The sequence below is a fragment of the Copadichromis virginalis genome, linkage group LG15, assembly GCF_057382275.1.
Source record: "Copadichromis virginalis isolate Kocher_CV1m ecotype Utaka linkage group LG15, C_Virginalis_male_GT1.1, whole genome shotgun sequence".
Classification (NCBI taxonomy): domain Eukaryota; kingdom Metazoa; phylum Chordata; class Actinopteri; order Cichliformes; family Cichlidae; genus Copadichromis; species Copadichromis virginalis.
The window spans coordinates 40053659-40120607 of NC_140632.1; the positions used below are offsets into that span (position 1 = coordinate 40053659).

The 66949-nt window shown below is 41.5% G+C and overlaps 5 protein-coding genes across 10 annotated transcripts in view; 1 reads left to right on the forward strand and 4 right to left on the reverse strand.

The window, feature by feature from the left end:
* LOC146693026 (vitellogenin-1-like) overlaps positions 1–5955 on the forward strand; it is an 11941-nt gene extending 5986 nt beyond the window's left edge. The window contains exons 19-34 of one of the 2 annotated variants that reach the window (XM_085433348.1): positions 1382–1567; positions 1674–1794; positions 1872–2076; positions 2158–2828; positions 3019–3111; positions 3224–3304; positions 3378–3581; positions 3686–3828; positions 3908–4043; positions 4116–4239; positions 4316–4496; positions 4572–4666; positions 4793–4887; positions 5006–5171; positions 5266–5427; positions 5511–5955. In XM_085433348.1, the coding sequence (XP_085289474.1) occupies positions 1382–1567; positions 1674–1794; positions 1872–2076; positions 2158–2828; positions 3019–3111; positions 3224–3304; positions 3378–3581; positions 3686–3828; positions 3908–4043; positions 4116–4239; positions 4316–4496; positions 4572–4666; positions 4793–4887; positions 5006–5171; positions 5266–5427; positions 5511–5602 (2755 nt within the window). In that variant the 3' untranslated portion in view covers positions 5603–5955. The remainder of the gene's footprint in view (positions 1–1381; positions 1568–1673; positions 1795–1871; positions 2077–2157; positions 2829–3018; positions 3112–3223; positions 3305–3377; positions 3582–3685; positions 3829–3907; positions 4044–4115; positions 4240–4315; positions 4497–4571; positions 4667–4792; positions 4888–5005; positions 5172–5265; positions 5428–5510) is intronic. The other variant, XM_085433349.1, reaches the window with a different exon arrangement.
* A 584-nt stretch (positions 5956–6539) lies between these two features.
* Positions 6540–13582, reverse strand: LOC146693027 (afadin- and alpha-actinin-binding protein-like). Of its 5 annotated transcripts, none has more exons than XM_085433354.1 (14): positions 13462–13582; positions 11974–12088; positions 11603–11754; positions 11184–11387; positions 10881–10991; positions 10615–10750; positions 10409–10484; positions 9385–9565; positions 9032–9188; positions 8596–8732; positions 8155–8328; positions 7931–8048; positions 7582–7729; positions 6540–7477 (listed from the first exon to the last, which is right to left on the reverse strand). In XM_085433354.1, the coding sequence occupies exons 2-14, from the start codon at positions 11990–11992 to the stop codon at positions 7342–7344; spliced, it is 1749 nt and encodes a 582-aa protein (XP_085289480.1). In that variant the 5' UTR covers positions 11993–12088; positions 13462–13582; the 3' UTR covers positions 6540–7341. The 5 variants fall into 5 exon arrangements, with proteins under 5 accessions (XP_085289480.1, XP_085289481.1, XP_085289477.1 ...); XM_085433355.1 differs by having other exon boundaries at positions 7651–7732; XM_085433351.1 differs by having other exon boundaries at positions 7582–7732.
* Positions 13583–26327: 12745 nt separating this feature from the next.
* On the reverse strand, positions 26328–34988 carry lpar3 (lysophosphatidic acid receptor 3). The gene is made up of 3 exons (XM_085433356.1): positions 34762–34988; positions 33039–33791; positions 26328–28234 (listed from the first exon to the last, which is right to left on the reverse strand). The coding sequence occupies exons 2-3, from the start codon at positions 33775–33777 to the stop codon at positions 27909–27911; spliced, it is 1065 nt and encodes a 354-aa protein (XP_085289482.1). The 5' UTR covers positions 33778–33791; positions 34762–34988; the 3' UTR covers positions 26328–27908.
* Positions 34989–38643: 3655 nt separating this feature from the next.
* Positions 38644–54051, reverse strand: mcoln2 (mucolipin TRP cation channel 2). Its single transcript, XM_085433359.1, has 14 exons — positions 53878–54051; positions 53234–53387; positions 52576–52749; positions 52128–52284; positions 51672–51750; positions 51502–51598; positions 51307–51406; positions 50761–50873; positions 50476–50625; positions 48776–48877; positions 48341–48463; positions 45893–46099; positions 44592–44725; positions 38644–39057 (listed from the first exon to the last, which is right to left on the reverse strand). Coding segments are annotated over exons 1-14 (1635 nt in total). The 5' UTR covers positions 53922–54051; the 3' UTR covers positions 38644–39056.
* Positions 54052–55434: 1383 nt separating this feature from the next.
* LOC146693030 (chloride channel CLIC-like protein 1) lies at positions 55435–60677 on the reverse strand. Its single transcript, XM_085433360.1, has 8 exons — positions 60413–60677; positions 60220–60327; positions 58833–58943; positions 58465–58686; positions 58015–58155; positions 57811–57910; positions 56587–57487; positions 55435–56440 (listed from the first exon to the last, which is right to left on the reverse strand). The coding sequence occupies exons 1-7, from the start codon at positions 60542–60544 to the stop codon at positions 57339–57341; spliced, it is 963 nt and encodes a 320-aa protein (XP_085289486.1). The 5' UTR covers positions 60545–60677; the 3' UTR covers positions 55435–56440; positions 56587–57338.
* Between the last annotated feature and the right edge of the window lie 6272 nt (positions 60678–66949).

Below are 66949 nucleotides of genomic sequence, written 5' to 3' on the forward strand. Positions count from 1 at the left end.
AATGACTGTGAAGGTTCTCAGTCATCCAGGTCATCGTAGTCAAAGGAGCTTGCAAAGAAAAGCGTCTGGACTTCTTTAAGTTACTTGAAGACGTTTCACCTCTCATCCGAGAAGCTTCTTCAGTTCTAAGGTCAAATGGTGGAGAGTTCCCTTTTGAGATCCCTCCCCAGACGCCTTAACGCCCACTCACATCCTGGGCCATCTGACCTCAGGAATTCACATGATAAGGTGGGGCCAGGTTTCACAATGAGCTCACCCGAAACTCTGGCTGATTGGGACCCACACCCAGTTTCACACCTTGGCTCAGGCGATTAGAGGATCATCAGGGGTCCTTTTGTCCCTCTGTGGGGGGAAACTCCCACTAGGTTTAAATCTGGGACTCTCCACCATTTGACCTTAGAACTGAAGAAGCTTCTCGGATGAGAGGTGAAACGTCTTCAAGCAACTTAAAGAAGTCCAGACGCTTTTCTTTCCAAGCTCCTTTGACTATTTAAAAATACTTTCAGTGTAATTTGTGTCTCTTTTCTTGCAAAATAACCAAAGTTACACACTGCTTACTCACTTTTATTGCTACTTCTGTACTGTTTAAATTGCTTACAGTACAATTTGTCTTTTCCTGGAAACACAATACTTATAACTACTTGCATACTACTTAAAGTTACTTATCCATGAATTTCCTTGTTTTCTTAAAATTAAAAAAAATTAAGGTACAATTTGTGTCTCTTTTCCTGTAAAATACTCAAAGATACGCACTACTTGAATTTTCTTAAGCAATATTTAAAGATATTAGAATAGAATAGAATAGAATAGCCATTTATTGTCATTGTACATGTACAACAAAATTGCAGATGCTCCACACTATTTGTGCCAAAATAAAATATAAATAGTGTACAGCATGAATATATACAATCAAGAGGGATATATACAAAAATAAGGGAAAGGCGCACGTTAGACAACAAAATAGTTGCAAACAGGTTGGAAGTAGTGCAAAGAAAAGGTCTGAATAGAGTCTGTGTGCAAGCGACCTGAGTGATGCAGGTATTTCTGTACTATTTAAAATTACTCACATTATAATTTGCATGATTTATGTCTCCATTCCTCTAAAATACCTGAAGTTACATGCAGATTAAAGGTACGTGTGCATAATGTAAAATTACTAACAGTGTAATTATTATTTTCTTGTAAAAAACTTAAATTATTACCCTTATGCAACTGAGTCTACCTCTGGGTATTTGTTGGTAAATATAATTATATTGTAATTTCAGGTGTAATATAAGGAAATTCCACTTATTTCTAGGGGAATTAACCTCTTGGGCGCCGGCTGTATTATGACGTGTTACCAACAAATGTAATATAATGTTCAACTGTCCTCCTCTTCTAGTGCGGCTGTGAACACATTTGCTGTGTTCGGGATAAACACTGCCATACTCCAGGCTGTCATGGTATCAAGAGCCAAACTCTACTCCATCGCACCTGCCAAAACTGAAGTCACATTTAACATCAATGAGGGCTACTTAAACTTCACAGCTCTTCCTGTTTCAGTGCCTGAAAACATTACCGCTGTGGAGTAAGCCATGACATCTTTAATTTATTGCATATTCTTAAACATCGCTTCTGAGATGCTTTTACCTTTGCACTGATGATTACGGTTCATCCTTGCTTCTCTTTAACAGGGTTGAGACTTTTGCTGTGGTAAGAAATCCTGTTTCGGGAGAAAGTATCACTCCTGTGATCCCTGCCAACCCAAGACAGATTCTTATATCGAATAACACTTCTTCTGATGCTGCTAATGAGGTGAATTTAAAACCGTTTTAGAGATATAAAAAAATATTGTGTCTTTTTTATGTAATTTACATACTTTCTCCTCATAGTCGAGATCCGCAGAGTTCATTTCTCAACGTCAGAAAGCTGGCAGGCACATCAAATCTAAAATGGTGAAGAGTAAGAAGAAGTACTGCGCTCAGACTGTTAACGCTGGACTCAAGGCCTGTCTCAAGATTGCCACTGCTCACACGGGGGATGCTGCAGTGTATAAACTGGCTGGAAAGCACTCTGCTGTTTTTTCTGTCATACCAAGTAAGAACTTAGAAAAGTGCTTTTTCTAGTGACACAGTGCAGAAATTAGCTGCTAACCGCATTAACTGATGATGCTTTCAGTCGAAGGTGAAGCTGCTGAGAGACTGGAATTAGAGGTTCAACTTGGAAGTAAGGCTGCACAGAAGATCATCAAACACATCACCCTTAGAGAAGAAGAAATCCCCGAGGAAACACCAGTCTTAATGAAGCTCCACAAAATCCTGGCCTCTACCCAGAAGAATAGCACCATGTCCTCCTCCTCGTCGTCCTCCAGTTCCAGGAGCTCTCGCCTTCCTGGCAGCTCCTCTTCCTCTAACTCCAGCTCTTCATCCCATTCTAGCAGGAAGACCATTGATGCAACTGCTCAACAAGTCCAGTTGGTGAAAAGACGTTACAGCAGCAGCAGCAGTAGTAGTAGCAGTAGTAGTAGAAGTAGTAGTAGCAGGAGTAGCAGCAGCAGTAGCAGCAGCAGTAGCAGTAGTAGTAGAAGCAGCAGAAGCATAAGTAGTAGCAGCAGAAGCAGCAGTAGTAGCAGTAGTAGTAGTAGTAGTAGTAGCAGTAGTAGAAGCAGCAGTATCAGTAGTAGTAGAAGCAGCAGCATAAGTAGAAGCAGCAGCAGCACAAGCAAAAGAAGCAGCAGCTTCAGCTTCTCCACCTCTGTCAGTACTTCCAAGTCCAGCTTTGCATCAAGCTTTGCGTCGCTCTTCAGTCTTAGTTCAAGCTCTTCTCACTACAGTGTGCACCACAGAAAGGTAAACATGCTGTATTATATTCAGACAAAGAGCCGCTTGAGCTGTCACTACTACTGTTTGAATATTTATATTGTATAAGTCAGCATTTTATTAATATTCTGTTTTCTATCTATAGTTTTAATTGATTTGAAATCTCATAGTTATCTGAGTATATGGCCACTGTGGTTGCTGACAAAATGTTTCTTCATAGCAACCTGCGAGTCATCGCCACAAATCGAAGGAGAATCACAAAGAGAAACACAAAGAGAAGCACAAGAAAAACCACAAGGGTCACAAGACTCCAGTGAGAACCCATTTACACCATGTTTGAAGTATGACAATACTGCACATTGTACAGTTTGCACAGGTGGTAACTTGTGTTGTCTTTTGCGTGGCACTATATGGCATTCTTGTAGCATCACACCTCTAAAGCCACATCATCAGAGGTTTTCAGAAGCAGAAGCAGTGGCTCAAGCTTGGACGCTATCCAACATAAGGTCAAATCCCGTCAAATCTTCTTTCCGGCGAGGGATTTTATGGATGTACTCACATGAATAGTTGTCCCCACAGAAGCGGTTCCTTGACAGTCAAGCTGCCGTGTTTGGCATGATCTTCCGTGCTGTTAAAGCTGACAAGAAGAAGCAGGGATACCAGTTCATTGCTTACATGGACAAAACCACCAGCAGACTTCAGATCATTCTAGATGACATTGTTCCTGATAACAACTGGAGGCTCTGTGCTGATGGAGCCGTGTTGAGCATGCACAAAGTCAAAGTGAGACACTGTCCGCCTTATTTTTGGATGTTGAACTAAGCATAGCACGAAAAAAACGAACCTAAACCTTTCTGCCATTTGTCATTTCGATTTGTTCTTTCTAGGCTAAAATGAACTGGGGAGCAGAATGCAACCAACATGACACCGCGATTACAGCGGAAACTGGTCTTGTCGGTCGAAACCCTGCAGCTCGGTTGAAGGTGGACTGGAATCGGTTACCGTCTGATCTCAAGCATTGTGCAAAGACGTATGAAACTTCACAGACACTGTCACGCATGTCATACAGACAATATGAAACCATCTGATATCTGTAAATTCCTTTGCAGGATGTATAAGTACATTTCTGCTCACATGCCAGCCGGCTTGATTCAGGAAAAGGACAGAAACAGCGACAAGCAGCTCTCGCTTACTGTGGCTGTAGTATCTGACAAGATCATCGACCTGATTTGGAAAACACCGAGAGTACGAACAGCAAAGTTGTTGTTTCAAAATCATATGTTTTGATTTTTCTCACAATAATTATTCTGTTTACAGAGCACTGTTCATAAGCGGGCTTTGCATCTTCCCATCACTCTGCCAAGTAACGAGATCAAAGATCTTACTCCCTTCGGTGACGTCTCTGGAAAGGTCAAGCACTTGTTAGCTGCGGCTGGCGCAGGTAATGGCTCGTGCCTGTCATTTAAACGTGGACAGGCTGTGTCCTTTTCTGACACATCATTTTTTCCCCTCCTCAGTTGAATGTAGCTTCACCGGCAATACACTGACCACATTCAACAACAAGAAATTAAAGAACGAGATGCCCTCAAACTGCTATCAGGTTCTGGCACAGGACGGCACAGACGAGCTGAAATTCATCGTTCTACTGAGGAAGGATCGCACTGAACACAAGCAGATCAGTGTGAAAATTGCTCACATGTAAGATTTCATTAAAAACACGAAAGAAACTCTGGTTTTTGACAAAACTGAGTCTTTTTATTTCTTCTCGTGCAGAGACATTGACCTCTATCAGAGGAGAACCAGTGTGACTGTGGATGTGAACGGGCTGGAAATACTCACGAGCAACCTGCCCTATCATTATCCCCGAGGTTTCTATGCAGTCTAAAACCTTTGAATCGGATTTTGCAAACTACCATCAAACCTACGATCAAATTTTATCCCAGATCTTTGTGTTGAAAAAACGAGAGTAATCATGGAACCTTTTTGTCTTACAGCTGACATCCAGATCAAACAAAGTGGCGAAGGCATCTCTGTGTATGCAGCTAGCTTTGGTCTTCATGAAGTCTACTTTGACAAGAAGTCATGGAAGGTAAAAGCAAAACTGATAACTTTGGTTATGAGCTTAAAAGGAAAAACGAAAAAGACCAAGCGAGATGGAAATTCAGTTAAAATTGACGTCTGATTAATCACGTGATCCTACGATGCAGATTAAAGTTGTGGACTGGATGAAGGGGAAGACTTGTGGGCTCTGCGGAAAGGCTGACGGGGAGACCATGCAGGAGTATCGCACACCCACTGGATGGATAGCCACGACAGCAGTGAGCTTTGCTCATTCTTGGATTCTGCCAGCTGAGAACTGCAGAGACGCCACTGGTAAGACAAAGATATCTGATGTAATCATGGCAAGTCTTCTAAAGAATAATATACTGAATCTATCAGGAACCCTAAAATCCCTGCTGTGTTACAGAGTGCCGTATGAGGCATGAATCGGTGCAGCTGGAGAAGCAGGGAAACATGCAAGCTCAGAACTCCAAGTGCTACTCTGTCGACCCTGTACTGCGCTGCATGCCTGGGTGCTTCCCTGTGCGCACCACCAGCGTCACTGTTGGCTTCCACTGCCTTCCAGCTGGTGAGTCTACAAAGATTAAAAATGCAACATCGTGGAGAAAAACACGGAGTTTCTAATTATTTTTGCTCCCTTCACGTCCGCAGGTTCCAGCCCCTCCAGCGTGTATAAGAGCGTGGACCTGATGGAAACTACGGAGAGTCACCTCGCCTGCACCTGCACAGCTCAGTGTGCTTAACAACAGCACTGTCAGTCTCAGACATTACATGTATGTTTTGAATGTTATTTTAAATAAAGTGAATCTCCAGATAAACTTACTGAGCTAAAAATGAACTCTGGCGAATTTCAAAAGGAAAATCTGTACCGAATAAGACTGTTTATTACATTTATTGTAACACAGAGACAATAGAAATGAGATCATCTGTGAAATAAAGTGTGAAGCTGAACGCACCCATATAAATTCAGTAATTGCCAGTTTTCCTTCTGGCTTAAATAAGTGATCCATATTCTCCATCCACTTCCCTGCTTTCTGTGATATCATCCACATAAATGCTTCCCTTATACAGTGTGGTGACTGCAATTAATTTGCACATGCCAGATGACAAGTGTTGTGTAATTCTCCAAATTTTGGTATCGATCCAAACACTGATAGTGGGACTACTAACATATAAAGGCAGCTTATGTAGAGAAGAGCAGTGCGTTATCATTTATTAGATACATCACAATCATTTTGCAAATTCTGAACGCCTTTTAAAGACTTCTACTGTGATTTTTACTTTGCACAATAATTACTTAAGCCACTAAAACACACCTTTCAGCTTTTTGTGTAATTTGAAAGATTTTTTTGGACATGGAATGTAAATATGCCTGTTTCCAAAGAGCTTTGGGTCAACTTCTGTTGTTTAAATGTGCTTTAGGCTATGAATGAAATTGAACTTAAGAGGATAGAAACAAAGTATTGATCTGATACCAATACCAGCATTGGTGTCGAAACTATTTGGATCAATCCGTCCACCTCTACTGTTGACTTCGAATGAACTAGTGATTCAGAAACACACACATAGTGATGTCCTAAAGTCAACAGAAGTTTTGTATGCACTCAGTTTGTGCAAAGGAAGAACATTGAAACACACATTAATGAATGATGCCGTGTTTAGTATACAAAACCAAGTGTATTCTATTCATATAGATAAAGTATTTTATTTTACCTCTTAATAAACACACCCATTGAATGGCTATAATTATTGGTGCCATGGTATTCTTCTTATAGTGCATTTTGTTTTCCAGTCTCAGTCCACCACAGAGGAATGGGAACCAGGAGAGGCAGTGATGATTAAAAAAAAATCAGTGATTACTTCCCCGATAGAAGTCAAAACTATAATGAGCGTGAACATGAACATGTCATTTAACATTTGAGAGGAAAATAACGGCCACCTGTCAACACAAAGCTCCTAAAAGAAAAGTGACATTAAAGAAACAAATTGTTTCATGACAAATCATATTAACGTCACAGTGGACTAAAGTCACTATCTCCTACATAATATGTAAATTGTGCAAGATGTTACATTCTTCCTATTCAAAGCAGCAGATAAACTACCTGTTACAAACCTAACAGCAACATTTACTGGAAAAATGAGCTGTCACTCAGTCACATTCTCAGTGTTGTAAACAGAGCCGGCATACTTGATTTGATTTACCCAGTCACATATTGTCACATATTGCATCAGCAGCATCTAAATGTAAGATATGCCAATTTATGATTTACAGTACCATAAATAAGTAAACTAACTACATACTATATGCAGTACATTAATACAGATCCAGCAAACCAGAACGTCACTCTTAACGCTCTTTCCTTCTTAAGCTGTTTAATCATTTTACAGTCCATCTGTGGGCCTTTGGCATCCACCCATCAGACGCATCAGACATAAACACTGGACATGATACGTCTGATTCAAGTGAACGGAGTTTTTGGCTTCAGATGGAGCTGTTCTTCTCCTGTGAGAGTGTGTGGTCCTCGCTGTACTCCCACTGTTGGTGCTGGACGAAAACATCTCCACAAAACGTGCCCGATTCCTCCACATGTTCCCCGTTTGTCTTTGGTTGCACTGAGCTGCAATCACATTGAGGGGAAAACTTCAAATTAAGTTCATGCAGGTACATTATGCCATGCTTATTACTAATTCAGAAACTGTGGTACACATAAAGCAACCACACCTGTTTTCTGGGATAAAGCAAAGCGTGCGACACAGGTCAGTGGTGGAAGCCGACGCGAGCGCGACACACCTGGGTGTGGGGGAGGCTGTGTCTGAAGGACATTTGATGAGCTTTTCTGGAGCCACCGTCGCAGCCGCCTCTGTTTCAGCTGCTGGGGAAAAAAGAGGCTGATTTAATGACTGCTGGAATTGATGGAAATTACTCATCACTTAAAAAGAAACTTAGTCATAAGTCTATTTGGATATATTTTCCTTTTTTCAACTCCTGTCAATACGTAACATTTTCAAACCATCTAAAGCAACTGCTGCTCTTCATTTTAGGGAAACTGATAGAAAACTGAGAGACTCACATATCAAAAAGGCACTTTTAGATTTTAACAATGGGGTTTTCTTTGAGTCTGCAAATGGACTCAAGTTTAAAAACTGGTGTTTGAGCCATGTTGCCCGATCCTCCTCAAAGGCCTTCCTCTGCAAAATGAACCCAAAAAAAGGTTTTAAAAACAGTTCAAGCATCTTACCTGTCATATGCACACAACTTTGCACAAGATGTAAACTAATATTTGTTTTTAATCACCTCGTGGCTCAGTCTGATGGCTGCCTCTGTAAAGTTCTTCCTCTCCCTCTCAAAGATCTTCCTCTGCTCCTCCAGAGTCTTCCACTCGTCCCCGAGGCGCTCCTTCTCTTGAAGCATGTAGCAATTGCTTAGCAGGGATGCGGTTTCCTCATCACATGCAGAGCTTACCTGATGCTATAGGAAAGAAAGGAACGTGGATGAATTAATCAACAATTTATTGATTATTTATAAAACAAAATGAGTTTCAACCAAAACACAAACAACAGTAAGTCAGGTGTTCATTCCAGAGTAACGTGAGAAGTAGCAGACATCTCTGATCCTGTTTTTGGTAAATGTGTTTTCCTTTCACTCAACACCGATAAATATTAAAGACACTTTCTCTCTGTGTGTGCAAATTTCAGCTTTTAAATCCACACAACCTCAGGGCTAATTCACCCGTACCTGCAGGAGCTGCTGCTGTGTTTGAATAAAGTCTTTGCACTGCTGGATCTCCAGCTTTAGTCTGTCCATCTCTTCCTCCTGAGTCTCTTGTGGAACAGCATCAGTGTTTTTGCTTTCCACCATCTGAACCAAGGATGCTAAGCAAAAAGCCCAAATAAACATGTCTTATAAATACTGAATTCAACAAGAAGGAACAGTAAGTAAACATCAAACACAAAGTGACAGAGCCGCTGTATATAAAATATTCAAACCATTCATTATCTTTTGCTTCCAATCAGCTCATAACATTTCTTGATTTTAACAGACAAAAAAACATAACAGGTCCATGTGTGAATACTGACTTTTAATTCTTTGAGCAATCACAGCAGAGGCTTCAGTTAATAATTTAAACAATTATTTGAATTAGTGAGGAATCGTTGATGTCACAGTATTTTACCCTGGCTGTCCAGTCTTTCCACGTGGCTCTTAAGTCTCCTCCACTGGAGACGAATACTGTTGGTCAGTTTCTCCCGGGCATGAAAGCAATAAAGCTCTACACTTTCCTTACTGGAATCGAACACCTCTTCCTCTTCCTCTTCCTCCTCCGATGTGGCCTGGAGTGAATAAATCAATCAAACATTTTCCAGTCTCCTGGTAGCACATCTAACAAACATTTTTGAACGACTAAGTGAAACAAAGAAGGAGGCTGATTGTTTGAAATTGCGAGGAAATGTCATCAGCGGCTTTAAAATGTGACGGAAGAGTCGCAAAAGAAAAATACAAAGTATACAAAAGGTGATCAAACACTACCTGTACGCCACTGTGTTCAGGTTTGTTGCTTTTCGCAGCTGGTTTTCTTGAACTTAGAATGGACACCATGTCTTTTTTTATCTGCTGCAACACTTTCCTCAGCTCTGCATTTTCCAGCACGAGCTCTCTGTGGCGAGCGTCATAGTCGCTCAGCAGAGTCTTATACATTTCCCCTTCATGCCTTATGAAGAGAAACACAGGTCTCTTATCAGTTAGACAGTTGCGCTCAATTTAAGAGGAAACATCCAAGATTAGTGCCAGCCATGTTTGAGGTTCATGCTGCCAAAAATGTTCATTAGAGTGACCTAGAAAACTGACAAAGGCACTAATCTGCTTCTTGTTTGAGGCTCCAAAGTATAGCGACTAACATAGAGGAGTGTCTCTGATCCAAAAAAGGTTCACCTATGTATCTAGGGTTCTCAGAGTGCCACTGGCCACCCTTACTAAGAGTTTATGCAAGCAACAAAGAAGATTGAGCAGAGGGGTCATTTCTCTAATGCCAACTTTCCACTCTCCAGTCATCTTAGTCACACAGGTCTAGACACCAGTGTCTCTAGGCGAGTGGTTATTGGAGGTTGCTGGTCAATAGGTGAACATAATCACAAAGAGGTATGCAGTGATGCACCAAAGACCACCTTATGATTAATTTGGTCACTAGCAGATAGCCGCGGTTACTGTAGCTGTCAGGCTGTCTGCAAACACTTGCCAACTACTCACCGAGTGCTAGTTAAACTGTGGAAGGTGCAACACAAACTGGAAACTGAGAATTTTGGCACTCGGAGTAAAGGTTGTGCCTCAACACTGCAACCAGTAAATTTTAAAAAATTGCAACTATTCAAGAATTAGTTGGAGAATATGCATTTTGCCCAGTCTCTAGGATCATGTGACTAAGGCAGTATCAGACTGAACCTCTATAACTTTGACACATACAATCAATCTTCACACTAACAGTTAAATGTTAGTCATTTAACTTGATTCTTTGCAGTCAAAACCCAGATTTGACATATAAAAGAAGTGAACTTACTTTGCTTCTGTCTTTTCAGTTTTCCAAAGGCTTCTCTTCCCATCAGCTCTCCCAATGTTGTTTAATACATCAATGGCTGAAGAGCCCGGAGAACAAATGTGGGAAAATAAGAAATTCTGAGACTTGAAAGGAAAGAAGTTTCACCTCTCACACACAAGACATTGAATTAACTATTGATGCAACGAATGATGTAAAGAGGATTTTACCCTGTTTCTTCTCCTTTTTGTCAACCAGCAGCTGATTCAGTCGTTCCTTCAGTTTGTTAAATTCTCTTTCCTTCCTTTTCATCTCGTGATTGTACTGGCTGGCCCGGCTTGCAATAATGTTCTGAAGCTTTTGAACCTAGGGGATTGTGAATAAAAGAAACTGTGACTTCTAATAAAATTGGCGCCCTTTCTCCTGAAACCCAAATACCAGACCATGAAAGCCAGATTGGTCTCACACTGTCTGTGGCAGCACTTAATAAAAATACCTCTTCTTTTTCATTCTTCAGACAGCTCTGCAAACTTTTTGCTTTCAGCTGCAGCTGCCGTTCTCTCTCAAGAAGTCCCGTGTTTTCTCTTTTAGAGAGTTCGAGCTGCTCCTAAAAAATAATACAATGGGCAGGAACTCAGTAAAAGACCAGAAGTGTTTTGGAGAGCTTAACAAAAGGATGCACATCACAATGTTTTTTCAGAAATAAAAGGAAGAAACAAAACTCTAATGCCAATTCACCAACAGCACGTTGCTTTACTACAGATAATGCTACCTGTGTTTTTCAGGTGAGCTAGTGTACCTTCAGATGAGTGATGGTGAGCTGCAGGTGATCGATACTGCTGCTAGATTTAAGCTGCTCCACTTCCATGCTTTCAAGGGTTCTGAGGCCCCGGCGCTGCAGCTGAATCAGGTCATACATGCAATTTAGCACAGCCACAATATTCAGCTCTGAGCTGTCGCCCGACTCTGTCCAAACTGGTGGGAGGCCAAGAGAAGATATTTCCTTTAAAGGCAGAGCAAAGGGAAAAGTGTGAAGGAGGACTAACACAAATTCTCTCTGTCTTGTGTCCCTGAAAACATTCATTCAAATAAAGATTTTCTTTAAAGGCTAATTTGTTTTAGCAGTACAAGACAAACCCAGGAGACTGCAGTCATGTACACGTTTCAATAGGGCACCTAACATCAGTAACAGCTGTGGTAATGTGCAAGGCTACCAACCTGATTGATGTGTGACAGACATTGTTGCACATTGTGCTCTGTGCAGAAGGTACTGAGCATGTAGGAGTTTCTGTGCAGCAGCAGTGATGATTGGCTAAACTGTCTCAAGGGGGATGCTCCATATTCAACAGAGCTGCTGCGACCGTCCTTGACTTGTGGAGAAAGAAAGAAGCCTGTTAAGTATTGTACATTACTCTACGCTGATTCAGTGTCTAACAATACATTTACTAGGTGTCACTAAAAATGGCTTTTATCAATCATATTTATCAATTAAGTGTTCTTTACTGCAAAGCCGAGGTCGACATTCAGAACTGAAGGTACAACACTGCACTGATATATATTCAGTGGCCTTTAAAGACGTCAAAACTCACCCAGGGAGGACTCTGGCATGTTTGCAGTGCAGACCTCAGGCTTTGTCTCTGGATCATCTACTGCATTTGCAGGACAGGCAACGTTTGCCACGGGATCCACCTACGCAGCCTGCTCCTGAAATAGACGATCAGATTAACAGCAGCGATTCAACTCGTCTGGATTACAAGGATTTGGGAGGCAGTGGTGAGAGATGGAGGCATGAAGCTAGAGAGCACGGTCTGAGGATAAGTGATTTATTCACTTATCAGTGGCAACAAGCTACACAGAAAACATCCAGCGCACTCGCAGGTACCCCACAGTGTGTTTATTTAAAACGTTTAGCTTCAAATCTAACAATGTAGCTTTTGTTATCAAACCATTGTCAGTGCAGGCTGAGTATCTAACAGGTTACGATTTGGGACACAAGAGATCCTCTCATCACAATGTGCTTATCAGCTGATTAGACTAATCCCAGACAGACAACATGCTTGTTTGTCTGCAGGCATTCACGTTCAAAAACATGAATGAAAAAAATTATGTGAGGAAAGTATTTCCTTCTAACAAAATAAACAGTGTGCACTGACACTACTTCAAACATACAACATCCTTTTACAGCGCTTCACAAGACATCAGCTACTGTACCAGAGTGAGACCTAAAAATATTTCTCTTACTCAGACATTTTTCCCTCTTATCACCATCTGTTATGAGAAGTGTGACTTTTAGGGGACCTACCTTTGGTTTCAGTGATACTTAATCAGTCTGCAGAAACAGATGGCAAGCCTTCAGCCACAAAGCCTGAGGAGCATGGGCCCGGCTTATATAGACTACTCAACAAGTACTAACCTTTAGCTCATTAGGTCACCATTCACAAACTGAGTCCTGACAGAATGTGTTTACAGTGTAATGGTGAAATAACATAAAATAGTCACTGAAATTTTAGACCGGAGAACTTGATGGGATCACAGCAGAAACTAAACTAAGCCGCACTGTTTATGTTTACCGGGTGGAAGCTAAAGCTCTCTGTAGTAAATCTTTCCTTCATATAATAGTATAATATAATATGATATAATTAAAAGTTCAGCTACATCCCTTTACAAAATTGGCAGGTATATTAAATTAAAAACATCTCTAAAATTATTTAAATTGGAAATGAAGATTATTGGCCGTTTGAATGAAGGATTTATTACACCATAACTGCGCAGTCGGTGTTCCTAATTATTGGAAACTCAAAAATCCCAGGTAAGTAAAGTGTCCAGTCACGCATTATTTTAGCTAACGTTAAGGTTTGCCGATGAAATTAAATAAATAAATAAAGCATAATAAAGCAAATGTTATTCGGGTTTCTCACCAGCCGTCAGCGCTAAACTAACGTTGTCCACGGAGCGCTACCACCGCAGAACAGCGAAAACAGAAGCCGGAGGGCTACCACAGCCGGACGAACAAGTTAGGTAGCCTCGACAGTTGGTGTTTTAAATGTTTACATCATGAGGAAACAAAACTCACTTGCCTTACGATACAATTTGACACGTATCTCTCCAATGCAGCTCGCACCGGACCGTCTCCTTAAGCCCCGTCGTTCCTAATGACAGTGTACGCCACCGCAAGCACTCCAAGCATAGCGCTAATTGGCCCACTCGTTGTCTAGCAACCAAACATGGCTTATTGTGATTGGCTCTTGGCGTTTTATCTGCTTCAACAGCAAGTGTTTATTTTATTTATTACACTTATTATAATACACAATGTTAGTGATATATATATATATATATATATATATATATATATATATATATATATATATATATATATATATATATATATAATTATCATATCACATTAACTTTAATGTCTATAGGAAAAGTAGAATTAATACTCCAAATTGTAGTTACAATGATCAAAACGACAAAACAGACATTCTTATATTACAAAAGCAATGTTTGGGTCAGACACTATTTTTGTAATATACCCAATCCTGATTAAGTGTTAATCCTGATTAATAACTAAATAATGATATATATGTTCATCCTATTGCCCTATCTGCATATTTGTTCTCTAAACAGCCTGCAAGGACACAGCCTTTTCACGCACTGGTTTTCTGTAGTTTTAGGAAGCAATCAGTCACTCATTGAAGTTGGGACCTAACTAAAATGCTTTTTAGTTAACTATAGTAACCTGGTGAAAAAGGCAGTTTTGTTAACTAAACTAAAACGTAAAAAAGGCTTTTAAAAATAAAATAAAATATAAAGAAAATATCTTTAGTTTTAGTACTTGTTGGTTTGGTCACCGTGTTATTACAACTAATAATGCCCAATGAGGCATTGATGCACATGTTTATTGAGACTTTGGATGTCTACAAGTCTGTGAGTCAACTGCTTTCAAAGTGTTGTGTGTTTTTATTATAACACCTGTACTGATTTTCATAAATCTGACATAAGCCCTCTAGACAAAAATAAAAGCTAATCATTTAAAAAATAATAATCAGATTTTTTTTAACACAGAAACTAATTTAAAAAAAAGTCAAAATGTCAAAAAAAAATAATAAATAAAAATTATTGGAGAATACAAAACTATCACAACTCTTACTTCACATTAACTTTCAAATAGAAGATTCATGCACAACCTTTTCCCTGTTGTATTGAAAGAAAGAAAATGAGAGTGGCTGAATGAGAGAAGAGAGTCATATTGCAGAGTGTCTCCCCTTTGAATTTTAAATAAAGCCATTAGGATCTGATGGCAGAGAGTAGCAGCTGAGGCTCCATCTGAGTAAGACATCAATGTCAGCTCTTCAGCCCTGTCCCCCGGGACCGAGATGTTAACCACTCCCCGGTAATCATACTGCCACCACCCACATAAAAAGAGGTTTTAGGTTACCATGTGAAAAGAAGCCAGAAATGTACAAGATAATGGGAAATGAGTACAAATATCTGTTACACGCATTTATATTTGGAGTGAAGTTTCCCTGGCTTTATAAATGTGTTTTCTGGTCAGTTTCAAATATGAGAGAGGCTTATCTGTTCTTAGCATCCATTTCCCTTCAAAATACACAAAAAAAAAACAAATGTCATGGTATGCAAGAAATACCACCATAATTAGGTTTAACTTGGGTGGGTTTAGGGATCCTCTTTGTTCATTGAGATGCCACAAAAGATCCAATCACTGCAGCAACGACGCTGCCAGTGGCCAGGAATGTGCTGAAGATCGCCCCCTTCTGGAGTGTTTGTAAATGTATTTCCCCACAGAAATGCACACGCAAGTAAAAGTTGAGAAAGAAGTACTATGAGTCCTGATCAGACTTCACGTATGTGCAGGGTGACTGGATCCCAATAAACTAAGCAAACGCTGTGTTTAGGTAAAAAGAAAGCTGGCGTTTGTTCTCGTGGTTTAATTATAGTCTTTATATTATTTTTTATCTGCATGTCAGATTATTTTTATGTACAGTCTGATTTGTGACATGGTGCACAGTAGTTTGTGTGGTGAGACTAACTGTTAAAAGGATGATGGATGTGCTTAAGAGGACCACAGGAGCAGATTGGGGGATCTTCATCTGTGTGTCAGGATTGATCTGAACTGTGGGCCAGATGCGCTCAAGATCCAGTGCCATACTGGGAATCTCTCCTCTCCCACATGATTGATGCCACTTTCTTCAAGGACCCCAGAGACTGCCATGGAGGAACTACAGGAACAGCTCCACTAACAATCAGGCAATCTCTGACAGCAAATTGATAAATTACCCTTTAGATAATAAATCTTTCAGACGTATTATTTTCAAATGAAATAATATCCACTAGGAAACAAGCTCAGTGGACACAACGCTGAAGTAAACAGCATTGTGTCCAATGTTGTGCAGCCATTAGCTTTGGTAGCATACACAGCATTTCACAGCTGACGGTGCTTTCACTCTGTATTTGGAGCAATAACTGTCTCTAATGTTCCACCAGATGGCAGTGAGTACATTTCACTACGTCCTTAAATCTCAATTCAAGTGTTGTTTTTTGTTCATATGCTTCACTGTGAAATGTGCACAGCGGAAATACAAAGTAGTAGTAATACAATATTTTACTGTTCCTAACCACCTATTACATAAATATAAGTTCTGCTGGCCTATATATATTAGTGTGTTCTCTTCTCATAATCCTCATTAAAGCAGTGTGGACCCTTTCCATCTCTCCTCATTGTTTTTCTTACAGTATATCAATCAGTCTTCACTTTCTCTTGAAGAAGATCTAGTGGACTTCCTCCAAGGACACCAGATGTTTCTGTGAGTCTAAAACTCACAGAAACCTGGATTTCTTAAAGATAACAGTCTGTAATTATTTCTAATGTAACTTTCTTTTTACCAGGTTCATCATTGTGTTCACAGGGCTGACTGTGTGGGGGTTCATCTTTTCAGGCATCTTCTTTACATGCTTCGTAGCGTTACCTGGGCTTCGTTGTGACCAACACCCCTTAATGAGCTGCTAAAGTTTTACAGGGAAGAAAACTGAGTGACTTATAACAAATCAAAAGTTATAATTTGCAAAAACATACAGTCATGTGAAAAAGAACGTTTTCATAGGACACTGTGCAATCATCTGAACAACTAAACTCCACAGTTAAATAACTTTTAGAAGAATTCTTAGGAGCCATAACTTGAAGCAGTTGTTTTCTACATGACTTTACGAGTCTCTCACATCACTGCAGAGGAATTTTCTGCACAGTGCTGCTTTAGTTCAGTCAGCTTTGTGGGCATTTGTTTAGCAGAGCTCTCTTAATTTTCAACAACAACATTTCAGTTTTCAGTCATTCTGTTTTAGATTTGCTGCTGTGTATTGTTCTCTTGCATGACCCACTTTCAGCCACTTTTAGTCTTTAGCTATTGGACAGATAGCCTCATATTTGACTCTAGAATACTTTGGCATACAGAGGAGTTCACGATAGGGTCAAAGACAACAAGGTGTCCAGATCCAGCAGCTGCAAAATCAGCCCAAATCATCACCCCTCCACCACCATGCTTGACAGTTGGAATGAAGTGTTTCTGCTGATGTGCTTTGTTATATTTAGGCCAAATGTGGCGCTGTGCATTAAGGCCAAACATCTCCCTTTGGTTTTGTCCATCCAAAGGACATTGTTCCAGAAGTATTGCGGTTTGTTTGGATGAAACTTGCAAACACAGACCATGCTGCAATGTTCTTTTGAGAGAAAAGAGGCTTTCTCGTGTGAACACTTTCAAGCAAGTCATACCGGTGCAGTCTTTTTCTAACTGTCCTGTCATGAACTTTTCCATTTAACATGTTAACGGAGCCCGAAGAGTCTCAGATGTAGCTCTTGGGTTGAGCACTGCATGGTCTGACCTTGGGGTGAATTTTCTGGGGAGACTGTGACACTGTGTCAACACACCGCAATGCTCCGAACCAGAAAACTGTCAGAATCTCTGCTTTTATAAAGGCGCTCATACTTGCTGATAACCAATTAGTCGAGTGTATTTGATTATCAGCAGAAAGCGGCTACCCACCCTCGTAATTCCTGTGCAAACACTCGGGGTAGCGTTAGTTTTTCACAGGACAGCATAGAGCACCGTGAAAACTTTTCACACGACTTTAAAATTACCAGCTGCTTTCTTTGTACAAAAATCATATATTCCCAGCTATATTTGCACATGTTACAGACCTCAAAATAGTGTTTGGGGACTACGACAGTTATTATCTGTCTTCTGCTTTGAGTTCAGGCGGCGGGAGGGGGGGGACGCCACATCCTCAGTCCCTCAGCCTGTTCCTGCTGGTCACAAAACAAAGATCAAAAGGATGCTGAAGGTTGTAATCTAGAGGGCTGTCATACTTGCTGAAATGAGGTCAGAACAAGCTGCAATCACAACTACAGTCAAGGCTGCAGAAAAGACACAAAAAAAGAGACAGATTCAGTAACTAAGTCTAAGTCTTCAGCTTAGCTATACGGAGTAACTGCATGATCCAAATACTACAATAATCCAATTTTGCTGCTTTAACTACCACTAACTGCTTATAGTGTGTCTCTCCAAAACACCGATACACATCTGCTGCTGATGTTGTGGAGCTGCTTGCCGGCAGGACCTCTGGAGTTTCGTATATGAGGTTTACATGCCCTAAATTAAAGTTGTCAAATTTCTCCTTTCTGCAGGCACAGAGTCGACAATCTGAGGCCGAACACAGAAAAGCACAAGGGTTCAGTGAAGTAGGACGATGCTGCTGTTGTAGGGTGTGTAGTGCTATGACTCCTATGAGGGCTAAGGTGAGTAAGTGTGACTACTGTAACACAAATTGTGTGTTTTGCCAGTATAATCACGACTCACTGTGTAATTTATGATGACATATTGTTACCTGTTACAGTTTCAAGTGTCTTGTGAAACTTTTTGTGCTGGACATCCTACGGGTGATACCGGTGACAAACAAAAGCCTGCAGGGGAAAAGACATACCAGTACTAGCATTACTGAGAAACCAGTATGAGATGATCTGAGATTTTGACTTTTGCAAGTTTTCTTCCAACCAAAGTTAGCAACACACCCAAACAAACACAAAAATGCCTTCTGCTAGCATTTCATAATGGTAAGATGAGGACATTTTGAAAGGATTTTCAATTTTTTCTCCGGTCATTCAAAACAGTATTAGTATTATTTAGCAGTATTTACTGATTTTAATGACTGAGATTAATTTCTAATATTTCTTATAGCAAAGATCAGTTCACGGATCATTTCCACTATATAGTCTGTATCTGTAGCTAGTACATGATTATTGTTAAACGTAGATTGAAAACATAATAATAGTAAATTATCAGAATATTGTAAATGCGAGTTTTTCCCACTTAAAGCCAGAGTTAATAAGGACGTCATCCTTCAGCAGGACATAAGCCAGGCTTCCACTGGGACAGTGGATTAGCACACAGTCCATGAACATGCACGGACTGGGACTGGTCCAGTTACTTGGCCAAAATAAAATGACATCAGTTATGTCAGCAATTTTTGACAGCATCTCACTATATATCAGGCTGTATGAAGCCTTGTTTGAAGGAAGTGTTGACCCCTGCTGCTTTTACATTGATGTGATCTCCAAATCCTGAGAGGAGTCTAGTGTGCGTGGATGAAAAACGCTCTTATTAAAAGACAAAAGTCACTCATCATCAATATGATTAAAATCTCAGTATGCAAAAGATCAATCAAGGTCTATTATTTCACACTTTGTTCTCTTTCTTTTCTTTTCTCAAAAGAAAGTTAAACTGTTGAGCTTCCAGTGAGTTGTGTTTTCTGTGGAAATGCATGTGTAAGTGTAAACTGCATCTTTGAGACATTTTTACCAAATATTATGATCTTGTAGTTGATGATCCAGCTTTCAGCCCAAAACATCTTCTGTTTCTGGTACTGCAGCCGCTGCAGGAAGGAGAAGAAAAGATAAACATCAACACATGAGTCACATGCATTTATTTGTGTGTCTGTGTGTTTGCATGCATACTTTCAACCGGATTATTCATCCAGAATTGCTACAGGAGCCTCCGGACTAAGACCACCAGGAACCGGAACAGCTTCTTCCCCACAGCTGTCAGACTCCTGAACTCTGCCTCCTGACATCTGACCCACGTTAAACTCATGGACTGAACACACACAACCACCTACACACACACACAATGGACAACTGTACCCTCAAACACACAATAATAACATGGACTGAACCACCACTCACAACCACCAGCACTTTATAGCCTCTGTAGGAATTATATCTCACTTATCTTAACTGCACTACTGTATAGCTCTGTGTAAATAATCATTCTGTACATACGATAATTTTTAATCCTACAACTGTTTATAACTTGCATAGTTCCCATTTCTGTATAGCTGTATATCTCAGATTCTGTAAAGTTATTTATTTCATATTTATATCCTGTTCATATCCTGTACATAGCTTGTACTCACTACAGCCTGTACATACTTATAGTTATAGCATATTCATAACATACTTCATACCGTGTACATTATAACATACCATAATAGACCCATTTCTGTAATATACTTACATATCTATATATATTGTAATATATCTATATCACAGCTAAAGCACTTCTGGATGGATGCAAACTGCATTTCGTTGCCCTGTACCTGTGCATGTGCAATGACAATAAAGTTGAATTCTATTCTATTCTATTCTAGTGCACAGCTTGACCATCATGGTTAGGATGAAGCCATTGCTGAATGGGGGGACTGGAAGCCCAAGGCCCACCTTGACACTGATGAAGATTGGGAAGAAAGAGAAGAGGATGATGGATGTGTATCATATTACTACATATAACTACTTTGCACCCAGATAGTTTTTCCACTGGGATCTTTATCTAACCTGGCCCTGCTGCATATAAATGCATCCTAACTTATTTCTGTACCATATTTTGTGTTAACAGGCTACCAAACAACAAGCAACTAATTGCAGTAAAAACACAAGTGGCGTAAACACAAATGCTTCAAAACTGTACTTAAATACAGTCAATGAGTAAATGACTGAGTTTTCTAGCAGTGAATGAAACACGCTGCACGTCGACTACATCCCCATGTTCAGACAAAATCATTTGTTTTTCATGCAACAGACAGAATCTTTACATAAATCTGCATTTAATGTGTTTTTGCTGTAAAAACTGCTGAATAAACATTTAATAAAACTGTGATAGACATTAAAATTACTCCCCCACTTTGTTAAGCATTCCTCTTTAACTGCTCACAAATGCAAATATCTAATCAGCAAATAACATGATAGCAAATCGAGGTATTTAAGCATGCCATCAGTGTCAAAGGTTTCTGCTGAAATCCACCAGAATGAGGAAGAAAGGTGATTTAAGTGACGCTGAATGCTGCGTGGTTGTTGGGATTTTCCCACACGGTCTCTAAGGTATACAGAGATCATCCTGAAACTGATAAAATGTCCAGTGAGAGGGTGAAAATGCTTTCTTGCCAGAGGCCAGAGGAGTAAACCAGACTGGTATGAGATGATAGGAAGGCAGCAGCAATGCAAATAATGCGAATAAAGCAGATGTGCAAAGATCACACCGGGTGCCACTCCTGTCAGATAAGAACAGGAATGTTAGACTCCGTGTCACACAGGCTCACCAAAGAAGGTCGGAAAAATCCCGTCTTGTCTGACGAGTCTTGATTTCAGCTGCAACATTCAGATAGTGGGGTCAGAACTGAGCATAGACAACATGAAAACCTTGATCTTTCATTTTGGTTTCAATGGTTCAGACTGATGGTGGCAGCATGATGGTGTAGGGGATACTTCTCAGTACACTTCAGAGCCCTTTGGACCAGACGACCTTCATTTAAACACCACACCTGGGAATAGTTGCTGACGTGTCTGTCCCTGTACGACCACAGTGTGCCCATGTTTTTATGGCTGCCTCCTTCAGGATAATAAGCCGTGTGGCAAAGCTGAGATAATCTCAGACTGCTTTCTTGAACATGACACTTAAACGGCCTCCACAGCCACCAGTTCTCAATCCAGCAGAGCGCCTTTACGATGTGGTAGAACAGGAGATTCACGTCATGGATGCGGAGCTGCAAAACCTGGTATGGATGTATAATCATATTAAAAAATATTTTCCCAGAATATTAAAAACGAATCCCGTGACTCAGTAGGTATGACACAATCCAAAGTACACCAGCTTCTAATTTGGTACAAATATGCAGTGAGTCGGCTGTTAGGCGACATGCCTGAGCAAATGAAAACATGTTCTCACACTGTTGCATATCTCTGTGAGCACGTGTGTGTTTTTAAGAGCTGCATTTTGTCAGTAGAAGTAAAAGTAAAATGTCGTCAGTTCTGAAATTCATGTTACACAACGTTACGCCGGTCCACAACACCGGCGTAACATATGCAGCGCTTTTTGTTTGTGCTGCTTTACCTTTGAAGTCCAGTATTTCTGAGTCATCCTTCCTGCTTTGGTTACACTGTGAGTCACTATTTTTACCGCTGTCACACACTCGGTGGTCACACAGTCCTCCTTGGGGGTTTTTTTGTTTTCAACAGACAGTTTGCAGAAGTGCTCCAACAAAATGTGCTTTCACTCCTCTACACTAGTTGTTCAAGTCTGCAGACATGTGGATTCATTCATAAGTATCTTCCACCAGAGCTGCGACATTAGATGAAGTTATGATGCTTTGAAAAGGAATTTAAAAGGTTTTTACACGAAGCATATTCTGGGTGTGCCAGCTGAGACAGAGTCAAAGAGAATTATGTGCTTTATCACTACAATGCTTCCAATCTTGCAGTTTAAGCCGTTCACAGCCGTACACTCGCAGTAAGTCAGTCATTAGAAAGTAAAGAGAAGCACCACACGAGCATTAAGTACCAAATATTTTCAGATGAATCCTGAGGAAGTCAGAGTGAAGAAGATGATGTTTCTGTATTATTTCTCTTGGTTATAAAGGACGTTAACAATGCAAATATCTGTGTGTGTGTGTGTGTGTGTGTGTGTGTGTGTGTGTGTGTGTTTCTGTCAGTAATATAAATATATGAAATACATTAACAGTTAATTAAACAGGTAATGAAACAGCTCAGCATTGTCATTATGATGTGCGTCACATATTGTTGTGTCAGTTGTGGCCCCTGATACTCGAGCAGTTTGTGCCATTAGCGTTACTCCTGTGTGACAGGCTCACGTTCATGACAGATGCTCGGACGCATTACTAGAAGTGAAAGTTAGCGCGCGGTCAACACGACAGTCTGTGTCGGTTTTTCAAATGCAGAAGCTCCACAAAACCAAACAGAGCTGAAACTCCTCACATGTGATGTTGTTATTGCTTGTTGTAGAGCTTTCGCTGAATAGTCCCCTTTTATATAGACGCTGTGAGATTTTTCTAGTATTTGTGTCCAGCTACACAAATGTGTAATTAACACAGGCGCTTTCATTTTTGTCTTTCCCAGCAGCAGCTCTTAAAGTAACAATCACTGATTCAGTGTAATGCCAAGCATGTGTTTGCATACGTATGTGTGTGTTTTGGGCACGGCAGATCTTCACCTGAGCTCGAAAATCCTGTTTGTGACGTTGTATTCGTAGGAGTCTGAAGCTGTAACTGTGTGCATGACACTGAACTCTTCCCCAATAGTTGCTGCTACTCGTGGGTAATGTGAGGCCTGACTTGTGACAACACATGGGTTTGCATTTGCATTCAAACAGTGTAAATATGCTTGAAGGCGGGGATACTATATCCAATATTTGCACATTTCACAAACAGATATGATTTATAGAGGCCCTAGTTTCTCCAAAGACACTGAAATTCCTCCTTCCTTTCCAAACCTGTCATAAACTTTGGAAAACAGCAAGAGACAGAGTGCAAGACAGAGAGCTGGAGGTGGTCAAACGTTCATAGGTCATTTGGTTTGTTCAGCACTGTGTTGTCCAGATCCCAGCAGACACGACAGCCACATGTGTGTAAAGTGGAAATGTTCATTCATTTAAGACACATCTTTAACTTAAGCCAAAAATAAAAGGAAAAGATCAGCAGTGGGCATCAACAAAAGCACTCTGCTAACACATTATAATAAAAATCTCTACACCTTTTGAGGGGACAGCAAAATAATTGGGTTCCTCAGCATTACACAAAAACCTGAACATTGCAAACTAAGTTGTCATACTTGGTTAGTTTGTCCTTTGTGTTTGAAATAGAGTCTTAAATAACCTCAGGCAGGCTGTGGCCTTTAAATGATGCTCAGTTGGTACCAAAGGGACCAAGTGTGCTAAAAAAAATCATTACATCACCAGCAGTAGCCTGAACCGTTGATACAAGGCGAGATGGATCCATGCTTTCATGTTTTGTTTTGTTTCATTCATCAACCAAATGTTGCAGCAGAAATTGAGCCTCGTGGGAGCATTTTTCCAGTTTTCTGAACCATAGCCTCAGTTTCCTGTTCGTAGATGACAAAAGTGACACGGGCATTGTCTTTTGCTGCTGCAGCTCATCTGCTTCAAAGTTCAACATGCTGCGCATTCAGACTTCACTCTTCTGCATACCTTTGTGGTTATTTGAGTTACTGTTGCGTTCCTATCAGCTAAAGCAGCCTGGCTATGCTCCTGTGACCGCTGGCATCAACGAGGGATTTTCTCTCAGGTAACGGGCCAGTTTCAAAGATGGTTGTGTCGGGAGAATCCCAGAAGATCAACAGTTTCTAAAATATCAGATGTTTGGCACCAACAACTCGGCCACTTCCAAAGTCACCTTTCTTCCTACAAGTGTAGATGCACTGAGTTGCTGCCATACGATGTAATTTGCACTTACTTGCAGTCAGACAGATGTATTTAATAAAGTATGTTGAGGTTCTCTGGATGTGAGAACCATATAAAGTGAATACATGACAAACTTTTTATTTTTATCTTTTGCTGATTTATGCTGAATAAGTCTGTAATCTGATTTAATTTTGAAGCTGGCCTTCATATGCGATATGAGTCCTTATTTTTAGAGCAAAAGGGATGATTTACGCAACATTTCCCATCTGTGCCTACATCTGTTTGCCCTAACATTTAGAATAAACCAAAAGACGGCATTTCTGAACATATGTGAAATTTAATTGGCTTTTCAAGAAGGCATAATTACAGCACAGCTGTAGAAAAAGACGGCCACACAACGCAGTTAACAGTTCAGGTTTTTCAGAAGGTTGAACCAGCGTGCCAATCAGCAGGAATTACAGATCTGCAGAGGCCTCTGCTTTGGTCATACAATGTGCGCTGCCATGCAGCATCATGTACATGCAAACCACATGACCCGAGTCAACCCATATCTCAACAACTGAAACGAAACTGGATGTCATTTACAACCAGGCTATACATGTACCTGTTCTGCTTCTGCACAGGGCAATACATTCAGACCGCCGTGTGAGGTTTTAAAGCTTGAAAGGATGTTAATGCAGTAAAACAGTACATCCGGCTTGTGGAAAAATAAAAATGGCTGTGGGTTTGTGGTTGCTAAGAGTAAACAATAGGCTTTCGTTTCAAGCATGTTGATTGTTGTAAATTAGAGGGAGACCTGACACATAAACAGGGCTTTTGGGGAGAACAAGAACTACGTCTATGATACGCAGTATCGAGTGTTTACTTTGGAAAGAAAGGAATTTACATCTATATGGACCGAAATCTAGAGAGTGGGTTTGAATAGTTCGCTCTTATACCTGCATTTAATGATTATTATTAACTGCCTAAATCTATACTTAATTCATATTGTCCAATTTTTTTTTTTTTTTTTTGCCTGTCCCGTTTGGCTCTTTTGCCATCAGAATTGTTGTCTAAAGGCAAAGAAAGATGCCCAACGGATTTACTTTACCAAACTGACCATCCCAGCCTTGCCGTAATGGTCCATTTGATTCACCTTTTATTGTTTATTTTATTTTCACTTACTGAATACGGGACAGACTTGACTGGGGGAAAGAAGGGGAGAAAGAAAGAGGGAAAGAGAAACAGCTGAGAAGAGGGACGGGGGAGAAGGGCAAAAGACAAAAACCAACAGAACGGGCAGAGAAAAAAAAATGCATATATCAATCACCTGGATCACCTGCTGAGAAAGAAAAAAGAAAGCAAGCAGAAGAGAACAAGAGTAATAGAATAAACAACATCACAATGATATATGGGAATATGACAGTAAATACTAAATGTTAAACATTATTGTGCAGCACGTAAGATCAACAGAACACAGTGTGCTTTGAGGTAGGAGCCAAAAAGGGTGTAGTTTGTGGGTGTGATCACCCGTGTGTACACCTGTGAGCATGGACGCGCTTGTTTTTAAAAGGTTCCTTCATGTAATGATCTGCTAGAGGGTGTGGGGGGGCCACAGCCCCGTCCTCCAGGGCATGAAGCAGGTATGGAGGAGATCAAAACTCCAGACATCCAGAGGCCCCCAGAACACAAGAGACCAAGGAAGACCAACAGAGGGGCAGCCGCGCCACTGTCCCGGAAAGAGCTGAGGAGAGTCCCAGATGAGGGCTCACTCAGCAGCCGCGGAGCAGAAGCCAGGGGGGGTTGCAGTGACGCATATTGTCCAAGTTTTACAGTGCGATCCACACAGGGTTTACTTATTTTTATCAGACTCGTTGCCCAATAATATAATTGACTGGAAGCGTTTAGTGCTTGAGGCCCATTAAATAGCCTAAATCATCCCAAAGTGCTCTCAAGCTGCAGTACTTCATTACAGACGGTCCTTTTAGTGCTTCTTCTTGGTGCAATCAATTCTGCAAAGGTTTATAGTATTATAATCAGTCATCACTTAGCATTGATCATCAGAGTTAAAATCTATAGACACTTAGCTTCAGTCGAACTGGATTTTCAGGCATTGCATGGCTTGTTTTGACTGGTGTGGGTGCCAAATGGGTGGTGTGTGCAACATTTAACAAGACTACAGTCCAGAGTCAAGCTGAAAAGTCTGCAGCAAAACTTTATGACAAACTGATGGTTGTTAAGAGACTTAAAACCACCAAAGTCAGTGTAATGATGACAATGCGGCGGGGTGGGGGTTGGGGGGGGGGGGGGGGGCTATTTTCCACCATTAGTCCTCTGGAGATGAAGATAAAGCAAAAAAACAACAAAAAACTGACTGAAAATACAGGAAATACTGAAGGATATAAAAATGTATATATTTTACATATTCTTCTGGAATTAACTTAAGGTTTCTATATCATGTCATAAAAGAAATATTGTACACATTCTTATATTTGCTTATTTAAAAAAAAGAATGTCCTTAGATATTTAAAAAGACATTAAAGTTTTATGGCTTTAAAAGTCCAAAACTACACAGGAACACAGGTCATCTCAGCCTAACAAACAAACCACTAACTTGTCTCTCAATTTACAATTTTAATGACGTCCTTTACAACATACATGGCATAAATACTTTACAACCAAAGAAAAGTCATTTGAGCCCAGTCAGTGGTTTAGATTTGACCAGGAAGTTTTCCTAATCAGCCTGCAGCGCTTGTGTTCGCAAAGGGAGGTACAGTCTATTCAGTCGTATCGTCTTCAGGTCCTGAGGGCCTACTGTATGCCAAACCTCCAGCTGGAATCCAGTGTGTTGCAACATCATTTTACAGCTCTTTTACTGGTGACCAGCTGTTTCATCAGAGCAGCATCAGCCACTCAGCAAGCTGAAGCGGATGTTTGAATAAAGAAAAGTTACACAACAAGTCTGTCTGCGTGATTTGCTGCAGGTCATAGTTTTGCACAGGTGAACTGAAAAAAGGAGACAGACTGTCCACCAGAGGCCAAACTACTCAACAAGAAGTGACTGAAATTCTCACACCAAGTACATATTTTCTGCACAGTATAGTTTCAAGAATGCTTTGCTAGATCTATTGAAAGCATAAAATAAACATAAAACCGCGTCCTGCCCAAGCGAAGCCGCAGCTTTACAGTGCCCGACTTGGAACGAAATGTCACTCTTCTTGACTAGTTCTTCCACTACAGCATTCCTAACCAGGAAGTGAACTTAGTGGAAGAATCAAGCAGATATACAGAAAATCATATTGATGTCACACTTCATATGGTTTACTCCCTCGCAGGCTTAAAGGAGAAATGAACAGCCGTGCACGCCACGCCGACTTGTTTTAATCAGCCATTCGAGTGCAGTGTCACCCGTGCTTACGCAACCCAGAGGATATGATAAAAAAAACACAGGATGATTCCCATTATGGAAGAATGGGAGGTATGTGTCCAAACATGATCAAACCCTGACAGAACAGCTCGTTTGCATTCATTAGGGGAAACAGCAGTGCATGAAGATCCCTATCTCCATCGAACCAACTCCAGCAGTGGAGGAGTTGGGGTGAAATGTCTCTTCAGGAGACTGCTTTTAATCTGAGGACAAACACAACCCACTGAGACCAACTGGAGACATGTGCAGCTTCTCTTTCAAGTCGGCTCCAGTCTCTTTTCATAAAGATCGTTCAGATCTGGACAGATGTTCTCAAAAAAAAAAGAAAAAAAAGAAAAAGTTTTCAGTTCTTGAGTAAACCCTCATCATTCTTCATCTCTTCTGAGGGAGGCTGGCTGTTGCCCGTGTCGTGCCCAGAGCTCAGTGGCTTGGAGTTGGCATTTGTTGACCTCTGCCGACGAGTGCCGTTGCCAATGCAGCGCATGAGGTTCTTAAAAGTTGCCCACATTTCCTCATCCTTGTAAGAGTAGATGCAGGGATTCATGACAGAGTTGAGTACAGCCAGGAGCAGGAGCCAGCGCTTTAACTTCATGACGTGACAATTCTCACAGTTAAGGCCATCCATCAGCAGAACCACCAAGCCAGGAGTCCAGCAGATCACAAAGGCCCCTGAAGAGAAAGAAGCAAACTGCGTCATCATCTACTGTACGTTTCCTTTCAAAAATGTGTATAATTTTTGCACAAAGGCAGTCTGAAAAGTCGCATCTTCAACATTTTGCAGATGAAACTTAAATAATAAATGTCTTATTATACAGTTATGACAAGACATTTTGGACATTTATTGTATGAACTAAAATATTGATGAAAATTGTTCTAAAGAGGCGACTTTCAGCTTTGATCCTAGCAAACGAACAACAAAAACTGCATTAAAGATTGAGGAATTACGTCCTTTTGTTTCCATATTTTAAAACCTTCGTCATGAACAGTTTGAAAAGGCAAAAACAAACAGCAAACAGTCTTCTTTGTTTTGCCTTATCATACTACTTTATCATCAGCAAGTGATAAATCAGGTTAACCTGGTGTGACTGACTCTCCCACTGCAGATCGTTTCATTTCGTTATCTTTTAAAAAAGGGTCATTTTCACTGCTTTGGTGTATTCAGCTGAAAGAGCAGAAAGTGTAGCTTTGCACACTTCAGAGCTTATCTGGCTGCTTCTGTCTTCTGGCACATCATCAATGAACTCACTGCCTCTGGAGGGTGTGCATGCTTACGTCATCTCACTGCCTCCGCCATGTTTGACACACCTTTTCCGATGCTTCGACTCAGAACAAGACCTCAACAGTTCACTTCTTTCAGAGGAACCGGTACAGCCGAGCTCCGATTCATCTGTCCACACGCCTCTTTAGAGCTGTGTTTGTTTTTGGTCATCTCTAATCTTTCCTTTCTGGTGGTTTTTCTTTACAATACATGCTGCGAACATTCACTTCTCTCTTCTGCAGACTTGCAGGCATTTTTATGTTACTGAGGTCACCGGTGTGCTCCATCTTCTTTTCACACTATGTTAAACTTTTAGTTTGGTTACTCTTATTAATTCCTCTCGTGTTTTTTTGTTTTGTTTGCAGGATGCTGCATTTCACTTGGGCCAGTTCGTGACAATCAATGTAAAGGCTTAGCAAACAGACTGAGGCGAGCAGAGGAAGCAGGAAAATGAAAAAAGATGGTTGCTGAGGTTGTGTGGCCAGAGATGATGCAGGGGTCGGGTGATAGTTACGGTTTATTACTCCAAAATGAAGCCAGTCTGCATTTTTCCATTAGTATCTTCTTGGCATAATAAATGCTGCTGGGCTGAGGGGGCCACTTGTACATATTTCATTTATTTATTTGCTTCTGCCCGACCTTACGTCACGATCGGACCTACATTAACCAGAGGTTTTCAGCAGACGGTAAACATAACCACAGCCTGTAGATTTTTGGATGCTCTGTATAAACATTCAAACTTCCACCCGGTGTCCGATTGCTGTGCACATGTGGAGATCAGGAATTGTGCAAAAGTTATATTTTTCACAAATGGAATTATGTGTTAACAAACTTCACTCCTGAAGTTAAAGCACAGAATGTAAAAGAACCACGTTGCTTAAATTCAACCTATTCTAGTCGAGAAACAAGTAGACGCAGGTTGGAAACACAATGCCATTATTGTGCTCAGTACTTAACTGTGTGTAGCAGATAATGAGGTGGGTCATGGAGGCACTGAAGCAGCCATCTACTTCAAACATGTTTGGGCACAAAGCAAAGCAACTAAAGCTTTTCTGGAAATAAAATGAACCAACAAGCATCAACCTGTCTGCTCTACTAGAGCATCTCTGAGCTTTATGTCAACAGCAGGAGAAAAACATGTTTTTTGTTTGGGTTTTTTTTACAGCTCACCATTTCTTTTGTCAGACAGAGGGGTGTGGGAGAAGGGTTGAGCTCAGCTTTTATTCTAAAACTCAAAAACGAGTTATTTATATGCAGCCTTCTTCCGCCTGAATTTGTTTTCATCATCTTTGATGTCCAAAGTAACGTGAACCAAACTGTAACTGAGATTCCATCACCGTGCAGATTTTGAGGTATTCTACAAGCTCAAACTTTTTTCCTCTTAAATCTCTTACAAATAAAAAGGCTTTAGAAGCCCATGTTTTGAACATCTGCTCCTTTTGCTATTCATTTGTCGATTTGTGGTTACGCTTAAAGAATGAAAACAAATCTGCCGGGAGTATTACGATGCTTCACTTCAAAAGCAGGCCCCAACACACTGGGATGTGCTACATTTAAACAGATGGATGCTTAAACTACAACAACTGCATGCTGACAAACTAGTGCCATGAAGCGCAATTATGAAAAAAGAAGAAGAGTGATTCCTGACGCTTACTTGTTTTAAATTTGAGTGAATTTATTGTATGAAGTCGGAAAGATTATGAGCAAAAAAACAAAACACCCTAAAAACAATCTTCGAACCTGTTACAGGCCGAACACTGAGAGAAAACAGGGACAGCTGTTGTTTCCTTTTACTTCTAAAGGACAGTTTATGCATTAGCATATTCATTCTTTGGTGTGACAAAGGCCATAGCATTTCCAGTCTTTCTGCAATCAGTTATTTTACTGCTTTTAACAAAGCATGTGTGCTTCGTATGCATTTCTGAACTGGTTTGCCCTGCTGCCGTTTTTGTCTGCACAAGCAGTTTTCCCTTTACCTTGGACCTGACTCCATGCCCTACAGGTTTTGATAGTCCAATTGTTTCTTCCATAAGAGCTTCATTGACTTTTTCCCATAAAGCATAATCATTAAAATAATTGTGTTACATACTCTCCAGCTACAGTTTTAAGTAAGTAAGTTTCTGTGTTAACTGTTGAAGCTTATTGCTACTGTGAGCAGCGGTGGAGGGCTTTAGCCCTGTGATAGACAGGAGATTTATACCATATCTCGCCCTATGAAAGCTGAGATAGGTTAAGAGGAAGAAGGAAATCAACAGATAAATTAACATACTGAAGGGACGAACCTACACTTGTGTGATTACACTTCAAGCCATGGAGAAGTGCATCTGAAAGCAATCGCCGAAGTCCCCGAGTATAGGTTCTTTTTCTTTTTTCCCTTTTTTGGGTAGGGAGGAGGGGACGTTCACTGAAAACCAGTGCAGTGTGGTGGATGGTACGCCACACAGGCTGTGAAGCAGTGTCCTTGCAGGAAGAGATAATTACACAGCCGTCTGCAATAAAGTGTCTAAACAGACAAACATCTTCTACACTACATTCAGCACTGAGATATCTGCCCGTGTGAGCTGAGAAAGATAAACGCCGGACCATTTCTCTGTGGTGTGACGCTTCAACCTTCTCTTTTATCTGAAGTGCACACAAAACAAAAAGCAATCACACTGAACGCTGAGGAACTCGTCTGACCTGCAGCGCTATCAGAGATGCATCAGTCCAGCCTGCATTCCTAGCTTTGGTGACTTACTATACACAGACTGTGTTATACAGTTCTGTGCAAATGCTTCGAGTTCTCTTTTAGTTTGTCTTTGGACATTGGCTGCTTTTTCAATCAGTTCATTCCAGTCCTCGTACCTGACCATTTTCAAAGGAATGTTTTGTTTATTAAGCCAACTAACACTGAGGCAGCTAACTCAAGGGATAAACGATTGTTGTGTCTGCTAAGTTTTCTGCTATGCATAAAGAAGCTATTTTAAATTGTATCTTTAGGCACTTTGTTGCCAACAGCCTGTCACAAAAACAGTTTATTCCTGAACTGAATCTGTGTAAAATAACAATGATAACGCAGTTTGACGGACATAAAATGGTATGTTTGGACCACAAAGGTGATTTACTAAGAGCTGTTAGCTGGGGGGAAAGGATGTGGTGTGGAGGAGGAGGTCGGGAGAGAGGTGCAGCAGCGAGTGTCTACAGCCATCTGTAAAACACGGTGGAGGCTCTGCCATGGTTTAAGGCTGCCTGTCAGTCAATGGTGTTGGGAATCTTGTCAAGATGTCAAAACACTTTCAGATTTTGATCAACCATTCAACCATCTGGCAAATATCAAATTGGCAGTGACGTACTTGTTATCTAAAACATGCTGCCAATGCAGTAAAAGCATACAAGCATAGAACAGCACACAATGGCCGCCCCAGAGCCTCAAACAAAATAGCTTCAAATGACCTTCAAAGTCTGGTGAACTATTCCTGAAGACCATTTAAAGGAATGACAAGAGAGCTTGTCTAAGAGAGTTCAGGCTGTGCTGAAGAATAAAGGTGGTCATACCAAATAATTAACTGTTTTTGACTCGTATTCTAAATCTCTGTGCACGTTTGCACACGTTTCAATGAATTGCCGCCCCTTTTCTAAGCCAAATGTACAGACGTGGGGGGTGGCTCAAGACTTTTTCACAGCACTGTACTTAAAACAGTGTAACTTCCAATGGTCTGTAGTTGCACTGCAGTAGAATATCCTTGTACACTCCTATTGTAGCGTTTACAATAGAAAGCACTGGTCTGATTTTATTACTGAGCCTCTATTGAAAGGTATCCTCTTGCAAAACGCCAACAAAGGGAGCCAAGTAATGATATCCGAGGCCCTCGTCTAAGATGAGTCAACTGAGAAGGGGAGAAGGTATTATGACAAGCGTTGTACCACTAAATCATGAGTTTATGTGCCAGCGGTTAAAAAACAAGAGGTATTTCTTATTACTCTGAGGCTACAGCTTCTCAGACGTGAGGGCACTGAATGGCTGCTGTTTGGGCGAACGCAGCTAATATTTTTTTTGCCCCTTTTATAACTTGCTTTTCCATCTTGTCAGGAACATCTAGATTATAATCAAGTATCTTCAGCAGAGACTCCAAATTGTTTCTAAAGTTTGTGACAACTTTAAAAAGCACAATAGTGTTTTTATGATCCGCTGATCAGCGATACTCCTCAGGGAACTACTTTATGAGTAGCACCTACCAAGCACAACCAAGACCGTCTTCATGAGCTTCATGGGTGTCCTCTTGCGGTTGATGGAGCCGGAGGTGTGTGGCATGAGCATCGCCGTCTTCTTTTTAACGTAGGCGTAGATTCTCAGGTAGATGGACACCATGATAAGGAACACCACCAGGTTGGAGACAGACCAGAAGATCAAGTAGCTCCTGCTGAAGATGGGAGCGAGCTTGGAGCACGTGTTCAGGTTGCAGATACAGTTCCAGCCCAGACTGGGCACAGCCCCCATGAAGATGGAAATGGCCCACACCAGCACAATAAGCAGCGTCACCCTCCTCTTCGTCAGGTTGCTATGAACTTTCCAGCTCATAACAGATATGTAGCGCTCCAGAGCTATGACTAGCAGGTTTGCCAGTGAAGCTGAGAGACTGATGTCTAGAAGACCTTGGCGGATGAAGTAACCAGTGACAGTAAGTTGCCGTGACACCTCGCCCGTGTTGAACATGAGGTACACGTACGCTATCCCTGCGAGGAAGTCCGAGGCAGCCAGGTTGGAAAGGAGATAGTAGAAAGGATAATGAAACCTTTTATTGGTAATGACAGCAGCTATGACCATGACATTGGAGACCAGGATGAAACAGCAGAAGATGGAGCCCACAACCTGGACCAGGATGAGCTGAGTGGTGTCCCATTTGTCATCACCTCCGCTCTGGTTGTAAAAGAACTTCATCGTCTCATTGTAATGACAGGTGTTCTGTTCGGCCATTTTAAAAGGCAGGTCTGTGAAATGAGAAAACCAAGACGTTAAAAGCAGAACTTTTCATTATCCATGTCAATACGATGGACTCTTTAAACCTTTTGTCTCATGTTGCATCTATGCAGTCTTAGTCACCAGCTATAAAAAAGCACAACTCATTAATATCATCTTCTACAAATTTGTTGTGATGAAATCTCTAGACTGACTGAGTTTTTTCTCTCCCCCTGAGCCATAGGTGTCAAACAATTACATATGGCCCGTGAAGCCATACCAAATTACTATTAGAGCTGGCCTACTGGTATTACACAGCTAATATATATATTGTTTAGTATTAAGCTTTGCTTGATCCATATTCAGTTTTTCAGCAAAACGTGTTTGAGTCCATAAGAAAAGATTCATTCTTAAATCTGGAGGAATAAATATATTTCAATAAATATTAACGTTAGCCCGCGACTTTGTTCCAGTTTTGAATTTTGGCCCACTGTGTATTTGAGTTTGACACCCCTGCCCTAAGCCAAGGAAGAGATTCATTCATTTGACTCCAAAACGCACACAGCACAGCCTGTTTACCGGAGCCGCTCTGATTGTACAAAACTAAACTCACAGTAAAGCCTCATTACTAAAGCTGAAGGGCATGGCCATATATTAAAAAATCAGAGTGAAAATCATATGGACCCCATCTGAAAGTTCCATGTATGCAAACATTTCTTAGGGTAAACGCTGCATACATGGTAATAAACCAGAGTTGACTGTAACACGGTGCAAGGTACACTTTTCTTCATGACTCCTTTGTTCACTCAAACTTTACTACAACCGGTCCGACTTGGAAACCAGTGGGCAGCAAAGCCAGGGGAGGAGATTCTAACAGCGGGACAGACAAATGATAAGCACTTGGAGAAACCACAGAAAAACTAGTCAAAACTAATAAGAAGTTAACAAAAAAGGCAATTACAGGAGATCGAGCAGAAGGGAAAAAGAGCCAGGTGGGTTTACCTGTGGGAAATGTTTGTCCTTTGAGCGTCAGCAGACTTAAAGTTGCGAAATCCTCAGTTGGACTTAATGAACATGTTTCTCCTGTAGCGCTGTGCGTCCTCGGCTGAGGACGGAGGGAGGTGACTTCACTGCGCCGCTGCCAGGACAGAGTGAGAGCAGAGCGTCTTCCTCCCCAGGTCTCAGCAGCGTGACGCAGAGGGCGTGAGCGTGGAGCCACCCACGCTCACTGCTGTATACTTTGCACGAGACCCCGCGAGCGCACGATGACCAAACGAAACCGATAACAAGTCAGTGATCTGAATGAACCAGAAGTTTATCAGCTAGACTACGTGACAGCTGCGGATACAGTTACATCTTAACAGTGTGACGTCTTATTCGCGTTTTCAGTGTGAATAATGAAACATTCTAACTTTTTGGCTTTTAAAATCAGTCATTTGGAGTCCCTGTCACTTTTAACATGTCCATGAATTTTTACCAGGTCATTCACAAAAACATTTCTCCTTTAAACTCATCTGGTTTCATTCCTATAAGCATCATAATATGTGACGTTTAACCTGTTTTTTTTAACCCTTGCTCATCTAGTCTCATATACACTGGAAACGTAGCGCTGGAAGGACTCCGGCTCCTAGACTGAGCTACAGAAGACTATGTGCGGTCGCTAGAAGCAGCTCCACCTTGAACAACAATACAACCACTTAGCATTAATAATAAATATGTCTGATAAAATATTAATTACAGACGAGGCATTTTTCCTGCATAGGCACTTTTCTTTTTGACACAACAGCATCTTAAACTAGTTTTAATGCAACTTTACTTGAGTCAGAAAACTGATTAGAGTCAGCACTGAAAAAAGTTGAAACCAATTAACCAGCAGCTTAGCACCATTACCTGATTTTCTGGTAAATCGTCCTTGGAAGGGATTTGTTCCTTTGGGGTTTCGAGAAGCAGGCTCAGGTTATCCAATGGCCATTCAGGGCCTGTGACCGGGGTTCTCGTAGAGATGGGGCCCCAACCAAGAGGCGCATAAAAGAAATACCAAACTGTATCGACTTAAACGTTAGATTTTTAAACCATATTGTCTTGTTTATATCATAGCAGGATGGCATAATTGGTAAAATATAGTAGTATGTATTTTTCCTGCCCCTTTTCTCCCCTACAATGCCGATGCTAGTAGGCTCTCCCAAAGTTAGACATCTTGTGGACCAGGTACTCCCAAACCCATGGGCACAATAGAGGAAATGTGAATAAATGTGTTCCTGATTCATTTTTGTAAATAATTCTGGATGAAAACCTTTCAGTGAAGTTATTGAGATGTCAGTAGGACATGCAAGCTAATCACAATGGATTGATGACCTGAAACCTTTAGCATCCAGGGAATAGTTTTGTTTTACCTGCAGGATTTTTTCCCCCATCAAAGAAAAAAAAAGGTCCTTTTTCAGTGGACACATGCCAACCGTGCCTTTTCCCAAGAAAAGCTCTCCGTTACAACAACGAACAATCATCCATGACCGAGATTGGCAAGAATCTCGAGGGTTGTGGTGCGTTGGGGGCAGAAACCAAGACGAAGATGATAACAGCTGCTTGTGCACGAAAACATAGCATCATTTTTTTTTTTTAAACAATCTCTGGCTGTTTCATTTAGTGTAAGGATAATACAGCTTTTACAAAACTTGTATTTTGATATTTCTTCACTAAAAGGTGCAGTGCTCTCTATTTCAAAACTGTTCTGTGTACATACAGTGGGGCAAAAAAGTATTTAGTCAGCCACCGATTGTGCAAGTTCCCCCACCTAAAATGATGACAGAGGTCAGTAATTTGCACCAGAGGTACACTTCAACTGTGAGAGACAGAATGTGAAAAAAAAAATCCATGAATTCACATGGTAGGATTTGTAAAGAATTTATTGGTAAATCAGGGTGGCAAATAAGTATTTGGTCACCTCAAACAAGGAAAATCTCTGGCTCTCACAGACCTGTAACGTCTTCTGTAAGAAGCTTTTCTGTCCCCCACTCGTTACCTGTATAAATGGCACCTGTTTGAACTCATCATCTGTATAAAAGACACCTGTCCACAGCCTCAAACAGTCAGACTCCAAACTCCGCCATGGCCAAGACCAAAGAGCTTTCGAAGGACACCAGGAAAAGTATTGTAGACCTGCACCAGACTGGGAAGAGTGAATCTACAATAGGCAAGCAGCTTGGTGTGAAAAAATCAACTGTGGGAGCAATCATCAGAAAATGGAAGACATACAAGACCACTGATAATCTCCCTCGATCTGGGGCTCCACGCAAGATCTCATCCCGTGGGGTCAAAATGATCATGAGAACGGTGAGCAAAGATCCCAGAACCACACGGGGGGACCTGGTGAATGACCTGCAGAGAGCTGGGACCAAAGTAACAAAGGTCACCATCAGTAACACACTACAACGGCAGGGAATCAAATCCCGCAGTGCCAGACGTGTTCCGCTGCTGAAGCCAGTGCATGTCCAGGCCCGTCTGAAGTTTGCCAGAGAGCACATGGATGATACAGCAGAGGATTGGGAGACTGTCATGTGGTCAGATGAAACCAAAGTAGAACTTTTTGGTATAAACTCAACTCGTCGTGTTTGGAGGAAGAAGAATACTGAGTTGCATCCCAAGAACACCATACCTACTGTGAAGCATGGGGGTGGAAACATCATGCTATGGGGCTGTTTTTCTGCCAAGGGGACAGGACGACTGATCCGTGTTAAGGACAGAATGAATGGGGCCATGTATCGTGAGATTTTGAGCCAAAACCTCCTTCCATCAGTGAGAACTTTGAAGATGAAACGAGGCTGGGTCTTCCAACATGACAATGATCCAAAACACACCGCCCGGGCAACAAAGGAGTGGCTCCGTAAGAAGCATTTGAAAGTCCTGGAGTGGCCTAGCCAGTCTCCAGACCTCAACCCCATAGAAAATCTGTGGCGGGAGTTGAAAGTCCGTGTTGCTCGGCGACAGCCCCAAAACATCACTGCTCTCGAGAAGATCTGCATGGAGGAATGGGCCAAAATACCAGCTACTGTGTGTGCAAACCTGGTAAAGACCTATAGTAAACGTTTGACCTCTGTTATTGCCAACAAAGGTTATGTTACAAAGTATTGAGTTGTATTTTTGTTATTGACCAAATACTTATTTTCCACCCTGATTTACCAATAAATTATTTACAAATCCTACCATGTGGATTCATGGATTTTTTTTTTCACATTCTGTCTCTCACAGTTGAAGTGTACCTCTGGTGCAAACTACTGACCTCTGTCATCATTTTAGGTGGGGGAACTTGCACAATCGGTGGCTGACTAAATACTTTTTTGCCCCACTGTATACACACACATTCCTGTATGATGCATCTGATTACTGAAGAAAGGGGAAGAGAAGGAGGAAATAAAAAACAAAACACAAAAATGAGCGAGGGCTCATCAAACATTTTTGTCCAGGGGTCTGTAACTTCATGATCCAGGCACGTTTAACAGTCTGCAGATATCTTCTTTGCCTCATTTGTAAACTAGCTTTGAAGATTTTAAACAGCTGAATGATAAAATACTTAAAAAATAAATAAATAAAAGGCAACCTAGTGGCCAACGTAGCTGAGAAAATGTGGGAGAAATGTGATGCTTTGATCAAACTAGGAGCACAGCTCTGCAACAGAAGTCATGCTCCAGCTTGTCTTTAACTTTAACCTGCTGGTTTCTACACTGATCGAGCTGACTCATCGTTGTGGTGTGTTCATTCAAAACTAGTCTTACTCACAACTCTGCTGGAAACATGTTTGTGCACTTCAGAGAAAACTCACCCCCCACTCCCACCAGTGACATGATTACATTTAAATAAAAAAAAAAAAAAAAAAAAAGGGACAAATAGGAAGATTAGCCTTGCTGCAACCTTTACTTCAACACTTAATAAATTAACTTTAATGTTGTACATTCCCCAACAGCACTCGACCAAACTCCTTGGCCAAATAAACATCTAAGCAGTATTATAAACATACACAATTAATCCAAGCAACCACTTCTTCTTAGTCCCAGTTCCAGCTCCGCATCTTGAGCTCCTGACTCCCGTTCAGTGGAGGAAACTCATTTGGCCTTTCTTATTGCACCTCACGGGATGTTACACGTGTAAATCTACATTCTCCAGGATTTTTTCAGTGTTTCAGCGTTGAGAAGTTTGTCTCAGACATGTGAAGTATTGTTCCCAGCATTTTCCTCCCTAAACTGTCTCATCCAGAGGCGGGGCAGCCGTCAGCTGATAAGTATGACATCATCATTTGCTGGAACTCTGTAAGGAGAGAGGGAAGGAGAGAGAGAACTCATAAAACCACCAACCTTTCATCATGACAAACTACAGCATAGGCTACTTTTCACTCGGACGTTCGATTGCGTGGTTAGCGAATGCTTCTCTTTAGAAAGCACCAATACGCATCTTACTCATAAATGATATGAACCAAATTCAAGAAAGAAAAATAGGTGGTTTCTGCTGGTATTCAAAATCAAAGCAAGCAGTGTACGATCTTAAATAATGGCAGTATCCTATTTATGGGACTCCTACATGCTTGTATACGAATGACCTTGCATGTCCCATGTTTAATCAAATGTGCTCCAGCTTTATTAAAGCGACACAGGTTGTTCAAATGCAGGGTACATGCCATTCTAAATGTAGCTACCAAGGCAACACTGTTATTCCCAAGTGTATCAATATTATGTTGGGATGATACATCCAACTTGTTACACAAGCAGACAGGAATTCTCACTTTAGGGCATAATCTTGCAACACTATCACGGTAATGTTCTTGGGATAATTCCCACACACGCATCATTAAGGCCTCGTTCTCCAATCTGTAATTTCAACTTCACGCAGGTTTGATAGCAACACACAGCAAAGATTTGCACACTTCACTGTATCAAAGTTCAAACACTTTGTTTTTAAACAAAAGATAATTTTCCTTCATTTTTATGATCTGCTGTAAGCAGAACATTTTCCAGGATTGGAATGATTGATGATGACGATGAGACCAAGTGAGCAAGGAAGTTGTATCTAATCATTTTGTTGTCAAAGGAGAAAACAAACTTTTATTGCACAAAAGGACGAGTGCACGGTGGTGAAGTGCAGACTGCATACAGGACAGAAACAACGACATTATGCTGCTAACATATTTCAGCTCTTTGCAAGCACAGACAGCACGCTAATGCTAAGCTAGCCAAGAACCCAGAGTAAAAGCTGAGTGAATGCTGACCCCAGACCAGCACAAAGACCCTGATCTTCAACAGGTAACAAACTGATGCGCAGTCACTCACTCAGGTTTTTACATTCTTAACTGGTAATTATGAGACGTTTCATGAGGTGTGTGCCCTTCAGGACCTTTTTCAGTGCTACGAATTACTTTCTCCTGGGAGTAAATCAGTAATGTAATGCAATACTTTTCTTAAAGGTGTTCCGTGTTAAATGGTAAATGGCCTGTATTTATATATCGCTTTACTAGTCCCTAAGGACCCCAAAGCGCTTTACACATCCAGTCATCCACCCACCCACACACTATGGCAGCTACATGTAGCCACAGCCGCCCTGGGGCGCACTGACAGTGTTGTTAACCCCAACACTGACCATAACAAAGAGTGTAAATCCCTCCTGCTGACCACACAGGATACAATTAATTTGCATGAATGTAATGTCTTTGATATGAGGCTTAGCAATGGTGGTGACTGTCAAAACGCAGCCAAAGACAAGACATGAATGTTTTCTGTCTGATGATGACAGAGTGCCCCAGGCTGATTAAAATGACTCCATTCACCTGTCCTGTTTGTAAGATAAACATCATGATCCACACTGACACATTCAGATTCCTCAGTACACCGGATTAAAGTGGAGGCTCTTCTCTTTATTTACCAAATGCTACGGTGAGTCATAGTATCGGAGCGCCGCTGACTGCTGCTTTCTTTTTCCTACTCATGCACGTGAAACTCCAGGTGAAGTCTGATCGGCCTGTTCTGAAACTGTAAAGTCTGAGTTGCTGATCTCAGAGTTTATGATGGGAGTCAACATTTTGAGGAATAGGGCCATAATCTTTGACAGACTGCAGCTGATACATTTAAGTCCAAATACTGTTAAGTTTACAACCTTTGTCACACATATACGTTCTATTACATTTAATTGAATTCACAAGAGTCATAATATACAAGAGATAACAAACCTGACGCTTTTGGTAAACAAGTTTTAAATCCAACCCAAGGATCACTTCCCAGCTTCCTTTCCAAACAAGGTAACAGATCCAGATGAAATTTCACCCAGTAAGACATTAAAACGTTAACTGAGAACACTGATCTCATTTTTGCTGGGACAGTAAGATAAGGATGCTTGTAAAAAATGAGATCTAGCCAGGTCAAAGGCTGCAAATGAATGCAATTATATAGTCAGTGCAAATCTACAAGAGTGCTAATAAGAAAACTGAACCAACTTTAAAAGATGGTCACCAATTTCAACAGAGGATGTACATTACACATCAGTACATAATGGCACTGTAACTGAAACTCGACTTCCTTAAACACTCAAGGCAACCAGAGCTGGAATCCCAGGAAAGCTGGGTGATAGAAAACGGCTGACAAACATCCATAAAAAATAAATAAAATAACAAGCCCAAAACAAAACCCTCAAAGTCGGCGTGTTAACGTCTGCTGAAACAACGGCTGAAGAGCCCCGAGGGAGGAAACAGACTGTCTAAGCTCCAATGTGTCATCATAACACATACAGCAAAGGAAACTTTTCCCAGTGCCAGGACTTTCCCAACGAGTACACGACTACAGATCATTTTTACAGTGTGTACAAACATTCAAAGCTCTGGCAGGAAAAAAATAACAGTTTGGTGGCAAACGCGAAACACAGCTCTATACAAATGACTACAGTAGTTGCTTTACTGGGTAAACAACATCTCATGTCACAAAACAGTCCCCTGCTTTTGAAGTGGAATGATTGTGATGACGGCTACAGAAACCAATCCTGGTGTCCGTTTACAGCGAAACATTCTCCTGAACAGAAACATCAACTTCACAGTAATGTGCTGACTGTGATGGAGGAAGTGTTGCTGGGAGCAAACGGGGCACTGCGCTGCCGCTTTAAACGATAACGGGAAATAAAATGAAACATTTCTCAGGCATGTTAAACACTTCATGTTATCAGACAACCGAAAAGAGGTTAAGTAAATGATAAAGAGAGAACACAGTGTGAGGTCGTTCTAATAAAACCACGCACAACAGAGCCGCTAAACCAGTCTCTCCAATGCATTCAAAACTGCTTTCGACTCACCACTGAGCCTTTTCAGCTCATTTTGAGTCACAATGTTTACTGTGACCTGTGCATTCAAGGACATAACACAGTACAGAGGTGCTGGGAGTTTAAGGGGACGGTGGGGGCAGGGGTGTTCCTCAGTGTGGAGGCCCTCAGTTTCTCTGTAATCAGCCCATCACTGGGTGTGTCAGCATAGCTCCCACCACTAATTTCATTGCTCTCAAACCACGTAAGACGGAGCCAAACCGCAGCGTGGAGGAAACTCCGCTGCAGTCGGCTGCCTGCCGATGGAGATTGGCTCATGGAAATGGAATGAGAAGAAAACACCGACATACAGAGGAGTACGGTGTCCGTACAGTGGGGCAAAAAAGTATTTAGTCAGCCACCGATTGTGCAAGTTCCCCCACTTAAAATGATGACAGAGGTCAGTAATTTGCACCAGAGGTACACTTCAACTGTGAGAGACAGAATGTGAAAAAAAAATCCATGAATCCACATGGTAGGATTTGTAAAGAATTTATTGGTAAACCAGGGTGGAAAATAAGTATTTGTTCAATAACAAAAATACAACTCAATACTTTGTAACATAACCTTTGTTGGCAATAACAGAGGTCAAACGTTTACTATAGGTCTTTACCAGGTTTGCACACACAGTAGCTGGTATTTTGGCCCATTCCTCCATGCAGATCTTCTCGAGAGCAGTGATGTTTTGGGGCTGTCGCCGAGCAACGCGGACTTTCAACTCCCGCCACAGATTTTCTATGGGGTTGAGGTCTGGAGACTGGCTAGGCCACTCCAGGACTTTCAAATGCTTCTTACGGAGCCACTCCTTTGTTGCCCGGGCGGTGTGTTTTGGATCATTGTCATGTTGGAAGACCCAACCTCGTTTCATCTTCAAAGTTCTCACTGATGGAAGGAGGTTTTGGCTCAAAATCTCACGATACATGGCCCCATTCATTCTGTCCTTAACACGGATCAGTCGTCCTGTCCCCTTGGCAGAAAAACAGCCCCATAGCATGATGTTTCCACCCCCATGCTTCACAGTAGGTATGGTGTTCTTGGGATGCAACTCAGTATTCTTCTTCCTCCAAACACGACGAGTTGAGTTTATACCAAAAAGTTCTACTTTGGTTTCATCTGACCACATGACATTCTCCCAATCCTCTGCTGTATCATCCATGTGCTCTCTGGCAAACTTCAGACGGGCCTGGACATGCACTGGCTTCAGCAGTGGAACACGTCTGGCACTGCGGGATTTGATTCCCTGCCGTTGTAGTGTGTTACTGATGGTGACCTTTGTTACTTTGGTCCCAGCTCTCTGCAGGTCATTCACCAGGTCCCCCCGTGTGGTTCTGGGATCTTTGCTCACCGTTCTCATGATCATTTTGACCCCACGGGATGAGATCTTGCGTGGAGCCCCAGATGGAGGGAGATTATCAGTGGTCTTGTATGTCTTCCATTTTCTGATGATTGCTCCCACAGTTGATTTTTTCACACCAAGCTGCTTGCCTATTGTAGATTCACTCTTCCCAGTCTGGTGCAGGTCTACAATACTTTTCCTGGTGTCCTTCGAAAGCTCTTTGGTCTTGGCCATGGCGGAGTTTGGAGTCTGACTGTTTGAGGCTGTGGACAGGTGTCTTTTATACAGATGATGGGTTCAAACAGGTGCCATTCATACAGGTAACGAGTGGGGGACAGAAAAGCTTCTTACAGAAGACGTTACAGGTCTGTGAGAGCCAGAGATTTTCCTTGTTTGAGGTGACCAAATACTTATTTTCCACCCTGATTTACGAATGAATTCTTTACAAATCCTACCATGTGGATTCATGGATTTTGTTTTCACATTCTGTCTCTCACAGTTGAAGTGTACCTCTGGTGCAAATTACTGACCTCTGTCATCATTTTAAGTGGGGGAACTTGCACAATCGGTGGCTGACTAAATACTTTTTTGCCCCACTGTATATCATGGCGACAAGGTGTAAGCGACACAAACTCTGTTTTCATTTCTGAATGTTACCGTGAATCCTGTTTATTTGTACACGGACTGAAAGGGAGAGTGAGAATGTAACGGCGTTTCCTCGACATTTCTCTGATCAACTTCACTTTTGACGCTGGTGCCAGCTCTTTTCCAAAGACTTCATGAATCTTTCCCAAGAACAAGAGATGTGTTTCACTCTTGCCAGCATGACCGTCAGCATTCATGTTAACAGTAACTAAAAGTGACAGTTGTTTTGACCATCAGTTGATTTAGATATTGATTGATGGCCAAGATTTAAGAGGTTAAGACTACATCTTCTTCTCAAGCTAAGACCTAAGTAATAAGCTAAGCCAAGTAATAGCCCTAATAGTCAACAAGCAACCGTCAAACTATAATAAAATCTTAAATCTCACTGGCTAACAACTCTAAGCAGGTATTTAAAACACAATACCTCTTATGTTACATTGATGTTTGTAGAGAACAGGTTCCAGGTGTGGCTGAGTGTGTGAAGAGAGATTAAATATTAAACAAGCAACACTGCTGTGAACAGTCGTACCACTGGCAGTAGCAGAGTACAGAGTGTCTGACGCTGACGTCTGTCTGATCGCTCTCCTCTATGTTAGGCAGCTCTGTCGGCTCGTGGAGAAACTTCTGCAGGTCGGTCTGCGGGAACCCATTTTTCTGGTAACTCTGTTAGCAAATAGAAAAAGTCCAAAATGCATCACATTTAAAGTCAGAAGACAAAACTTTTTCCATGCTAGATTTGAGAAATGCACACCAATTTAACACATATTGTAGACTCAAGCCCACAAACAGGTACCGCAATGACTGAAACATGGATTGAGAAACATTGTGACTGGTTTCTTCACATTTTTCTTCATAATTTAAATATAAAATTTGAAATAAAGGCTTTTTATAGATGTGATATTCACTGATTGTTGTCTCCTCTCAGCAAGATGCAATTACATTATTGCCTAAGGGACAAGCAAGACAGGAAGTAAGATGTAAGAAGAGCACAAGATGCACTTAACCCCCCCCTCTTTTTGTCCTCGACACTTCTCTCCGTCCATCCTGCTGCTTATTTGGTTCATAGATGCCCAGACTCCCCACTCATCTGTCAACCTCATCCAGCTCCTCTGCAGTTTCTTCAGCCCTGAACTATCTGTGATGCGCGCAAACACCTAACCTAGGATTCATGCAGGAGGCACCCAAATGCCCAAGTACCATTCTACTGAGCCCCTTTTAAATAACTAAGGTCTTCACCCTTTTTAAGAAATAACCCAGACACCCTACTGAGGAAGCTCCTTCTGGCTGCTATCAACAGCTTGTGGCCATGCGTGGGTGGGAGGCATAAAGCACCCAGTAAATTGATGCCATCTCCTCCCATAGCAGACAGCTACAGCATCCTCATTACTGCAGACGCTGCACCAATCCATCTGTCAATCTCCCGCTCATTCCCCGACTCATGAACAGGACCCCGAAGCCACCTTAACTCCTTCAACTTGAAGGAGTTGCTTCCCAACCCAGAGTGAAGACACACTACTTCACTCATATGAATGCACTCGATTTGCACCATCCTTTCTCTTTGTCACGCAGCTAGACTTAACCTGCAACACTGATGTGGCATTTGGTTGAAGAGTGGCAATCTCACACAGGGACGTCCCTTTTTTGTGGTTCTGTCAGAAGAGATGTGAACATCCCTTTTGTCTTGCTGGCAGAAAGCTCAAAGTACAGTAAGGATTGTTGTTCAGTTTTAGTCCACATTTTCCAGCCTCCTGTCAGGTCTAACAAGATCCAAGAGTTTAATTGACAAAATGCCACAGTTTTCAAATGACTCGCACTCGGTAACGTAAGTACCTTGATGGTCTCATAGGCGTCGGTTATAAGAGCGATAAAGAGCGACAGCACCATGTAGATGAACAGGGAGATGAAGGAGTACAGGTAAGCCCGACTGAAGAGCCACACCAAGGTGTTTTTGTCCTTAAGCTGGGCGAAGGTGGTGAACATGTCGTCTCCATTCAGCAGAGAGAACAGGCACTCTGCCACAAGACTCAGGCCCTCAAACTACAGAGAAAGAGGGAAATAACAGTGCAGTGAGCAGTTAACAAATCCACAGAAATCTGAGATTTCCTGGAAAACAAAACAAATGAGGAGATTGAAAGAAATTTGTTACATTACTGCAGCTTTTCTTCCTTTAAAAAAAAAAAAAAAAAAGTTATACATTTGGTCTGTAAAAATGCCATAAAATACAATTTAGTGTTAATCACCAACTTCAAAAGAACAACATGACATTATTTTATTATTTTTCTTATAAATTGCAAGTAAAAATTCTTCACACTGAAACACTGTTTTGATCTTTTAAGTAGCTGATGTAACAAATGACAATGAGTAAGTCTTAGGTCGAAACCCAGTTTATCAAAGAAAGACGAGTCACAGATTATTACCATCAACATATTAAACAGGCAACAGAAGTGTTTAAGTAAACAGCCTGAATGCTCAGGTATAGGTCAGCTTCACTGTGTTTTGATCAGAGATTAAAGAAAACTTGGAGTTTCCAAAAGTACTTGGTTGTACTAAAAGAAACGCTGGACCTCGCAGGCTTAATAATAAGACAACGAGTTTGTCTAAAGACTGATAGGAATGACGCAATAAAAGGAAAAAAGGGAGACCGTTGGTTGAAAGAACCAATCAGAAAGCCCGACACAAAACAGAAAGAAGTCATGTTCCACAAGAATGAGATAAGATCTAAAAACAACATCACTCTCAGACACTATGGATTCAGCTGACAGCACTTGAAGACGTGTGGAACGGCAAGCCGCAGGTCATCCCCTGCTGATTTCCTTCTGTAAATAACCTGAGGATCCTGGAAACACTTACAGGTCACTACGGGGGACTCCCCGAAACATCGCAGTATAAATATAAAAGTCTCCGTTGACTGCATCGCTGCGCAAACATAAAGAACTGTAACACGGCTGACGTGAAACGCTGGCATAGCAGAGCTGGTTGCACAAATGGTAGTCGGGTAACAGTTTGCTTTTCATGTGGGCCTGATAAGAGTCTATTTCACTGTTAAACAGAGAAAAGTGTACTTAACAGCTAAAATGACCTGCTTGAATGCCTTCAGTGCACCAACCGTATGGATGCTTTGTTAGTTCCACAGACGGGCATTTGTAAACATGGGAGGTAGTGAAGTGACATAAAGGCAAACACAAAAATCAGCTCACAATATATTTACAGTAGTTACTCCTCTTCAGCACAAGATTATCAACAATTTAGCCAGTGAGAGGCAAGATGTGAGGCAGCTGTTCTCAGGCTTCCCCACATCTACCTCTGCAGATTAGGAGCTCTGCCGTGTTTAGACGCCTACTTCTGCTCAGACTTCCGTAAATAATTTATCTTAACAAGCCAGAACAGCTAAACATACAGATCACTGTCTGGGGAGCTCCCAGTTAAGGTTAGAGTTTCTCAGGATTTTAAGAAGTGCTCCAAATGTTGCTCAAGTCCAGCTGTAATCTCCACAAATTCTTAAAACATGAGCCGCTCAACTTTGTTTCTCACTTGTATGTATTTGGAGGAAACTGCTTCTTGTAGCCTCTTTCAGTTTGAGATATTTGCTCTGTTTCGGGGCAGTTGGCCCAAAACTGAATGTGGCACAATTCTGTTGCTAATCATCAACCATTTGATTCATTCCTCAAATGGTTGATTCATCCACGCATATGCACACACATCAGTGTACAAATGAATGTGTTATGAATGTGGCAGCAATCACTGTACAATGTTGAAAACCTGGTCACCAATGAAGCAGCAAACAGCAGCCAGTGAAGCAAAACAAGCATTATCGTGCACTGACACCTAGTGGCCGTTTTATTTAGAGAGTCTTATAAATGCACTGTGAACTCTAGTTGCTCCTGTACAGGGAAGCCAAAGGCCATGTGTACACTTTGTTCAGTTTGAAGAGCAACATGCTGAAATAGCAATTTGAAAGAAAGAGCTTGGAAAACCTGATGGAGAAGTTAAGATTTAACTTCTCCAAGTCCAATCTGACAGTCATCATAAAAAGGAAAGTATCGTACAACCACAGTTCCAAAAAAGTAAATAAAAAATAAACTGTCAAATAAACAAATCACCGATTTGCAAATCTCATAAAACTCATAAAAATCAAACTTTGAATATCTCATCTACAGGTTATCAAGAGTCTGAATCTGGGACACGATCAAAAACAATCACCTAAAACACTACTGCAAGTCCGTTTTTTAAAAGATGTGCACTTTTGGGAGTTCCTCAATTCAATATCTGTAGCGTTACCTTCTCGTGGTACGGCCCCAGTACAATCCAGCCACAAAAAGTATAGCCGAGGTAGATCATGCCAGCACAGCAGCAGAAACGCAGGACCTTTGGAAAGGCTGCCTTCATGGTTAGGATCAGCACCTAAACTTGGAAGAAATATACTGTTTTTAAGTGAATTTTAAACCTTATGAGACAACAAATAAAGATTTATGTGAGAGTGGAGCGGACTGCTACAGGTCTACACATGTGCATGATGAGAATTAAAATAAATATATCATTCTCACAGCATATTAATACAAGTTTCTCCATCACTGTTGCATTAAGCTTAATGTGATGAGCTCCTGCTTAATATTTTGCTCATTGGAAGCTCTCACATGAAACAGACTTCAAACTCTGAGATCATAAATGTAGAACATTAATGCCTTACATCAGTCGTGCCGAGCATGGACTCACATTGTATTTCTGGAAGTATCCCAGGTACCTGATCACTCCAACCCACACCAGTAATGTAGACGTCCCCAGGAAGATACTGCACACGTCATAATTTGTAAGGTTCTACAAAAGAGAGCAGAGAAAGTCCACGATTAGGGATGAAATCATAGTTCTAGAAAACTCTGTTACATAATTACACACAGTATACATAAGTTATATTACAGTAAAGCTGGTTTTGCTGTATGATTGCAGTAAATGACATAGTCTGGGTGATTATTTTATTAGGGTTCAAAGTACAAAGTGAAGCCAAGGAACGATAAACCTTAACGTGCTTTTATGCTTTAATGCATGTGCACTGAGAAGAAAACTATAAATGTAAACTGCAGGTTTCTTAAAGGACAGCTTCACTGATTTTGCAATTTCTATTTGTGTCCAACTGCTCAAAGTTATTATCAACGTCCGAATCACAATGCAAAGTGTCGTCAGTCACGTTGAAATTTGGTTTGGAATTTAAAGTTTGATTAAAGGTCCAAACTGTCCTTTATACGTCTAACAATGTAATTATAAGATATTAAAACCGAACTGGTGAATTAATGCTGCAATCAGACAACTTAACCTCCGCTGAAAAGTTATTGTAGCAAATAATAGTAGAGCTTCACCTACAGTGATAAATTATACAAAAGAAGTAAAGTTGGGCATAAATGAGTCTAACTCTTTAAAACTTAAAACACATCGGTGGATATAAATAAAACATTAAAATAATGAAATATGATAAAAATTTGCCTACACACTAGAGATGGCACGATACCACTTTTTTATGTCCGATATGAATCTGATATAGTGTTTTTTAATCAATAAAACAGTTTTTTAAATGTCTTGCTGCATTTTGTATAAGTTCATACTCACGTTTAAAAAAAACAAAAAAACAAATACAAAAACAAAAAAAAAAAAAAAAAAAAAAACTTCATAGTTCAGCAAAACTGATCAATCTAATAAACTTAAATCCTCTAGCCTCCCTATTCTGGTATTTTAAAGAGTACTTAGTAGAAATATTAAACAACCTAACTAATAGGGTTGCCAACTCCCAGCAACAACAAAGGGAACCACTTTCCACCTCGTGATGCTTAATTGACGTAATCAACCTTAATCGAATGCACCGGTAAAATAAAATACACAGAAATCAATGATTTTTCTACAATAATTAAATAGATTCAACATCTTTCTTCAACAGAACTGCAGACTGCACAGATGGTTCCCAAAGGAAAAAGTACTATAGCTTACTAGGGTATATTAGACTTAACAGTTACTATATACAGTAATGGACTTCTATACATTTTACATCAAATTAAAACTTTGGGTGTAAGATTCAGATAATTATTTATTAAAAGCTCAACATTTTAAATGAGAATAAGAAAGAAAAGTATGTCTTTGTGCCCCCTTTTCCCTGTTCATGCCCTATCGGCCCCCCTGGCTAAACTTTGCTAGATCCGCCCCTGCACAGTTACAGCCGTCAGCTGTAGAAAAAGATCCTCGAGTAGAAAGTAATATTAAATAAATTCTGACAACAGCTTATTATACAAAACCTTTTCTACATAAAGATATACATTTTCAAATCTTCTGCAATTATTTGACACCTTTTAAATGACAACTGAATAGGGGGGGGGGGGGGGGGGGTTATGGTTAAACGCCATTGCAAGAAAGAAAGGGATTATTCATTTTACCTTTGCTTGTATCTCCATCTTCAGAATCGATCCAATTATGGCGAAGAGGTCGCTGACGATGACCAGCAAGTACCAGCCGTTCAGAAACTCCCTCTGGTCGTCCTCGCACACTTTCCGATTAAAGTTTTCATGGAAGAATCTGGAGAACCTCTTCAAAATAAAACAATGGAAATTCAGTCAATTTAACACACACACACACACACCTTTATCCACGATGTTTAAGTTAATTTCAAAAAGAAAAAAAAAAAAAAGCAAAAAGGTAGCTGCTTGCATGGTGTTGCTGACCTGCAGTAACCTGACGGCCAGTATGATGGAGCGAGTGCACAGCACGGCTGATGTGAGGCACATCAGAATGACGAAGGCATCAAATACCAGCAGATAGTGTGTGTTCTTCTGAGCTGAAATACACACACACAAAAAGCACAAGTGTGGGTGTGAGAGGGTTTATCACTCAACTCCCTCACACTCACAGTTCTGACACTGATAACACAAGTCTGAATGCAAACGCCTCAGTTACAGGAAACTGCCCAGTCCTGGTACAAGTTTGGAGACAAATCCTTCCACACACTTTAACAACGTGGTGAACAAGCTGCTGCAACACAAAATAAACTGGACAGACACATTGGTCCACAAGAGTTTATTTTTATTTAGTCTGATTCTTTAAAACTTGACAACATTTTGATATTTTTACAAATATTCCAAACATGCATTTGCAGGCTGACCTGTTGTTTTACTCAAATGTGAAAAACAGTTTTCAACGCCATAACCTGTCTCATTCCTCCCTCATTTGTTACCATTAATTAATTTTTCGGTTAGAGAAGTTCACCTTACCCGTCCCCGATATCTTCCAGTCTCGGCACGCGCTGCTTTCAGCGTCTATGTCCAGGAATAGTTTCACCTTTCCACTGTGACACTGGTTATCGAACGTTATCTATCAAATCAAAGGGATCCAGGTGTTTATATGTGCTTCAATCCAGCTGTGTTTGCTGCTTTTACATGGCGTTAATAAAGCCAAGAAACTTATACCGTAACAAAGAAGGAGTAGCAGTCGGGTAACTCTCGCGAACGCACCGTCTGGAGGTTGATTCCCTTCAACTGGAAGGTTATTTTGATGTCGAGAAGTCTGAAAAAGCGGCGAAATGTTTGATTTAAAAAGGGGATGTCAGCATGTAATGTAAATAATTTAAACAGCATACCTGTAAAAATCCAGATTAAAAAAGGATGAATTCTCTGCTCTCCACAGGTTTGCAGTATTTGGATCGTGTGACATACAAACTGAAAAAACCCATCACATATATGAGGTGTGTAAAAAGCACAGACACAGCTTTTGTTTCCCCCTCAAAATTTGTTCTTATACTCCAATATGGAATTTCATGACCTGTTTAAATTACCAGTAAATCCCATAATGGTTCTAAAATGTCTGAAATATATAAGAAATGGTATTTTTAAACATGAATCTTTTGTCCCGTTTCTAATGAAAACTCTCATCACACATTTACATTACAGGTATTCAGGTTTGTCATTAAATATTAAAACTACAGGAGCCCAAAGGGGAAATTTTAACAACACTGAGCTTAATTATCTAAATGGCAAATCTGACACCAACTTCGCCGCGTATAACAGCAAACTGACATGCAAATTTTCCCTCTCACCCGTCTCCAGCTGAGCATCGATGTCATAGATCTCATCTGAAGGCTCCACGCTGCCCCTCCTATAGTACTCTTTACATATGGTGAGGGGCAGCAACTTGCCATTTTCATCCTCTGCGTAACTGATCGGGCCCACGGAGAGCTGGCCCAGCTGACTGTACTGTACACAACAGGAAATTTTAGGAAAATAAAAAAACAAACAAAAAAAAAAACAGAAAACACTCCAGGGTGACGAGACAATAAAGAAGCTGAAAACTGGAATATCGCAGTGAAACACGATAAAACAAGAAATTCAAAAAATAAAGCAGTTCCAACTCATGCGATGCTTAAATTACACCAGATATGTTTATATGAGCATTAGATTGGAGTTCCTGATGTGCATATTCTATAATAAAACTCAACACTACATACACTTCATAATGCTACAGTAAAAAAAGTCACTGTTACTTGCCTGATCCATGACATAAAACAGACTTTCATAGACGTCGTGCTTTGTGTAGACGGCAACGCTGTAGTCGTCCTCATCGACCCCGCTGTAGCCTTTTAAGAAAAGGTGTTTGAGCGCCATGGTGTTCTCTTCCTTATAGGAAACCACCAGCTGGTTGTTGAGGCCGAACAGGACGAGCTGTGGGGAAAACAAGAAAGGAGAGTTGAACATATACGCGTCTTATTCCTTTTGAGGTGGAAAACACATGTTATGGTAGCTTTACATCTCTGACATACCTCTCAGTCAGTTGGGCCTTTTAAAAAGGAGATTACCCAAAACTGTAGTTGTTATGGACATGGAGTATTGTGCAATCTCCCACAGCTACACATTTACAAGTAGTTTTAAAGTGTTACGTGAAATACTGATGAGGTGCTTTGAAGACGTTTGTGTTGTTTTAGGGCCATGTGCTTCCGAAACAATACAAATTTAGCAGCAAAATAAAGACAAACACAAATATTCCTTTATTCTCCCATTTTAAGCAGGACCCTCAGTGTAAGCATGTATATACACACTGCTCTTGGCTGCATGCCTTCGATTACATATTGCAGTTCCAGGAAGCCCCTTCTGAGTGCTGCCTCTTTCCTGGTCTTTCCCAACATACAATAAACCCCAGTGCACATACTTGTGTGGTGACCATGATGATTTTCAGGATCTGGACTCCCATTTTCCAGGGAATGTGTCTTCGGGCTCTGTACTTCTCACAGGGGCTCATGAAATAATACCTCAGGTCATCTCTGAGGTTCTCCTCTTTCATAATGTCGTGAGTTATGACAGAGCTGTAAGACAACAACCATCATGCAGATGACAGAAACAGATCGCAGTGCTGTGGGCTACACGGTTAAAACTCGTGGAAATGAACAGATGGTGAGAGGAGTTTCTCTACGAAGGAAGAAGAAAGCAGCCAGAAGGCTGAAAATGCAGAAGTGAAAGTTTAAAAGAAAGACAGTTATTTTATCAGCTCTTGTTGTTGCGGTGTACCAGACTGGTAATCAATCACATGGAGAGATCCGTGTACGAAGTTCAAGGTTAGCTCAGTAAATGTACTTTCACAATTTCCCCCAATTGTTTGTCAACTATAAACAACACAAATCCAAGTCTCCAAGTTACAAAGTGCAACGTTAAATCCAACCCTGATCACGTCATAAAACTTCCTGATGACTTTCGCGGTTGTTTTTAACGTTGTTACATTTTAACATGCGGCATTTCAGAATGATGAGGTAACAAAACTATATTTGAACGCAACTTATTTAAACATAAAAAGCTTACCTGACCGAATTGCTTCTATCCAGATAGCGAGAAAATAACTCCATTTTTGCAAAGCAAGGTGGGGAAAAAGCCAAATGACTGAAGGGAGATTATTAAACGTAAGCCGGACAGCTCCGGCAGAGAGTCAGAGACAACTCTGCTCTGCTGCGCTTGTGCCCCGCGAGACCACGACGCTTTCAGTCAGCCAATCAGGAAATGGGTTTGAGGCGGCACAGGTGCGCAATCTACGAGTGAACGAGTGCTCACGGAAAGGCCCGAAACATAATGTGGTTAAGAAACTAGATTTAAATAGAAAAAACAAAATAATAATGAAACGTTGCTGTGTGTGTGAAAATCAGTGCGTCAGTGTAAAACCTTTGAACTGATTAAAACCTGGAGCAGTTACTGATATAGGAACAAACTCCACAGAAGACATAAGGTACTTCTATATTTCACAGGCAAGAGTCTGTAGGTCACGTCATTACACATGATACTATAAAGCAGGGATGTCAAACTCATTTTACATTGGACGCAACATACAATTCACCAATCAAACTGCCCTTTCAGTCAATGAAATGAAGTTTAACTACACATTTAACCACTGAGATGTTTCAATGGTACATCTCAGGTTTTCCTCATGATACAGAAACGGTGCTGTAGTACATGAAATAAATATTTCAGCGTGATTCTTTGGGCTCAAAATAGAAGAAATGTGTGAAATTACTGAAAAAACCCTGATAGCTCAGTGCCCAGATGTTCCTGTAATTAAACATGAAAAAGTTGGTTAATTCAGACAAGATGCCATTTTTGTTTCTATGATCAATAGTGAAAAAACAGGGTACTTTGTAATTTAATTGAATTAACTGATATAGTATTAATAGCCACGGGGGAAGTCTTTATCAGAAGGAGAAGCTATAAAACCTAAATTAACAAATATTTTAAACTCCAAATTTTTATGCCATCCTTCACATTTTCCCAAAGCCATCTAGTGGCCGGAACAGTGTCTTTGCCAGGCCTTATGTTTGACATCCAAGTCTCACAGATACATGCAGCATATCCTAAGAGGTCGGAGGAAGACGGGTCCTATGTTAAACAGAAACCAGCACATTCCTGATACGATCTACTGCTGCTTGGCATCCACCTAAGATGACAGCTACAGTGTGTTAAATGTGAAACGCAGGGACCGTGTTTAATTTCTGTTCCAAAACCTCACGTTGGACAAAGAAACATGACGGATGTGACAAAACTTTATTTGTCCACTGATGAACACAGAGCAACAAAGTCAACTTCCTGATATCAAATATGACTTCCACAGATCAGAGCTGGAACGCCTGTGAGCTCCTGAAGCTGCTTGCATCCAGCAGACAGGAGGGAAAACTGTAAATCATCGTCCTCAAATGACAAAAATGAAATGATGACGTGGAGATACAGTCGATGACATGCACTGGATTTCAGCCACTTCATTGCTTTTTATACTGAGCGAGCTCCATCAAGCTCACTATGGTTAAAATCCACTGTTCTTGCACAGATGTCTATGTTGTGGTAGCAACAGAAATCCAGCATATATAAAGCAGAAAGTCAAGTCAAGTCATCTTTATTCATATAGCACATTTAAAAGACATCAAGTGTCGGCCAAAGTGCTGAACAGAGGAATATGATAAAAAGAATTAAAACAGATAAGATGAAAACAGAAACATTGTGACATCCATACATTTTTGTAAAAAAAATAAAATAAAATAAAATGATAATAATAATAATATGTACACATTCACACACAAGTACACATATGTGAACATAAAATACATGTATACGTGTCTACACATGCAAACATCATCCAACGAGATAAAAGATCAGACAAGCTGAAACAGAATAAAGGTGGGAGATCTGAAAGCCTTGGAACATAGGGAGGTCTTCAGATTCGATTTGAAGACTTCCAAGGATGAAGAGGATTTTATAAAAGAGGGAAGACTGTTCCAGAGTCTCGGCAATGGAAAAAGCCCTGTCACCTGTAGATTTGAACTGGGAGCGTGAAACTAATAGAGGCATCTGACTGGAGGAGCACAGAGTTCGAGTGGGTAGGTGCAAGCTAAGAAACAAACAGTAATGATAATGTAGAGCCAATAATGCATTAAAAAAACTAAGACGAGATCAGCAGGTATCAAAACAAACAAAAACAAAGAAAAAAACCCCAAAAGACAAAAATATCAATAAAAAGTTTTCATTAAACATTAAGATACCAATTTATGTTGCACATGAATATTTAACTTCATCTCAGCAGAAGCATTAAATAATAAGGACATTAGTCTCCACCAAAACCCACTATTGTGTGTCTAATTTGATATTTAAGCTGATTGGATGAATCTAAACAAAAATTATTTTAAAAAGTGTGTGTGTGTGTGTGGGGGGGGGGGGGGGGGGGGTGTCACCTGATCGACACTCTGCGCTTCTGGGAGCTCAGGTCTGGGTAGCGCAGCATCTCTGGTGATCTGTTCAGCTCTGGTGGTGGTGGGTCCCTTTGTGGGCGGCGTAAAAGTGCCATGATGCCATTCTGGAAGGCTGCTTGCACACTTGCATACACAATCACCTGAAGAAGATATACATAAAAAAAGGCCTTAGAGCTTGAAGGTCCTGTGCAGCATCTTTTCTGCGCTCTTCTGGACAGAGACCTGTTCTATTAATCTTATCCATCTATAGAAAGCTCTATAATGTGAATAAGGTAACAGGTTTTACCACAGTAGCAGGCATGGTAGTGAGCAGGACTGGGATCTGCAGGGTAACCGGAAGATCTTTGAGGAGCACTCGAAGAAATTCACTGAATCCCTGACCGAAGTACTTCAGTGGCTCTGTGATGAAGGTTGTGATGGTAAATAAGATTGCCTAAACAGAGAAGCATGTCCAGGTTATAAAACTGTACATACATATAGAAAGTCCAAACTCATACAAAGGAACACAGTTTAGGAAGACTTTGCATGGAAAAACGTATAGCAGTTAGAAAAAGGTAGAAAAGTGGCAAATGTATGTGTCAGCTTAATAGAAAGCAAAGCAATGAGGTTTCAGCCATATCGGATGTGATTTAAACATTGGTTTGTAGGGAAGAATGGTTATTCACCAACTGGTCGCTGGGTGAAATCGGTGCAAAGAAGGCGCTGTACCACTGACCTCCTTGTGACAACTTTGGTTTTCAGCCGGTTGCCACAGTGGCTGTAAGTTTTCACATCTGTCTGTAAATACTTGCTAACTAATAGCCGAGAAGTTGCACAACTTGAAAAAGTGATGGTTTGCCTTCAGAGTAAAAGTTGTGCTTCAGTGCTGCAGTTAAGATGTTTCAAAAGGCACAACTTTTACTTTTTATCTCACAACTAGTGGTTGTTGCATGGTCGTGAGCAAGTCTCCAGGTCTGTGTGGCAACTGATTCACAAACTCCTACACTATCAGCATGTTTGTCACATGTCCAGAATGGTAGACAAATTTAAATCATGTGTTTAGTAGTGATGTGTCTGCAAGACCTCAATAACTTGAACAGAGTGACTTATCTTGATTGGTGATACCAACAAAAGAGGGTCAACTATAAGAACTTCATAGTATCTCTTACAGGGGTCATCTTGAAGAGTCCAGGTGCTTCTAAACCACTCTGCAGGAAATCAAATACAGGCCTAAGCTTAGGCAGTCGTTATGCGCTAAATATGATTAATATATCCAAAACAGCAGTGCTGGAGTCTAAAACTATTAAAACAGCTGAGACTTCAGATTTTGCACAATGACTGCAGAGGGACTTGTCGTTAAATTCCTCTCCATCTCATGGCTGTGCAGTGAAATGTATTTCAAAATGATATTTAATACGCTCTAAAAATAAAAATAAAAATAAGTTTTTTTCTCAGCAGGTTAATATTTTAGATATAGGAGGTTTTCACAGAATACCAATGCTATGTCTGTTCAACACTGGCAGTGGCATACCTTTCAAACTGTCAATCCAATCCATTTTCTCCACTCCAGTGCATTTTGCATTGAAATTCTCCATCTTCAATATATTACTTTGATGCTCAGCAAAGGCAAGCTGAACAAAATATACATATTTATTAAAAACATCTTATTTTACAGTCAAAACACTGAATTGCAGTTGAACTGAAACCCCTGAAAACTGCAGGGGCTCCTATTTACCTTGTACAGGTAAAACCAGTTCCAGATAACACTGACGAATAAGCAGACAGCAAACAGTTGTTGGAACAGCACAAACCAGGAGATCTTTGTCCGCAGTTGGAGCATGATAATGACTAGTATAACCAGGATAAATAACACGATCTGGAGAACGGAGCAGAGAACAGTTTAAGTGGTTACAGAAAATAGAAACCATTAAAACACAGCAGACACATTAAGAAAAGTCAAAACAGAAGGGGGTCAAAGGTAAAAGCTACATTTGGTTTAAAAAAAAAAAAAAAGACATGTTTTTATATCTGCACTGACAACTTCTCACGAAACCATACTGAGTGTACATGAAATCAACAGACAGCTCTCCTTCTTGTTCATGGAGACAACACTAGACAAGAGATTTGGGGGGAGTTGGCCTCAAACCAGAGAAAGTGGAGTCACAGTAATAAAGACTGAGATTACTTTCAATAATGTATGCAGCTCCACCCCAAAGGTGTCTTCAAATGGCCACTTCCAGGCCCCATAATCATGCGGTTTAACGTCCACAAGTATCTGACTGATGGCTTTGTCCAGGGCGCCTGGTCTACAGCTGTCTTCACTCTCCAGATGTGCCTGGATCTCCTCCATGGCTTGTTTGGACATTTTGAGTTTGGCATCATAAAAGACATCTGTGGAGTCACTGGGCTGGAGAGAAATGGGAGAAGTGTCTTAAATTGCACATTTTTTTCCACCACACTTGTAAAATTATTAAACGAGAGAGTAAATATGATAGCACAATATGCTCGACTGAAATCTCATAATTCAACATAAAACATGAGATGACCACCTACCACACCAGCTCTTTGTATTGCCTTCAACAGTCTGCTAAGAAATCTCTTGAACACTGGGCTGCATGTTGGCTGCTGTGAGATGCGCTCGATCGTCTTCTTATGATCTTCAATCTGAATGAAGGCAAGGCAGAATATCTGAAGTGCCTGTCCTGAATAAGTTCCTATTTCCCAGTCAAAGCTTCTGGGATTATGGGAAAGACCCCAGGTTCTCTTCTAAGACTGGTTGGTGGTGTAAGGATCTGAATGATATCTTCTCGATACACTTTGAGCCCGGTAATAACACTTCACCATCATTTAAACATCTCAGCCTAGTCTTGTTGCTAACCACTGTCTGCCCACAGATGATGTTATAGCACAGCATTTCCAAACCACTGTGCAGCCCCACAGAAGTATGCCATGAGAAATCATCAGGTGTGCCATGGAAGATTATCCAATTTCACCAGATGGGTAAGGGAGGAGCATGTAGTAATAGGCAGAAAATTTCCATTCTCTTCCACTAGAGGGCAGTGCAACATCTTGCACAAATTAAGAGGGTTGCCAACCGCCAGTAAAACAGAAGAAGGGCCGCAGGTAATAGCGATGGATAAATATCTGAAAATAAAAAAAGTAGTGAATCTGACCTGAGTCCTGGAGAAGACTCAGATGAAGGCCCTGAAGGCATGAGCAGTGGTCAGAAAAAAACAAAAGGAGAGCTCAAGATAATACAATGAAACTCATCTTGCCATTGGATTCACCGGGGAACCAACCAAGCCAATTCTACTATGCCTGCTGCTGAAAAACTGTCAAACAGTGCCAAGGTTCCAAGTAAACGTAAATGCCATTTCTAGACAAAACACCCAAGACTTCAAAACAAGATCACAGACTATTTTCCCTTTCTGGCAAACAAAGTTATTTCAGCTCTGCTTCCTTCCTCCACAACCCATCTATGGGTTTTATAAACATGATTGCTATCAAGACAAGAAAAAACCAAAACACAGACTCAGGACTGTCGAGGAAGATCTTCGTGTGTCTTCCTTCAACTCCTGCAAGAATATCAGCTTTGTGTTCAACTAAACAGGCACAGGTTTCACACTATGTAACTTAAGAGTAGATTTTAAATATATCTTGTAAGAAATGAACTTTTGTGACATTTTTATTTGGTGTTGTGATTTTTCTATGTGACGTGGCACTAAAGGGTTGGGAAACACTGTTCTAACAGACTACAGCTCAAAACATGTAAAACCGGTTTGTTGTACATGACATTGAGTTCACCTTATTTAAATGGCCTTTTTAGACACGGTTGACGTTCATGTTTTGTGTACCAGTTAGAACAAAGCGATAAGCCTGGAGGCGTATAATTAGACAATTTGAAGATAGTTTTTCCTATTTAAAACCTCTAAACACCAACCTGTCCCTCTAACTCCTCCACTTGTTTGTTGCAGGGCGATGGCTCAGTCTGGCTGGAGTCCTGATTGTACTCTTGTCTTTCAGTGCCCAGATTGTCACAGCTTGCTGGCTGCGTTGCAAACACACATACAAACTAAGTGTCTGAGCTGGACAACACAACATCTTCACAATACTCAGAGTAAAAATCTCCCAACCTCAGTAGGCTTTCTCATCCTTTTGGTCGTAGCATCATACATGGTCATGTCGTAAGGGTCGACCCACTTGCTTTCCTCCTCCTGGCCCACGGCAGTGAGCAACAGGTTGCACAACAAAGCAATGAGGAGCATCCTGGCTGGGAGAAGACAGACTCTTATCCAGTGTTAATTCCTTTACAGTGAAAACAAGCATAGGTGGACACCTATAGCTAGCACTGTTAGCTAAGTTTAAGGCTCAACTACAAAGCAGCTTCGGCCTCACTGACTCACACATGGCCTTAAAGGTAGTATAACAGGGTGAGGCGGGAACAAAACAAAACAGCCTAACAGACGTGACCATAAAAGGAATCGCTTTACTGTACAACCACGTGATGCAGTGTGTGAATGTGTGGATTACTGAATGTGTAAAGCGCTTTGGGGTCCTTAGGGACCATGTAAAGCGCTATACAAGTACAGGTCATTTACCATTTTTACCAAGTGAGTGCAATTTAAGTTTGTAGGCTCGTGCTTAATTTAGTTTTGATGACTGACATCTCAAAAAGGTTATAAGAGCTGTTTTGTTTTTCTGTTTTTCTTCAAGGAATATTCAAAGAAATCCAAGAAAGCTCTAAATGGGGTGGGATAAAGTGTCAGAGGCACAGGATGTAGGCTGTAGACACATTAAAATAATGCCGAGATGCAATAACTTAAGATCACTTTCGTTGGAAGGTTATTTAAATGCGTCTTCAACCCAGCTGTGGCAGCAGCAGCGCAACTCACGAGGTTACAAAAAGAGCTGAGAGGTGCAACGCAAAATGGATGGGTGCCAGTGGATGGAGCATCTTTATCAATGTACACTGCCATGCAACAGGGGGCGCACAGTGAGCATAAAAACTGTTAGGTTTATATTGTTGGATTGTCATTTATGCTTAGAAACATTTACTCATATATGCTTAGAGTTATATAATCAATTGCATATTGATAGGATGTCTCATCCTAAGCAGTCTGCAAAGACTCTGTGTGCCCTCCAGAGCACTCTGGCATACCCACGCATCCTAAGGTCATGAGAGAGGTCGTACTTTCTCTTACTGATTTATGGTACTGGAGGACACCTACTCTGTATCTGTTTAAGTATAAGAGCCCTTTGTTTAGGTGGACCGCTGGACTCCTGGCACCAGCTTTGGGGAGTCGTTCACAGGGTCACATCTTGACACACACACGCATACCTACACATATGCGTGTAGGGACGAGTCTGCCTACAGGAGGGAGGTTGAACGTCTGGTGTCCTGGTGCAGCCACAACAACCTGGTGCTGAATGCCCAGAAGACAGTGGAGATTATTGTGGACTTCAGGAAGCACACAGCTCCACTCCCCCCCATCATCCTGACTGACACCCCCATCACCTCTGTGGACTCATTCCGCTTCCTGGGTACCACCATCACCCAGGACCTGAAGTGGGAGCCCACCATCACCTCCGTCATCAAGAAAGCCCAGCAGAGGATGTACTTCCTGAGGCAGCTGAAGAAATTCAACCTGCCAACACGGACGATGATGCAGTTCTACACTGCATCATCGAGTCCATCCTCACCTCCTCCATCACCGTGTGGTACGCTGGAGCCACTATCAGGGACAAACAGAGACTGCAGCGTGTTGTGCGCTCTGCTGAGAAGGTGATTGGCTGCAGACTCCCATCTTTGCAGGACCTGTACACCTCCAGGACATTGCGGCGTGCAGCTCGGATCTCAGCTGACCCTTCTCACCCTGGACACAGTCTGTTTGACCTGCTCCCCTCAGGCAGGAGGCTCCGGTCCATTCGCACCAGAACCTCTCGCCATAAGAACAGTTTCTTCCCCTCTGCTGTTGGACACATGAACAATAACCGTATGACTGTCCCCGCCACTAACACATGACCCTACGCTGTGTCACTGCATCATTTCATGTTTGGCACTGATCACCACCTGCACTCATAGAATAGAATAGAATAGAATTCAACTTTATTGTCATTGCACATGCACAGGTACAGGGCAACGAAATGCAGTTTGCATCCATCCAGAAGTGCTTAGTGATATAGATATATTACAATATATATTAGCAATAATATAGATATGTAAGTATATTACAGAAATGGGTCTATTATGTTATAATGTACACGGTATGAAGTATGTTGTGAATATTCTATAACTATAAGTATGTACAGGCTGTAGTGAGTACAAGCTATGTACAGGCTATGAACAGGATATAAATATGAAAAACTATACAGAATATGAAATAAATAACTTTACAGAATCTGAGATATACAGCTATACAGAAATGGGAACTATGCAAGTTGTAAACAGTTGTAGGGTTAAAAATTATCGTATGTACAGAATGATTGTTTACACAGAGCTATACAGTAGTGCAGTTAAGAAAAGTGAGGGTGTGGATAATTTCTATGTATATATCTTTCAACGTAGCACTCTTAATTCTTATTCTCATGTATATATCTCATGTATATCTCATGCATATATCTTTCCACGTAGCACTTTTAATTCTTATCCCTACTTTTATTTTTTTCCATGTCTATTTAAGTGCTATTTATGACAGCATGTTTGCACTGAAGCACCGCAGCAATTTCCTAATGTTGTAAACCTGCTCAACATTTGGCAATAAACCCCATTCTGATTCTGATTCTGATTCTGATACACACAGACGGTACTCTTTGTTCACATGTATGCCTGTGTATGACGTCATATGTTAATGAGACTATGCATATTCATGTACCACAATAAAGACCAGTGCTACGGGTGAGCTAACTGAGAGTGACTGGGGTTCGAGTGTCAGGAGCAGCGCTCGTCACAGTTCTCTCCCTCGCACGAGATCACACAAAGAACTCTGCCTTGTGTCCAATGCTTTTGGCCATTGTAGTAGAATTGTCTCTGATTGTTCCAGCGAGGGGTTTGTGCTTGACAGATCCATCAAAAACAGCCTCAAATTTCCAACATCACAGACTGAAATTCTTTCTAAAGATGGCAGACTAAAGAGTCAACCCTGAGCCCAAAGATACATTTAAGAAGAGTTTTAGCACCTAAAAAACTGACAGGCAAACTATTTATATTGGATAATTATGTACAGACTGGCAAATGTATAGTTCCTTTGGAGGGCTCCAAACTTAGGCCATAAGATGAGCTCTGTCAACTGTCCTGGATGCAAAATATGCAGAAATAAGGAAATATATATGTACAACATTAAGATCATGATGAGAAGTGTCTGGGGTTTGTGTATGTTTTGTTCATGCATGTTGACGATCTGATTTTCATACTCACTGGTACTTTCCACAGGAACAACCAAGAAGTCATCATCATCATCGACTTCTTCGGGAGCTCAGGTCTGAGTAGCGCAGCATCTCTGGTGGTCTGTTCAGCTCTGGTGGTGGTGGGTCCCTTTGTGGGCGGCGTAAAAGTGCCATGATGCCATTCTGGAAGGCTGCTTGCACACTTGCATACACAATCACCTGAAGAAGATATACATAAAAAAAGGCCTTAGAGCTTGAAGGTCCTGTGCAGCATCTTTTCTGCGCTCTTCTGGACAGAGACCTGTTCTATTAATCTTATCCATCTATAGAAAGCTCTATAATGTGAATAAGGTAACAGGTTTTACCACAGTAGCAGGCATGGTAGTGAGCAGGACTGGGATCTGCAGGGTAACCGGAAGATCTTTGAGGAGCACTCGAAGAAATTCACTGAATCCCTGACCGAAGTACTTCAGTGGCTCTGTGATGAAGGTTGTGATGGTAAATAAGATTGCCTAAACAGAGAAGCATGTCTAGGTTATAAAACTGTACATACATATAGAAAGTCCAAACTCATACAAAGGAACACAGTTTAGGAAGACTTTGCATGGAAAAACGTATAGCAGTTAGAAAAAGGTAGAAAAGTGGCAAATGTATGTGTCAGCTTAATAGAAAGCAAAGCAATGAGGTTTCAGCCATATCGGATGTGATTTAAACATTGGTTTGTAGGGAAGAATGGTTATTCACCAACTGGTCGCTGGGTGAAATCGGTGCAAAGAAGGCGCTGTACCACAGACCTCCTTGTGACAACTTTGGTTTTCAGCCGGTTGCCACAGTGGCTGTAAGTTTTCACATCTGTCTGTAAATACTTGCTAACTAATAGCTGAGAAGTTGCACAACTTGAAAAAGTGATGGTTTGCCTTCAGAGTAAGGGTATGGGCCAGACACCCCATACTCCCGCAGCACCTCCCACAGGACACCCCGAGGGACACGGTCGAATGCCTTCTCCAAGTCCACAAAACACATGTAGACTGGTTGGGCAAACTCCCATTCACCCTCTAGTATCCTTGAGAGGATAAAGAGCTGGTCCAGTGTTCCGCGACCAGGCAGAACACTGGACCAGCAGACAAACTCTCCTTTCCAGCACCCTGGCATAGACTTTCCCAGGGAGGCTGAGGACCCACCCTGGTTTTCCAGTCCAGGACTACTGTCCCTGATCTCCACGCAACATTGTAGAGGCGTGTCAACCAGGACAGCCCAACAACATCCAGAGCCTTCAGGAACTCGGGGCGGACCTCATCAACACCAGGGGCTCAGCCACCAAGGAGTTGTTTAACTGCCTCAGTGACCTCGCCCCCGGAAATTGGCGGGTCATTCCTCTCATCCCCAGACTCTGCTTCCTCCTCAGAAGACGTGTCAGTGGGATTAAGGAGGTCCTCGAAGTATTCCTTCCACCGCCTGACAAATTTTCTCAGTCCAAGTCAGCAGCGCTCCGCCAGCACTATACACAGTGCAGGTAGAGCACCGCTTTCCCCTCCTGAGACTCCTGACGGTTTGCCAGAATCTCTTCGAGGCAGTCCGAAAGTCTTTTTCCATGGCCTCTCCGAACTCCTCCCACACCCGAGTTTTTGCTTCAGCCACTGCCCGAGCCGCATTCCGCTTGGCTTGTCGATACCTGTCGGCTGCCTCCGGAGTCCCACAGGCTAACCAAGCCCGATAGGACTCCTTCTTCAGCCTGGTGGCTCCCTTCACCTCTGGTGTCCACCATTTGGTTCGGGGATTATCACCACAGCAGGCACCAACCTCCTTGCAGCTGCAGCTCAATGCAGCAGCTTCGGCAATGGAGATGCTGAACATGGTCCATTCGGACTCAATGTCCCCAGTCTCCCTCAGAATGCTGTTGAAGCTCTGCCGGAGGTGTGTGTTGAAGATCTCGCGGACTGGGGCCTCTGCTAGACGTTCCCAGCACACCCTCACTACGCGTTTAGGTGCACCAGGTCTGTCCAGCGTCCTCCCCCGCCACCTGATCCAACTCACCACCAGGTGGTGATCAGTTGACAGCTCAGCCCCTCTCTTTACCCGAGTGTCCAGAACATATGGTCGCAGGTCTGGTGATACGATTACAAAATCAATCATCGACCTGCGGCCTAGAGCGTCCTGGTGCCACGTGCACTTATGGACACTCTTATGTTCAAACAAGGTGTTCGCTATGGCCAAACTGTGATTAGCACAGAAGTCCAATAACAAGACACCGCTCGGGTTCAGATCAGGGAGGCCGTTCCTCCCAATCACGCCCCTCCAGGTCTCGCTGTCATTACCCACGTGAGCATTGAAGTCTCCCAGCAGAACAACAGAGTCTCCAGGTGGAGCACCTTCCAGCACCCCACCCAGGGACTCTAAGAAGGCTGGGTACTCTGAACTGCCACTCAGCGCATAAGCGCAGTTGACAGTCAGGACCCGTTCCCCGACCCTAAGGCGCAGGGAACAAACCCTCTCATCCAAGAACCCCAACGTACCAGAAGCAAGCCGAGGGGATATTAGAATACCCACCCCAGCCCGCCGCCTCTCACCAGGGGCAACTCCAGACTGAGATAGAGTCCAGCCCCTCTCCAGGAGACTGGTTCCAGAGCCCAAGCCATGCGTAGAGGTGAGCCCGACTATATCTAGCCGGTACCTCTCAACCTCACGCACTAACTCAGGCTCCTTCCCCACCAGAGAGGTGACATTCCATGTCCCAATTGCCAGTCTTGGCAGCCGAGGGTCAGTCCGCCAGGGCCTCCGCTCCTGGCTGCCACCCAGCACACAGTGCACCCGACCCCTATGGCGCCTCCTGCGGGTGGTGGGCCTGCGGGAGGATGGGCCCATGTCCCTGTTAAAAGAAAATTGTACATAGTGTGATCAGCTACATGAAATGTGCCCTTTTTAGGATCACTAAGCAAACCACATGTCTACGTGACTTGCCATATAACAACTTTTGAGTGATAAACTTATTTTAGCAACTAACAGCTTCCTCTTTTCCGAGAACATACAGATGTAGAAAAGGGGAACCTCAGCTCTGAGTTCTTGGAATAACTTTGTTATCTTTGTACGCACATGTAACCAGCTTGTATAAATAAAGAACGCAGACAGTCACAGAGCACGAGTCCGTGAGTGTCTCTCTGCGAGTACGAGCGCTCTGTGGCTGCCCTTGCAAGTAAATCAACTGCAGTGTTTGTGTTTTCTAACTTAGTTGTCTCAACTGAAGAACTGTTTGGGAGATTCTTAGAAATCCCCTGTCATTTAAATTGGTC

What these genes read in the sequence shown, in the direction of transcription:
- LOC146693030 (XM_085433360.1), bottom strand. Translation starts at nt 60,544, where the DNA reads ATGCTCCTCATTGCTTTGTTGTGCAACCTGTTGCTCACTGCCGTGGGC. An exon ending in TGGAGGAGTTAGAGGGACAG is followed by an intron (nt 58,944 to 60,219) that starts GTTGGTGTTTAG and finishes GCCTTCATTCAG; the next exon opens with ATTGAAGATCATAAGAAGAC. An exon ending in AGCTGCATACATTATTGAAA is followed by an intron (nt 58,156 to 58,464) that starts GTAATCTCAGTC and finishes TCCGTTCTCCAG; the next exon opens with ATCGTGTTATTTATCCTGGT.
- mcoln2 (XM_085433359.1), bottom strand. Translation starts at nt 53,921, where the DNA reads ATGGAGTTATTTTCTCGCTATCTGGATAGAAGCAATTCGGTCAG. An exon ending in TGTTTTATGTCATGGATCAG is followed by an intron (nt 52,285 to 52,575) that starts GCAAGTAACAGT and finishes TGTTGTGTACAG; the next exon opens with TACAGTCAGCTGGGCCAGCT. An exon ending in GCTACTCCTTCTTTGTTACG is followed by an intron (nt 51,407 to 51,501) that starts GTATAAGTTTCT and finishes TTGATTTGATAG; the next exon opens with ATAACGTTCGATAACCAGTG.
- LOC146693027 (XM_085433351.1), bottom strand. An exon ending in TGAAGAATGAAAAAGAAGAG is followed by an intron (nt 10,751 to 10,880) that starts GTATTTTTATTA and finishes ACAATCCCCTAG; the next exon opens with GTTCAAAAGCTTCAGAACAT. An exon ending in CTGAACACAGTGGCGTACAG is followed by an intron (nt 9,189 to 9,384) that starts GTAGTGTTTGAT and finishes TATTCACTCCAG; the next exon opens with GCCACATCGGAGGAGGAAGA.
- lpar3 (XM_085433356.1), bottom strand. Translation starts at nt 33,777, where the DNA reads ATGGCCGAACAGAACACCTGTCATTACAATGAGACGATGAAGTTCTTT. An exon ending in GACGGTCTTGGTTGTGCTTG is followed by an intron (nt 28,235 to 33,038) that starts GTAGGTGCTACT and finishes CTTTCTCTTCAG; the next exon opens with GGGCCTTTGTGATCTGCTGG.